This window comes from Carettochelys insculpta, chromosome 1 (genome assembly GCF_033958435.1).
Source record: "Carettochelys insculpta isolate YL-2023 chromosome 1, ASM3395843v1, whole genome shotgun sequence".
Classification (NCBI taxonomy): Eukaryota; Metazoa; Chordata; order Testudines; family Carettochelyidae; genus Carettochelys; species Carettochelys insculpta.
The window spans coordinates 193672505-193744593 of record NC_134137.1 but is presented as its reverse complement, the minus strand read 5'-3'; the positions used below and the strand labels follow the sequence as shown (position 1 = coordinate 193744593).

The window sequence follows — 72089 nt, the reverse complement described above, 5'->3', positions numbered from 1 at the left end:
CACAAGATAAATTAAATTGAGAATTTTTCAGATTTTAGTTGAAGATTACTTTGCCCTTCCCACAGCTACCTAAAGAATACAGCCATACTATTCACCGGACTGATGTAGCTGGGCATTATGACTATGTCTAGGCAGCACCCTAACCTCAAATAAACTACACAATTCGCACTATGCAAATTGCACAGCTTATTTTGTGTAGATTTCAAAATAGGCTATTTTGGCATGTGGCTCTGGCTAAATGGTGCCACGTGCCAAAATAAAGCCCTATTTCAAGGCATCCCTGTACTCCTCATGTGATGAGGTGTACATGGATGGCAGAATAGTGTGCTCGTTATCTCAAAAACTGTTTCAAAACAACAGGTGCATTGCATAGTACCTGACATCTAGACATAGCTTTTCTTTCCTATTCTGGGGCAATGGAGGGGAAAACCCGGGGGGAGCATGGAGCCACCTGAATGCCAGCCAAGATTTTGCAGTAGAAATATCCCCATGTGGAAATGCAGTTCTCTGGATTTCCTCTATACTTGTCTAGGCACAATGGTATTTGTATGCTGGAACTCACTGGTACTCAGTACCAGCACCTCAATAGCCCCAGCCATGGGATTGGCTGAGGGAGAGAGGCCGGGAGTTGGCTGAGTAATAGCACCTCTTTTTTTTTTTTATATACCAAAAAAACAGTGGCTAGGCACATCTTTTTGACTCATGGGCTACGTCTACACGTGAAGCCTACATCGAAATAGCTTATTTCGATGTAGCAACATCGAAATAGGCTATTTCGATGAATAACGTCTACACGTCCTCCAGGGCTGGCAACGTCGATGTTCAACATCGACGTTGCGCAGCACCACATCGAAATAGGCGCTGCGAGGGAACGTCTACATGCCAAAGTAGCACACATCAAAACAAGGGTGCCAGGCACAGCTGCAGACAGGGTCACAGGGCAGACTCAACAGCAAGCCGGTCCCTTAAAGGGCCCCTCCCAGACACAGTTGCACTAAGCAACACAAGATACACAGAGCTGACAACTGGTTGCAGACCCTGTGCCTGCAGCATGGATCCCCAGCTGCCGCAGCAGCAGCTAGAAGCCCTGGGCTAAGGGCTGCTGCTCATGGTGACCATAGAGCCCCGCAGGGGCTGGAGAGAGAGCATCTCTCAACCCCTCAGCTGATGGTCGCCATGGCAGACCCCGCTATTTCAAAGTTGCGGGACGCGCAACGACTACACGGTCCCTACTTTGACGCTGAACATCGAAGTAGGGAGCTATTCCTATCCCCTCATGGGGTTAGCGACTTCGATGTCTCGCCGCCTAACGTCGAAGTTAACTTCGAAATAGCGCCCGGCGCGTGTAGCCGTGACGGGCGCTATTTCGAAGTTAGTGCCGCTACTTCGAAGTAGCGTGCACGTGTAGACACGGCTATGCAGTCCCAATTCTGTAATGGGTTTAACAAGCCTCTAGTCAGGTGATTCTAAAACTTCTTTTTGAAGATCATTTGAAAATTGCTGAGGGTCTCAGTGGACCACTTAATGATTTTTCCAAACATTGTTTATACTGTTAGCTGATTATTGCAAAGCACTTTTGACAAACATCTTGTATTAAAAATCCTTCACAATAATTAATGTGTTTTTGTTCCACAAATAAAGCACACAACTCATATTATAATAACAGTAGGGGTCTGTCCCCACCACAGCAGCCACAGAACTGCATCTGAAAAGGAAGACCATTCCTCTCTGGTAGTCGCAGACCTGGAAGTGGGGAAAGTCATGTCTTTCTCTGACTGCCACAGCTCTGTACATACCAAATTCCCTTCCTCAGCCCTTCTTCTCACCCACTGCCTCCCTCACTTACCCGCTATTTAACTCAACGCCACCACTTCACCTTATGTGTCAGAATTCAAGCTACAGACACCTAATTAGTGGAGCCATGTCTGCAATCCACGAATTAAGTGGGCAGCCTTCCATTCTCTCATGTGCAGCCACCCAAGTGTTCACCTTAGAGGGAATTATCCAGGGACCAACTGATTGAGGCTTGTGGAAAACAGGACGACAGTTTGAGAACCTCTGCTCTAGTTGTTATAGCTGAAAATGAAACCTCAAACAAGTGGACCAAGTATAAGAAATGCAGAGATGAGTCCACAGAGAATCTGAGAGGTGTGAAGTGCCCTGTTTACCTGTGTTTGTAATTAAGAAGCGCAGGGTGATCACTGTTAGCTTATTCATGTGCCATGTATGGAAGGAAAGAGAGGGTCACAGATCTATGCAACTGCCACCTCATTTTGGTGCCACAGTTGTGTGGCACTTGGGAGATACCAGCACCTATTATTTTTCCCAGTCAAGACCCAGACCAGCCCCAGCAGTCCAGCAAGGACCATGCACATATTCATTCCTCACTGCCACAACCCAAGAAGTCAAGTGTCATACTTCATCATATTTTGAACATTTTGACCAGTGAATGACATTCATTTTGGTTCACTGGAGCTTATACTGTGGGCAGATTTGAAGGGCTTGTGGGCAGAGCTTGCCATCTTCCTCCCCTTTCCCTGGACTGTTACCAAAAATACACAGACACATAATAAAATACAATTTACTCATCCACCTCCAAATTAGGTCAGAAGTACTGAGAACAGGAAACCCAGTTTTCATCAGTGAACCAAAGAGATGGCGCTTTGAAGATTTCCATGGAGCAGATCCAAATGGTCACAAGATGACCCATTCTGCCCTCATTTTCTTACCATTTTACACTCTTTAGATGTGGCACTCATGCTGCAAATTTTCAGGAACTATTATGGTCATGCTAGAAATTTTCACAACATAAGCATATAAAGTAGATAATTACTGGCTCATTTACTCTTTTGTGCTTCTAAACCATTTTAATTCCTTTTTTTTTTCAAAATTGCTAGGAAAAAAGATATGGACTAAAAGCTGTAGAGAGAACAAAATTTAAGTGTTGTCCTTATCACATCAATAGATATTAACAGTACTTTTGCAAATATTCTCTGGAGTGATTACAATGTCAAAAGCATACTGGAAAATTAATAAAAACTGGAGAATAGCTGCATAATAGGCAATAAGAACATAAACTTTGCAATTATGCAAGTATATAATTAGTAGAGAGCTAAATAATAAACACTAATTGAGCCAAAAGACTCTCAGAGGGAATGACAAAATAAATATTAAAACAGGAAAACCAAATCAATACTCAGCCACCAGCATGCAGAAAAATTGCATAAATTCAAGGAGTGATATGCACAAGCAGATACCTGAAAGATTGTCAGATTAGAAACACACTGAAAGTCCCTCTGATTGTGAAGAACTTCATCATGTAAAAATTCATGGTGAACAGGGTATTTCACAAAAGAAACATCATCTAGGATAGATGTGGGCAAGACAATCATATTTGCACAGATTCTGCCTTTGATTAAAATTAAAAAATTAGTTTAGCTCATATCCTTTGTTTAATCTGAACATTTAAAATAGTACGTGTCTGTCCAAGGTGACATTTGTACTGTGGAACTACAATGTCACAGCTGTCCCATTACAGCTTTGCCACTGTAACAACTCTGGAGCGGTCACTCTGTGCCAACAGGAGAGAGCTATTCCATCCACAAAAAAACCCACGGCCAATGAGTGGCAGTAGATACCTTGGTGGGACATGCTCTCCTGCCAACACACTATCTGTTCTGGTCCTTTTGTCAGTGACACTTATGACAGACAGTTTTTTTTTCACACACACACACACACACACACAAAACAGAAAGGACTCTGAATCTTTGCTTCAGACAAACTTTGTTGAGAGCCTTGTTCACCATCACATGCTGGTTTTCTGCCATATGTACACATGTATGTCATGAGCATGTTTATAACAAGCCTTTGATAAACCTACCTTCCACCCCCTAATTCGGGTGTTCCAGATTTATTCTAATATTTGAAATCTCTGATTCAAACCATGAACTTTTACAAAAAAAAGTCACCTGTCACAGAAATGTTCCTTTCCTTTTCTCCAGATATGAAATTCTCGTCTGCAGTATCCCCTCCAAGTTAAGATTTCAGTCCTGCTCCCAGTAAGGAAGACAGCTAAGGCAACTTCATGCAATATATTTGGGAAAACACAATATACTAAGAGACTGAATATCTTATGTACCAATAGGGTCCACTCCACAGGGTATGTGGGGTGGATTATCACAGTTCTTCCGGAGACTGAAAATAGCAAGAGATAACTAGGACAAATCAGTCAGGTTACAGTGCCCTCAGAGAGGCACCACGTCCAAGGGTGACATGCATATATTGCTTCAAATTGGATTCTCCAGAGATCAACAGACAACAAAAGAACTTTTGGGTGAATAGCCCAAGCTTAACCAGACTAAAAGCCTTTGTTCTTGTTATAAACAGTGATATGAACTTGTAGCTGTAGAAAAAGCATAACTGCAGAGTTTGAAGGATAGATATCTAGCAGAGCCCTACCATGGACCTGAGAATGCACTCAGGTATGCTTTTTTGCATGTGTATAGGTTTTTTAATTGATTTTATTGGATTTCTGAGTAATGCTTTTACCGTAAGATTAAATGTGCTTGCTTAGGCAGAACTGTGTAGTAGTTTGTAACTTCTGGCAATGCACTGTTCATAGGCCCTGGAGAGAGACCAAAGCAAAGAGAATGGCCCTTTCGGCTTTCTGGTTTCCTCAGGACATCACAGTGTAGATCAGGGAGCTCAGCAGCCTAAAAAGCCCAACCAGAAGGGAGTGAGATACAGACATAGGCATGGACTCCATAGGTGTTCCGGAGCTGGAAACAGAATCATGGGTGTTGAGCCCTTATCAGCAGTGAGATTCCCACTTGCCCCACCTCAGCACCTTCTACCCACCAACAGCCCCACTTATCAGTGCTTTCCCCTCTGTCTCAGGACCTCCTACCTGCAATGGATCAGCTATTCCATGGCATGCAGGCAGCACTGATGGGGAAAGGAGGAAGAGCAATGGTGGAGTGAACTTAGGAGAGGAGGCAGAACCAGGGTGCGAAGAGGCAACAAAGTGGAGTGGGGTCAGGGCCTGGGGTAGAGCCAGAGGGTTGAGCATCCCCCTGGCACATGAGAAAGTTGGCACCTCTGGGCATAGATCTCTGCCAAGGAGAGGTGAGAGCTGATAGACAAAAACCTTTAAGTGAGTCTCCTCAAGGGACTACAGAGAAGGGAATATGGGTGTAGTTACCTTGCAGTGCTTCCAGGTAATTTCTGTCTACCATTGGGAAGCTCATTGCAGCAAAACAGCAGTGAAGCTATGGCAACCTAGGCTAGCCCAGTGAGTCCAAGACCCCTGGTACATACTTGTGTATGTATCTGCCCATGCTGCCTCAGCTTCACTGCTAGTTTTGCTCAAGCTACCTTTGTGTAGTTAGTTGAGTGCAAACATTCCATAAGTAAGTGGAAAAATTCCCATTGGCTCGCACTGCAGCATCAGGCCCTAGAATGTAGGTGGATCTGACAGATTGTAGAGCCTGCACAGAAGCCAGAATTCTGACTTTATAGAAGCCACATGAAAAAATGAGTGGACTTTTGGATGTCTAATTATTAAGTGAAAAATCCTTCACTAATTTCTTCCAGTAGCAGCCTGGGGACCCTCCAGAGACTATTTTTGCTCTTGCAGAATTAGCCAGTCAAGCAGAAGAGGGAATGTAAATTAACAAAACCACAAAGTGCTGGCATAGGCAATATTGACAAGATGAAAGAAAACAAGGCAAGGACAAACACAAAATTCCTTGTTCTTGAACACCAAACAAAGGGGACCTGGGAACCCTGGCCTAAGAACTGCCCAGGGTTAAGAGCTTCAGCTCCCATTGACATTAATAGGGTGAACCCAAGGTGTTCAAACCCACTCAGCACCTTGTAGAACTGGGAACTACCTGCTTATGCTAACAGGAAATAAAATAAAAGAGCAGTCATGTAGCACTATAAAGACTAACAACATATTTTATTAGGTGATAAGCTTTCAGATCTGGAGATGGTGGTGTACTGGAAATTGTGCCGATTCACTTTCAGCATTATTTCCAGTACCGCACTATTTCCAGATCTGAAGAAGTGAGTTTGCGCAGTGAAAACTCATCACCTAATAAATTATTTTGTTAGTCTTTAAAGTGCTACAGGACTGCTTTTTCTGTTTTGTGAAGATTCAGACTAACACGGCTACGTCTGTTACTATAAGAGAAAATATTCTTTTCAGTTTCGAGCATCTGCATGAAACTGAAACACTATTAAAAAGTATTGGGCATTGTCATCTTAAACTTCGGAAACAGTATGGAATATTAGCAGTGATTAGTATTAAAAAAGGTAATCACTGTAAGGAGGAGTATATTGCTCATTTACCTATATCAACATAAAATACAATAGCTTTAAAGAACAAGACGAGTCTTCTCTCCCTTCTGAAAATAAAAAGAGCAGACAAATTATGATAAAAATGTAGTCAAATGAGAGATCTAGATAAATCAATAATGTATTTTAAACACTTTGCATGCAGGTATTGAACCTCCTATGGGTGAGTGATCAATATCCTATTGTTTAAAGCAGCATGCATAAAATGTCTCTTTGCATTTATAACTACTTCTTGAAAAGATGCACATTTAACATAATATAATAAATCATTATTTCTTGAGTATTAAAATACTTTAATGTAATTACAGAAGAGAGGATATGCTACACTATACAATATTAATCAGTATAAATTTTGCATAGCTCATTTTGAATTACCTCTATAACTCATAATTGTCCTTTTGCTTTTGGGAAGAAATGAATTATAACATTAGAAGCCATCACACAAAGGTTAAAAACAGGCTCCCATACAGTCAATCTACAGAACCAGAAAAGTTTAGGTTAATGAAATGTCTGAGGAAAAGACTCATATTAATTAGCAAGTTCACAGGATTCTTCACAGCTATATTTTAAAGATGCCAAGCATAATGCGCTAATGCTGTAGGCAAAAAACTGTCTTCTTGTAAAGAATCTCTCCAAGCTTATGTTTTCAATCTTGTATCCTTTTTTGAATAATGTATATGCTGTAAAGCACTGCCACTTTCTGAAAATCTTACATAAACCAAAAATTATATATAATGTTTATAGTCTTGCAGGTAATGAGAAAACCCTACTAAAAGAGCTTTATTTTTATTTTTGTAATTGATTGAATTTTCCAAATTTCATTAACTTTGCGCTCTGGATTTGTAAGTACTTACAGATTTTTTTTCTCCCTCATTGGTTTTGGATTTGAATTTGGTCCAAAGCCCCCTGAAGTTAGTGAGGGTCATTACATTGACTTCAGAAGGCTTTGGATAAAGCCGTTAGTGCTTTGAAAGGTACTACATGTAGTAACTCTGAAATCTGTTTGTCCACAGAGCAAATACAGCATGGGGATTCTCAGCATTAGCTTTCTCTCCCACCACACTACCAAAGACCTTCAGTTCTGACCCGCAAGGAGTACTTCAGTACATGGCATAAGGCTGTATTTTCCATTCCCATTCGATCCTTAGCCATCTGAAGGCTGCTAATAAGATTAGCACCTGTTGGGATTTTTTAATGAATACTATTTTTTACTGGAATCTTAAGTAAAGAAGACCATTGAAAACCTTTCACATAGCCTACTAAACAACTGTGTGATACCCAAGAACTCTCAGTCTCTAGTAATGTAATACAAATTTGATCCAGTGATGCTCTTGTTATCTTTCAATTTATTAAAATTCAAATTTAGGTTCATAACTGAAAAAGCACAACTGTGCCAATAAGGAGCAACAGAGCTGATTCAAAAAACCAGAGGAAGGACATTTTTAGTTACAGTACTTGGGCCAGATCCTCTTCTGACATAAAATGGCATAACTTGTAGTATGGCAGCTACCCTACGCTGGCAAGACAACAGTTAAAAGCAGGATGGAGGGAACCTGTGCAAACCCAGCCAATGATCGGTAGGGAGCCAATCAGAAGGCAGCTTGCTCAAGCCACCTAGATACAGGGAGTGGCTCAACAGAGCAGAGGGCAGTAGGGTCTGGACTGGTGAGGGTGAAGGACTTGTTCCCAAGGAAGGCACAACACTTTGGACAGAACAGTCCTGGGCAGGCTCAGGGGAGCAGAGGAGAAGCACCACCCTGATACCTGCCTGGCTGCAGGCATTGATATAAAGGCAGAGAAGGTGCAAGGGTCATGGGGAAGTGGCGTGGGGAATGGGAACAATCAAGGGAAGAGAAGGAGGATAGGAGATGGATCAGGACACAGAGTAGTGGTTGGGGCTTGTGCCCCCTGCACTTGCACTGCACCTTACACTGGAGCATAGGCCTATACAGACTGTGGCCTGTCTCTGAGGCGAAGGGGTACACCTTGGCTGCAGTCAGCCATGGAGGCAGGTGCCAAGACTGAGGACTGCTGACACCTCTGGAAGGAAGGAGAATGGAATACAGCAGAGGAAACCAAACTTTTAACATTTTACTTCTGGTCCCACTTTTTGTCCCTGCAATGAGCAGCCCCCCTCTTCTTTCCCCCTTCCCCCCCATGCAACCTCTCTAATGTAATCCAAACCGATGGAAATTGTGGTTATGTTCCATTTAAAAAAATCCTTTCAGCCTGTAGGAAAATAAATGTGTAGAATGTAAAAACCTTATTAATTGGTATAGAAATGTAAATACACATACATAAACACAGTAACACACTACAACATTTTTAATGAGATGGATAAGCCTTGGACTCAGCAGTTGATGATGCTGTGCCCTCCCCCCGCCTTACAAAATTTCATCCCCACCCCCTGTGCCACTCTTTGCTCACCCCCGGAACAGAGGACACTGCCAGATGGCAGTTTGCTGAAGAGAACATCATGATCCAGGGAGTGACATGGGTCCCCTGAGGAACAGTGAAGACAGGAGAGAAGAGTGATGACAAGCAGTGCACTGTCTGCAGATGGTGCCCTGCTAACAAACTGAGTTAATTCCCAGACTGACAGGCAAGAGGTGCTGCCTCAGTGAGTCTACGCTCTCCACCCTGTCCTGTTATACAGCTCTGTTGTCTCTCACAGGGCTGTACGAAATTAGATCAGGTGGAAATCTGCCCCGTGCATTCATTATTATGGCTGCTAAAAAAATAAAGTTCCAGTCTCACAAAGGGTTTTACAAATGTTCATCTCTCCTAAAAAAAGACCTAGGAATTTAGTGACTGAACAGTTTGGGGCATTTTTTTATTCATTTGAAAAGGAAGTTAAACATGAGAGAGACCATTACAGTTCTTATTTCCCTGCATGCATAAACAAGCAAGGCTAGACTCAGTTCTCCTTGCCATAGGTAATGGTGCCCAGCAGGAGACTAAGTCTTTTATTCTGCAATATGTCAGATTGAATCTACTGCCACCGATATAACCTGGTTCAGATGTCTGGAGATGGAAAAACAATGAGGAGTCCCATGGCACCTTAAAGACTACCAGATTTATATGGGCATATGCTTTCACGGGTAAAAAAACACTTTGCCAGACTGCCTATGCATCTGACACCCCAAGAATCACAAGTGCAGATCCTGGCAGAGTTCACTCAGCTCTCTGTGCTTCAGAGGAAAATCTGGATAGTAAAGAGTTTACCGTCAAGAGATTCTTTTAGATAAGAAGTTAGAAACTCAAGTCTCATATGCATTATTTATAAAACAGGGAATGGGCTTTTTATGATAGAAGGGTAAAGGTTTGCCCTGGTGTCCTAGCTGAAGAATGCTCCCCACACCTGAGCAGTATGACACGGTAAGCTGAGCTGTCAGCCTTTAGCCAAGGGTTGCCTAAAGGAAAGACTTTACAGACTAGAGTCGTGGCTCTCACATAGCTGAGCATGGTCCAGGTACCAGTGTGAGGAAGGATTGTAAAGCCTATATTTCAATTCTGCTACTTCTGTATACTGAGTTAGTTGCTTCGCTTCTGGAAACAATGACATAGGTTCATGTATCATGCTGAAGACTGAGATACTGATTTTCATGATGGTTTTGAGCATTAAGGTTCAAATTCAGCAAAACCAAAATAAAACATGCTGTCCTCTACTAACGTGGGATTTATTTATGCATAGATGGTGGGCATCACAGGCTGGGGGAGGCTGTGCCTCTCCTAAACAGCTTGGTATGACTAAGCCCACGCTCCCCATATCCTCTGCTGCAGTTGCCTGCACACTTCTCTGGCCCAGGTTGGTGGGGCTGGCTGGACAGCTGCAGGGACTTGGGGCAGCTGGTGCTGTGTTGTTCATCTGGCACTGAAACTATACTGCCTGGCACTGCACAGCTGCAGGGGACACTGTGGCCATGCCACCTCACCACCCAGCACTCTGAGCATGTCCTCACGTATAAGGATAAATCCATGGGTGATAGTCCTCCTTTCCTTCTCCATTCCCTCCCCCCGCAGGAGCCACGTGAGCAGTGCTGCTTGATTTTGGGGCCAGGAACCATGGAAGGGGTGCTCAAGGCTCCTGTGAGAGTGGAGATGCATAAGGGAAGGGACAGGAGGGTGAGATGACTACCCCCAACAACTGTATCACCACCCACCTATGGACTTACACACACAGGCCACATCTGCACAGCATGCTACTGCTGGCAGTGTCATGCAAATGAGGGCACTTGACAGTGCAAATGAGACGCTAATTTACAAATTATGTGCCTCGTTTGCATACTCTCGCGCAATCACTGTCCCGGTAGAGGCTTCTGTAACCACAAAATGGGATTCTGTCGACCAACGCCCCCCGCCCCCCATTGACAGCCCTTATTCCTGGCAAAACATCCTAAAAATTTACTTTGCTATAGCTACATTGTTCAGGAGTGTGAAAAATCTGAGCAACATAACTATACCAGATCTAATCTCTGGGGTAGACCAGCACTAGATTAGCAGAAAACCTATTCTGTCTGCCTCACTACTATCTCTTAGGCTGTGTCTAGATTGCCAAGAACTGTTTCATTTGCATGTCTTTTCCCAACAGTTCTGTTGGGAGAGGCTTTTCCAGCATTTGGCCCATCCACATAGGGCCAAACATCACGAAAACCCCCTCTGTTGAGACCTCCATTCATCCTCATGGAACGAGGAAGACAAGGATGTCAGCAGAAGGCTCCTGATGTGGCTGGTCTCTTGACAGAAGCCTGCAGGGAGCTGAATTACATACACCAACAGAAGTAGTATTCCTCCATGAAACCTCTGGGGGTTCCATGCCAGTCCCAAGCCTGGATAAAGGAGGAGGGTGGCTCAGATGAATGATGATGCACTGACCATGAAAGAACAATACAAATGACATCTGATGCCAGTATGACTATGTGATAAAAGATGCCAACTCGGATGTCATCCAAATAAACAAGGTCTGTGACACCAATTGAGTGATTGGAGTTGGGTCAATAAGTTGACTACTGAAAGAAAATTCCAGCTAACACATGTACTATCAGTTGGAACTTGGAACATCTGAATGCTGTAGGCAACTGGAAAATTAGAGCTGCTTCAGAAGGAGATGGAGCGATACCAATGTGATATACTTGCACTGGCAGAGATGTGTTGGACGGCATCAGGAGAGATGTGCAGTTGCAAAGTCATTTGGTCAGGGAATGAAACAAAGCATGAGGTGGGAGTCAGCTTCCTTTTTAGTGAAAGCACTAGAGGAGCATTGTTAGGATACAAACTGGTGAGTGCAAGAATGATAGTAGCAAGATAGGTAATAAAACTGTTCAACATCTTGATCATTCAGGTGTATACACCAACGTTGGACAGTACAGAGGAAGAGATTTAGCTATTCAATAAAGATGTGACAAAGACACGGGAGGAGACACCGAAGAAAGATGTGTTGATCATTGGAGGAGATTGGAGTGCGAAGGTCACAACAGATTACAAAGGTTGGGAGAGAGTCATGGGAAGTTTTGGATACAGAGAAAAAACAAACAAGGAGAGAAACTACTAGGCTGTTTCTACACATGCCACTTCCCTCCGAAAGTGGCATGCTAATGAACAGCCCAAAATATGCTCAGGAGGCATGGGTACAAATTCCCAGCACCTCATTAGCATAAGGTCATGTGATTTGGAGACATCTTCCAGACTTCAAAACAACGTGTAGTAGCATGGCCTCCGGGGGGGGGTGTCTTCTGGAAGGAAGTCCTCCTTCTGGAGGCCCCTTTTTCCCCAAAATTTTCAGGAAGAAGGGGCCTCCGGAAGGAAGACTTCCTTCCAGAACACCCCCTGGGGGCTGTGCTTCTACACTTTGTTTTGGAGTCTGGAAGAATGTCTTCTGGGCTCCAAATCACATGCCCTTATGCTAATGAGGCACTGGGAATTTGTGCCCATGCCTAATTAGCATATTTCAGGCTGTTCATTAGCATGCCACTTTCGGAGGAAAGTGGCACGTGTAGAAACAGCCCTAGTGTTTGCTATGGAGCATGAGATGGTGATCTGCAATATGAGATTCCAACAAAAGGACTGTAGGAAGCAGACATGGTGATTGAATCAGGGGAAGTCCAAGAACATGATAGATAGGATTTTGATAAGAAGATGGGTAACATCAGTACAGCAGTGCCAAACTTTCCAAGGAGCAGATAGAGACTCGGACCACAGTCCAGTGATTGCAGACATCAAGATGAGACTCAAGAGAAAGTGTAAGGCACAGTTTACGAAAAGAAGAGACATGGTGAGGCTAGGCGAGGAAGAAATAGGGAATGTGTACAGAGCAGTGCTCAAAGAGAAGATTAGGAATGCAGCCACAGAGAAAGACCTAGATGAGAGAGTCAAAGGGATAGCCACAGTGATAGAAGAGGCAATTGAGCAGACTGTTCCAGAAGAAGAGAAGATCAATAAGAAGTGGATTATGCAGGAGACACTGAAGCTAGTCCCAGAGAGCATTGAAGATCAGAAGGGATGTTTCCAAGATGGCAGAACAGCAATATAGGGTGCAATGCAACGAGGTAAAAAAAGCATCCAGAAAGAATAAGGCAAAATGGTTAGAGGAGCAGTGTGAAGATATTGAGAGGTATTATGGCAAATGTTAGACCACAGAGGTGTATAAGTTAATTAGGAATATTAGTAGAAAGGAGCAGCTGAAGTAGATGGCGATCAAAGACGAGAACGAAGAGGTGCTCATGAACAAGGAGAAGATTGTGTAGCAATGGACGAGATATTGCACCAATCTATACTAAGCATAGTTGGACCCAAGTGTCTCAGAGAGACTGGTTGAAAAACTGAAAGAGATATCTTCACTGAGCATCGAGACTGAGACTGATATTAGGAAGGAGGAAATAGAAGAGCAGTGAAGCAACTAAAGAACAAGAGCCCTGAAAATGATAAGATCATGGGAGAGATTATTAAATCTGGCAGAGAAAGTATGATTCAGGAAACACACTGACAATATAATATAGCATGGAAAGAATGGAAGGCATCAAAAGAAAGGACAAGACCCCTGCAAGTGACAATACACAAGAAAGGAAGTGCATTAAAGCAAGGTGCTGATGATGATACTGATGGAGAGACTAAGACTGCAGACAGAAGAACATCTAGCAGACAAGCAAGCGGGGTTCAGGAAAGATAGAAGCACCATGCAGCAGATATTGGCACTAACAGTGATAGTGGAGAAAGCTTGACAAAAGAACAAGAACATCTTTTCTTGCTTCATTGATTTTCAGCAACATTTGACAGTATAGATCAGAAAGTTATTTGGGTGGTGTTGGAGTTGAACGGAGTGGATAGCAGAATGATACAGTTGTTGAAGGATATCAATGACAATGCAGAGGCAGCAGTGAGAACATGCAAAGAGTTGGGAAGTTAGTTTAGAATGGGGTGGAGGTATGAGATAAGGAGATCTGATACTGCCGAGTATCTTCATCATGCACCCAGAGAAAGCAATGGACAAGATCAGGGAAGAGGTAGAAGGAATATCTGTGCTTGGGTAAGTATTAATTACTTGAGGTTTGCGGATGATATAGTTATCATTGAGGAAGATGAGAAGCTAGTGAAAATGGTACAGGTGCTAAATGAGGAAGGGAAGCGGTAAGGACTGATTATGAACATCAATAAAACAAAAACAATGGTATTTTGAGATAAGGAAAGAGGAAGGAAGATCAGTGTAGATGGGATTGAACTAGAGAACATAGAGAAGTTCACATATCTGGGGAGCAACACAGCGTGTGATCTAGACCATAAGAAGGAAATAGCAACTAGAATAGCGAGAGCAAGAGTGAGTTTGAAGATGATGGATAAGATCTGGAAAAACAAGGCGATTAGCTTAGAAATGAAGCTGAGCATCTTGAAAACATGTATTCAGCAGCACGTTGTATGGATGTGAGACGTGGGTGGTAACAAAACATTCAAAGAAAAGAATATTGGCGTTCAAGAGGAGTTGTTATGGAAAAATCCTGAGAACAGGAGGGATGCAATGTCAACAACAGGGAATTATACAGGGAAATACAGCCAAAAGAGAGAGAAGTTACAGCTACTCGGGCATTTTGCAGAATGAACAACGAATGAAAAATCAGGACCCTGGTATTCAGCATAATGGATGGTTTGAATAGGAGAGGCAGGCCCCACAGAGGATGGGTAGATGAAATAGACTGATGTGGAGCTAGTCTACAGAAACTAAGCCACTCTGCATTGGACTGGGAAAGATGGAAGGAAATAGTGAGAAAGGCATCAGAGCAACAGGCACAGAGCCCATGGTGGTTGATGACAATGATGAATAGAAGTAGTCCTCCTGTGGGCATAGGTAGTGTCTACACTACCATCCAACAGTGTTTTAAGTGTAGACAAGCCCTAATCTGATACCTCATAGTTTTCTTGCTTACATTGCTTTTACGTTAGTACACCTCCATTGAAAGAAGAATCAGGCTCCTGTGCTTTGGGGCACACAGAATTCTCACTTTTTAAACTTCCTGAATATGTGATTCCCCCCACCCCTTGAGATGCATAGGCATATTCCCTCACTGACTTGGACCCACCTTCTCAAACAAATCAACCCCATTTAAAAATAGTATTTCAATTATTAGAAGATCCTTCAAAGGCCACACTAAGCAGAAGTTATGAACAACATGTTTTTGCCTTCCAAAAAATTCAGTAATTCTGCAAGGTGAATTAGGGTATGTTACTGCTCTGTGTAAAGTGAACTATATAAAATGGATTCACTCTAAGTTACAGTCAACAAATTCACATTAACAACATTAAAACCTAACTGTGACAATGTAGCCAGGGCTATTCAATTATAAAATCACTTCATCCTCACAGTCTCAGTTTCAGAATGCTTCCTGAACCACTTCAGTCTGAACATACAGTGTAGTCCAAACATTGTGTATTAAAATCCTATATAATTTACTACAGATTTTTTTAAACAGTATATAGACATTTTTCTGTGTTTTGGCTTTACTAGTAATTCAACTAATGATATCACCACATAAATTTCAGTCTATGTTTTGTTCAATAAGCTTTCTCCATCTGTTTCTAGATCTTTTGCTCCAAGACTCTGGTTCTCTCAGGTTTGGGGAGAGGTTCCACCCTTTCCATTTCCATATTGGCTGGAGCTAACTCTTCATCCAGAACTCAGCAATTACATCACACTACAGAACATTTGGACCTCGAGTGGGATACTAAATTGATTCCTCCTCAAAGAATTTAAGAACCTCAAACATTTTGGACCAGCTCCTCAGCTGGTATAAACTGGCTCCAGAGATGTTCAAGTTGCTGTGCAGATTTATATCCATCCCTTCATATTGAGTTAAACTCAAATCTTCGGAAAAGATTAGAGTAAGGAGCAGTTCTCACTATACAAGAATAAGCTTGCATGTCCCTAAATACTGATAGCTGTTGACACAACTGTGAATAAATATTGTGCCAGTATTTACTTCTGATGGAAGATACTTAGATATAACAGTGATGAATGACCTTATAAACACCTACATAGGCGGAGAGGTGGTATCCACAAAAAGATTTAGGTTTTACAAGGCTAAACATCACAGTGCCTGGCTTTTAGGAGCCATGAGAAATTATATGAACAATATGATGATACTCAAATCCTGAGTTAGGCATTGTTCTCTGTGTGCAAGGCAAGGGGAGAGATAGTACTTAGAAGACAATCCACCAAAGCCAGTACACTAGGCATCCAGCCAGCTGCCTAACTTAGTCAATGGGAAATGCTCTTCATATGGCTCAGTGACTGTTCCACTGAGGATAAATACTTAAATAGTCCTAGGAGGGATAGTGAGGGACAGAGAAGGAGTGACTGTAGTCCAGTGGTTAGGTTACTGAGCTGGGAGATCCTGGGTTTAATTCCGTACTTAAATCAGTTTTTATTTGTCCATGGTGAAAAGACTTCTACAGGAGAAACCGAAGGAGCTGTGTAACAGAATACTCTGTAGTCCCTTGTGCAAATCCTTGTCCTCGCTCACAAAGACGATTTGAACCTGCATCTCCCATTTTCCAGGAGTATGCTCTCATGTTGGACTAAATGTTGTCATGTGGGAACCACTGACACCTTTTTCTTCATCCAGATTTTGACTGGGATCTGATCCAATAGCTTTGCTCAAAGACCATCCACCAGATCAGGCCCCACACACAAGTGAGGCAGATGACAGTGTTCATGGCTGTATGTAATACCCATGTGGGAATACAGCACGGTGTGCTTACTCCTCTGGTAGTGCTTTTTTAGCTCAGCTGAAACTAACTTATAGCCGTGCTGCAACATTAAACTTCGTATTGTGAGATCATTGCCCGTAAAGGTGATCATCATTTAAACAGAGCAAGTACACTTTACACTTCAGACTAAGGTGTACTGTCACGTTCTGAAAAACATCTTTGTCGTTCATGTTAGGGAAAAAAACTAACAGGTGAACAAAGGTATTTCCCTTCCTGATAGGGTGACTGTCCGTCCCGTTTTTGGCAGGACAGTCCTGTATTTGGGATGCCAAAACGGCATCCCTACTTATTTTTTAAAAGGGACTAATTGTCCCATATTTGGACCCTCCCCACCACTGACCTTTTCCACCAGAAGCTGCACAGATGCAGATGTTGGCCAGCGAGCAGGAAGGTCACCTCCCCGAGCCTCAGGGAAGCTGATGGCATGTGGGCAGCTGCCACATTCCTGCCCTTTCCCTGGGGCTCCCAGGGAGGGCTGGTGACTGCCACCTCCTTCCCGGGTCCCTGGGGCTTGGTGCAGCTGGAAGGAGCTGTCCCTCCCCCACATATCTCCCTGTCCCATATTTGGGATATGGTCACCCTACTTCCTGACTCACTTTGTAGACACTTATGATCTTTTCTATGTATTGAACACCAGAAAAAGTAACAATGTCACAAAACAAACAATCCCATCCACTGAAGAGCAAGAAATCATTACTCTCCTTTAGTCTGAGTTTGAGTAAGAAGCGGTCTCCTTTCAATGGTGATTTGTTAGTGACACACAAATCTCCAATGAAAGAGAGAATTTGAAGGCATGGCTTTTCCTTGTTGTTTTGTTTACAATTTATGTGAAAAGGCTGCCCTCTTCTGACAATATATTTAATTCTTCTAAAAATCTATTAAGCCACAAAAGCAGTCAAGTAGCACTTTAAAGACTAACAAAATGATTTATTAGGTGAGCTTGCGTGGGACAGACCCACTTCTTCAGACCATAACCATACCAGAACAGACTCAATATTTAAGGCACAGAGAACCAAAAACAGTAATCAAGGAGGACAAATCAGAAAAAAAAAAGATGATCAAGGTGAGCAAATCAGAGAGTAGAGGGATGGAAGTGGAGGGGAAGGTCAAGAATTAGGTTAAGCCAACTATGCAAATGAGCCCCTGTAGTGACTCAGAAAATTGATGGGAATTTTCTGAGTCACTACAGGGGCTCGTTTGCATAGTTGGCTTAATCTAATTCTTGACCTTCCCCCCTGCTTCTACCCCTCTACTCTCTGATTTGCTCACCTTGATCATCTTTTTTTTTTCTGATTTGTCCTCCTTGATTACTGTTTTTGGTTCTCTGTGCCTTAAATATTGAGTCTGTTCTGGTATGGTTATGGTCTGAAGAAGTGGGTCTGTCCCACGTAAGCTCACCTAATAAATCATTTTGTTAGTCTTTAAAGTGCTACTTGACTGCTTTTTTCGGTTTGATAGTATATAGACTAGCACAGCTCCCTCTCTGATACTAAAAATCTATTAAGTTTGTTAGTAGCACCACAGCCTTTTCTCTTTCATGCTTTCTACACAACTTATTTGTAATATATGCATGGACAACCCAGCAACTAAAATCCTATTTTGCCTATGCACATATCCGAGACTTTTTTGGGAGAAAAAAGATAATTAAGCAAGAATGTGGCTATGGTACTGGACATGAGAAAACAGTGTGTAATTTAAAGGTGACCCTGCAGATCACAGACATGTAATTGGTCCAACCAAACCTTTAAACACATAAAATAATTACCAAGCCACCCTTCTGAGACATCACCAAAGTAGGTTTTGGAAAGCTGCCATTTTGGGGTATAGCAGGTTATTAGTCTACCTACTATTTTCGTCATGGTACCAGGATATGCTCCCCAAACATACATCATTTTTTAGTCATCAAACATGCAGCCATATGAGCAAGGTGCCGGTTCCTACAATGAATTGCTCATAGGTTGTGTCTACACTACCACCCTCCTTCAAAGGGTAATTAGGGAGTTGGGAGTTCACTAATGAAGTGCTGCAGTGCATACGTAGCACTTCATTAAGCAAATTCCCCCCTCACCCCACAGCAACTTCGAAGCATTAAACTTCGAAGTACCAGTTTGCGTCTAGCTGCGGCTCACCTGCCAGTACTTCGAAGTGCTGGGGCAACTTTGAAGTCCCTTTACTCCATTAGTAAATTCCCAACACCCTAATTACCATCCTTCCTTCGAAGGAGGGTGGTAGTGTAGACACAGCCATACTGAGTCCACCTGCATGGAAGTCATTTCATTATTAGATTACAGCATCTGCATCTGACCCTGAGATAGGCAATGTTTTCTTTTTTAGAGCATAGACTTGCAGTTACTCTCTCACATCATATGTAAGTTTGTATATTGGATCAAATCACACATCCCTCACATAGCTGAGCAACCCCATTCTAGTCACTGAGGTTGTTTATGTTAATGAAGAGTGCAGCAATTGGCATGGCAATTTCTTTTCTTTTAAGGAAGTGTATGTCCCTCTTTCAATATCTCCGTAGCCGTGAGGGGAACTGGTGTTGCTCTAAAAGATCTGTCATTTTACCTCTATTTAGCAGATGAGAGTCCAATCTGATAATAGAGTTTAAAACACAGAAAATGTGCCTCAGTTTTTAAATGCATGAGACAGACAAGAGACTTTCAAAGTTATAGGTTATATTTTAATTTAAAAATTGGTTAATTTATCAGTGGTTTAACACATGTATTTAGGGGCATTTAAATGCTCAGGTGCTTTTCTTATGTCTCGACCAATGGCTATAAAAACAATAAAATCTTACGTAATTGTTAGTAATTCTCTTATAATTAATATCTTGCCTAAAAGTCATCTATGACCTTATACTTAGAATAACTGGGCTGGAAAGCAGACATGTTTTTAAATGAGCTTACTTTTCCTTGAAAATCAAACCTCCTTCAGCCCTTTTCACATACCCTAATTACATCTGAATTTAGGCCCCAAACTCACAAACAATTACACGTACACTTACATTTCACTCAGGTGTGTAAGGGCCATACTGGGTCAGATCAGTGATCCATTAAGTCCAGTATTCCATCTTTCAACAGTGGCCAATGTCAGGCACTTCAGAGCAAATGAACAGAACAGGCAATTCTCAAGTGATTGATCCCCAGTCATTTACTATAGGTTGAAACTCTCTAATTTGGAACTCTCTAGTCTGGCAACATCCACAGTCTGGCATGATTTTAGTGAGCTGCATGACCACTTATGGGCGTGGCCCAGTTTCATGGGGTCCCATAAAGTTTTTTACAGCCATCAGTCCTGGCTCTTAGTGTGCTGTGCTATTATTTAGCTGTCAGTTACCCCTAAATATTTTCTGAGAGCCCAGAAAGCAATGATAGTGTTGGTAATGTGCTAGACAATACCAGCCTCCTGTGGTCCAGCAAATTCTCTCATCTGGCACCACTCAGGTCCCAAAGATGCCAGACAAGAGAGGTTCAACCTATACCAGACTCTGTCAGTCAGAGACTAGGCACACCTGGAACTTGCGGTTGAGGGGGAAGGGGGTTGCATCCTGACCACCTTAGCTTACAGCCACTGATGGATTTGTCCTCCACAAACTCATTTATTTTTTTGAACTCAGTTATAGTTTTAGCCTTCACCACATTCCCTAGCAGTGAGTGAGACAGTTCATGTGTACAAAGTTACTCTCGTGTCTGTATGTAAATAGTTCTTCATCCAGCACACTTTCAAGACACTATTAAATAATAAGAAGTCCTGCTGCATCTTATAGGCTAACAGACATTTTGGAGCATAAGCTTTCATGGGCAAAGACCCGCTTCATCAGATGTCCACAGGACTTCTTGTTGTTTTTGAAGACACAGACTAACTCGACTACCGCTCTGATACTGTTAAATAATAGTGATATAATTGTTAGACTATCATGATATTTTTGAATGTTATAGTTAGTAGAAAACATGGATTCAGCAAAGTGAGATTATTTTTGGATTAATTTCATGGAAATTAACTGATACCAGAAATTGAGTTGCAATAAAGTGTCATATTTATCAATATTCTCTTCCTGTGAAATAAGTGCAAAACATAAATACTGCATTAAACCTCCCAAACCACTTACCGTATGGCTAAAACGCAACGTTAAATACATTACTACAAGTAAGCGCTAATTAGGTCTCTTTGGCATTACTGAAATATATTGGCTAATTACAGATTCTAAGCTCACTCTTGGGATGTATCTGTTTTCTGATGGTTAGAGACTTCCATTACTATTAAAACACAACGATAAACAAAACAGTAAAAATTATGCTTTATGATTGAGCAATAAAGTATTTTATTACAGTATTTCTGGATTTAATCTAAAGTTTTTAAACACTGCAAAACTGGAGCTACACAAACAATAGAAAAGGCAGCAGTTGTATCTAGACGTTCAGTGAGCACTACAAGCATGGGAACAAAAGATATCTCAGCAGATAGTTGTGTATGTCCAGAGTTCTGCACCTATTTAATACTATCTAGCAGTAAAATCTAGTTATTATAGATACTATTCCTAATTCCACATAATTTCTCTGTAAATATATTCAAAGCTTCATAGATTCCAAAACTGTGTGATCATCTAGTATGACTGTCTTTTTAACCCAGGCCGTAAGCAGGTCTGTAGATCATCTACCCAGCATAGTAAGTTCACAGACAAATAATTGTCCTGATATGAAATATTATGAAAATAATTAAACTCATAATACATGACCAATTTGCCATGACCAGAGCAGGTAGTCACATTTAATTCAATGGAATCCTGGAATATCCTTGCTGCTTACAAACAATGGCTATTAGATCATTGCATGTGTTCTGCCATCATGCATTTGTTTTTCAAAATTTGACAAAACTGGTGGTTGAATTTCACTCCACAAAACCCCAAGAAAGCAATAAAGATTATCATTCCAACTTCGGGAGTGCAGCCTGTTTTGTCTTGTTTTCCCCCTCACTGCAGGCCTTGGTTCAGACAAAGAATTTTCCGTAAAAGAAAGCAAGGTAGCAGAAGCTCTCTCTTTTTACTTGTCGCTCTCTTGGCATGGAATAGGTTTGAAGGTAGTTTCGATGTTCTCCAGAAGTACAAAATCATATCTGCACATCTGCTGCCTGCATGAATGGAAAAGGGGAAAGAGCACACTCTCAGTTTATAACAGGACTTTCTATTTTAAATTCATGTTCAAAATATTACATGAAGATTAAATAGTGTCATTTACCACGCTTATGAAAATATGCTCAGGACCAAGGAGACAAGTCTTTTTGTCTCTCTTGATTCTGTGTTCCTTGCATAATAAGCTGTGCGTTTCTGTGGAGAAGGAGTAGGAATGTCCTACCAGTCCGACAAATAAAGATAGGCATTATTATTCAGGCTGGGGTGGATTTAGTCTTCATTCGAACTGTCGTATTACACGGACTGGCTCTGACATAGGATAAACAATTCCTAGGAAACTTGTTGGGCTGCATATTATGTTGTGTAAAAAGATCTCTTTCGAGAAGAGCTGATTAGCAAACATGCGATGTAATCCTTCCTTACCATTCCCCTAAGAAAGGGATGTGGCTGATGTAAGTGAATGGAGAAATGCAAAACCAAGTCATCCCATTTCCTCCGTGTTCTTATTGCAGTGGCTTCTATAAGATAGGTTTTTTTGTACGAGGTGGGTTAATTTAGCAAATCAACATTAAGAAAAGTCAAAATTCTCACACTATTTTAGTACTAGATTCTGCCTGGCCCTAGGATGGCTGTGCAATAGGTTAAAGATCCCTCTCTCTGTGTAAGACCCTCATAAGAGCCATGCAGGACCCCACAGAGGCAAGGAGATGCCATGACCATGCCCCTCATGTGTGAGGAAGTAAGAAGTGGGTAGAAGGGGCTGGATGGGTCGAGGCAGGGGGATGAGGCACTATCCCACAAAGGTGTATTCCCTTTGGTGCAGTATGACTATGCATTGTCCTCCCACTGACAGATATGCCAAAATGGCACAATCAGTCTCATGGTGGGATGGATTTTAGGGGATGACATGGAGAAGAGACAAAAATGGGAAAAGATGTATGCCAACTTTGGTTATTTCATTATTAATCAGTGGGGTTTCCCAGTCAGCTACAGTTCCACCCTTCTGTGAGTGAAGGGACAGTTGTACAGAACAGTGACCTTGGGCCCCACTTGATTATCCCTGAAGAATGCAAATGAATAAATTTTATAGATAAAGTGGTTCTCCCTGATTTCATTAGAGTTTAACCTCCTGTAAGCTGTGTTCTGAAGAATTTCACCATGTCATTTCTGCACCAAAGTCATAACTTCTAGTTGAGCTAACGTATGTATTTTTAACAACGCTTTAATTGTCTGTAGAACAGGAGAAAAGCAATGTTTGCATATACTGTTGGAGCCTGGAGCCTTTATTTATCAAGAACTCCTCAAAAGAGACCTTCAAAGAACTCACAGCACAGCTTCTAGGCCAAGCTGTAACGACAGATCATTATGTACATCTATATCTAGGTTTACTTTGTATATACCTTGTTATTAGTGCTATAATTGCAATATATCTGCAGATACTAGGTACCTGCACACAGAAGTACAGTTCTTGAACAAACACTGGATTATGAGAGAGAAATGTGTGATTATAGCAGTTCTTCCAATGTGACCTGCCAATCAGTGGAATTCATATCTGGTGAAGACACATTTCTTATCCATGGGACAGGAAGCAGTGCACAGATGATTCTGCAAGCTCCACTTTGGCATCTGATCTCTTCACCTAGAGAGATCAGGAAAAAAGTCCTGAAGACTGGGTGAGAATTGTCCCATCTCTGATATGCCCTGTTCTACAATATTCCCTATTAATATAATGCCATGGGTTTATCACCGCTGCACCAGTGCCCTTTTTTAATCTAAATTTTGATGTAGGGATATTTCAGACCTATCTTCTTAAAAGTATTGTCACTTTTGCTGGTTATGGTGGGTTTATGTAATTATTGTAATTATGTCTAACTGTGTGAAGTGAAAATGTGCAGTCACACTAATTAGATGTATTTATGGAATTATGATGAGCACTTATGTCATTACAGCATATGGAAGCATAATAAAAGCTGTATTAAAATGAAGGCTGGAGGGAGGGTTCATGGGTGAAGAGGGCCAGTGGATGGGTGGCTCAGGGCAGACGGTTGGTGGAGGCACAAGACAGAGGTGAGGGTCCAGAAATTAAGGCAGATGGGGAGTGTAGAAGTTAAGGCAGTGGTATCAGGACAGGGGGCTAGGAGGTACCAGGGCCACCTGTGGCAGTGCGTCTGCTTTTGCTTGAGCCCCCACCAACCTTCTGTGCCAGGCCACCCACCCTTTGTCCCCAAACCCTCATGCCAGCCTTCATTTTTCTTCACTTTTGAAAAATACTATCACAGAAAAAATGCACATTTTTCATGTATTTTCAAGAAATTACTTCAGTTAAAGAGCCAAACAATGCCAGGTACATCTGCTAGTAGTATGTATTCTCCACTCAGTACTCATATTGTTAGAATGGGAACGCGTGATTGGATTTTGTTTGAAATTCTGTCTTTGCTACACTTGGTGCTGGTGTGCAGAATACATTAAAATGCAAAAATGTTGCTTCATTAAATGCAGGATAAATCGTGAAATAAAATCCTCTACCAATATTCTAGTGAATGGTTTGTTGTCACAATATGGAAAGTAATACATAAATGTTATGAGGTTTGCACAGTTATCTGTGGAGATTTTGAGAATGGCTACAAGGGTAATGTCAACTTTATGAAGAGATTAATACAATAGTTAACTGAGATTATGACATGACTTTTAAGCATTAAAACTGAAGTCATACACACTTATCAGCGTCAACATGCATAGCGTATATATTTTGCTCTTGCACTGCAGAATTTTTACAGGATCCTGTTTGCTTACATGCACATACAGCTACATTATGTCTACAGGCTTGTTTTGTATGTGTGTATGAGAAAAAACATATATACAGACACACTGCTGAGTTCAGAAAAATGCCCAAATAAAGTTTTAAAATTACTGTTCCTGAAAAGGGTCAAATCTTGCAAACTTTGGAGATGAAGACCATGTTCACTCACAGGAGTGGTCCCTTTAAACGATTTGTGACCTCTTGCTTAAAGGTGGCAGTACCACGTCCAAATAAGCTGCACGAACACAGAACTTGCATATGCAATGGATGTCTACTCTGCATGGGTAGTGTGTACTTAATATTTATGCATAACTCAACTATTTTACAGGAAAAATTATGTTTTAGGCATGGATATAATTTATTGTGACAACAATTTTAGGACCATGCATTATACACAAATTCCCACAGGCAGACCAATAATTGTTTTCCAGAAATACCTCAAACACTCTAATTTTTAAAGTATCCTTTTTATCAAGTAGTCACTTACCTTCCAGGATTTGTAATAGATCTTAGCCTCATTCGGAGAATCCTGAGCTTATATCTTGGACCAATTAAATTCTTTGTAGAAAAAGTCAAGGAAATTCTTGATATCTTGTCAAAATCCTCATAAAATCCAGTAAGGACACTGGCTTGTCTGTTTCGCTGAAATGTAGCAGCTTCACTAAGCAAAAAGTATAATACATTAACATTTGAGTCAGATCCACTGTTATTTAAAAAATATAATCTTGATTGAGACATCTTGATTTGTGGTTAGGTTCAGAACTGTGAGTCAGAGGATCTGGAGCCATATTCCCTGGTATATGCAGCTACTTTACACCACAGTACATGAGTAAACTGGCCCCTGTCTTGGTATAAGTGGCCAGGGAGCACCAACATACTGTAAGGAGGATTCTCCTATCAGACAGATCTAGCATAATGATGAGAAAAGGAGAAATGATCACAGGAAAGGAAATGTGACCAGGATGCCACTGTCCCAGGCTAATCCCTGGCTGAGTTATCAACTCAGTGAGACAGTTTTCATTTGGTCTACATTAAAGCAACAGTTAGGCTGCTTTAACCTAGCTCATGCACATCAGCTCTGCACAGAGGTCCAATAGGATCTGTGCAATTTAAAGGTGATTTTTAAGCTATCCTTCAATGTGCATATACCCTTAACAGTCTATGCACTCTGCAGAGCAGCCCGAAGCAGAATCTGGCTGTAAGGTTTTATTCTGCCTCTGTGCTGCTAAAGACTTCTGTAGACCTTTGGTAAGTCTTTTAGGCTGCGTCTACACTTGCATTCCTCTTTTGAAAGAGGAATGCAAATGAGGACAATCAAAATATGCAAATGAGGCACTGAGTTACATAGCCTGTGTTTCCTTTGTGTAATCTCTTTTTGGAAGAGATTCTTTTGAAAGAAAAAAAGCAGTCTAGATGGGACTCTTTTGAAAATAAACCATCTTTGAAAGAGCCCTTCTTCCTGAAACAAAATAGGAAGAAGGGTTCTTTTGAAGATGGGGTTTATTTTTGAAAGAGCCTTATATACACTACTTGTTTTCTTTTGAAAGAATCTCTTCCAAAAGGAGATTATACAAATGAAGCACAAGATATGTAAATCAGTGTCTCATTTGCATTTTCAATTTCCCTCATTTGCATTCCTCTTTCAAAAAAAGGAATGCAAGTGTAGACACAGCCAGGGTGTCTACTTCAAAATAAAGCCATTGGATGCATTATGGCTTATTTCAAAATTGGTTCTATTCCCTGTTTTAACAGTACCTATTTCGAAATAACTATTTTGAAATAGGCACCATTCCTGATAGAATGAGATTATTTAGAAATTATTTCTAAATAGCAGTTGCACTGTGTAAAAGCTAGGATAGTTATTTCAAAATAACATCTGTTACTTCAAAATAACTTTGCTGTGTAGACCTACCCTTTGCGACTAAATTTCATAACCAAGTGTGTGCAATTACACACACAATAAAACATTCTCTATGGCGTACCTGCTTTGTATAGACAACTTCTACAGCTGTACATATATATGCTGTTAAATTATATACACAAAATGGCTAATTACATGTCTCATTGGCCATTATGTGTACAGGAAACCCTCGATTTTATAGACCCCAATTTAGCGGACTTCAGGAACAGCAGACATCCGCCAGCTCCCCTGTTGTTCCTGAAGTCCGCTTAATTGGCCCATTAAATCCTAAATCCCACCCCTCCACTCCACCCAAAAAAGAAAGGAGACTTACCAGAGCCACCTCTTCTAGCTGCTAAACCCTCCACCACAGCCTGGACTGCCACCAGAGCAGCCATGCATTCCTCCCACCAGAGGAGGGGCGCGTACATGGGCAAACCACTCATATACACTCCCCAACCCTGGTGGGAGAAGCACGCGGTGGCTCTGGTGGTGGCTGCAAGCTGAGCAGCTGCAGCCATGTGGTGGGGTCACTATGGCCGCACAGCAGGAACCCGCCAGCCGTGCAGCAGGTCCAGCAGGTCCAGCTGTGGCGGCAGGCTCTGGTGGTTCCTCCAGCAATGGCAGTACCAGTGAATCAGGGGCTTTTGTGGGGGGTGCAGGAGGGAGTGGGGCTGGGGGGAGCCAGGTGAGAGGGCAGTAAACCCTCTTATTTATTGGACTTTTGGGTTAAAGGAAACCTGTCCCCCCATTAGTTTGTTAAATTGAGGGTTTATTGTATAGACACACAGATTAGGTACATTTTTTGTATGCTTTGTGACTCTGAACAGCAGAATCATAATTTCTATGCTTCCGTTTCCTCCCCTTCAAAACAGGGAAAATAATAATTATTTACCTACCTTGAAAGATTAAGATAATGATGTTTATAAAGTTTATTGCAATTTTTGGATGAGAAACACTTATTAAGTATCATGCATAAGATATGTTAATATAAGTCACCTATGTGAGATACATATTCTGAGTTCCTATTAGTTTTATGAGTGTTACTCCCCTGATTTCTGTGAAGTTAGTCCCAATTTCCACCTATATGGCTGTGTCTACACTAGCTCCCTACTTCGAGGGGAGGATGGTAAGTAGGGTGTTGGAGTTTATTAAGGAAGTGCTGCCTTGCATATGCAGCACTTCATTAAGCAAATTACCTACCCCCCCCACGGCAACTTCAAAGTGCCAGCTCAAGTCTAACTGCGGCTCACCCATCGGTATTCCCTTTGAGGAGTAAAGAGACTTTGAAGTACCCCGGGGCGCTTTGAAGTACCGGTGGGTGAGCCACGGTTAGACACAAGCCAGCACTTCAAAATTTAAAACTTCAAAGTTGCTGCAGGGGGGAATTTGCTTAATGAAGTGCTGCATATGCACCGCAGAACTTCATTAATAAACTCCCAACACCCTACTTACCATCCTCCCTTCGAAGTACGGAAGTAGCATAGGCAAGCCCTATGAGTAGCAGGAGAAAAGAGCCTATGTGCGCACAGTACTTTAATGATGAAAATATACATGAAAATACCTTTAAGTTCTAACAAATCTATGAAAGCCAAGACAAATCTGAGCTGCTGACACTTTCATTCAGCACTGTTATTGCTTGTACAACAGTAAATATTCTTTAAGTACATTTCTTAATTTCAATAATAAACAACTTGATATTGAATAGAGTGGTACAAACAGTCTGCTTAGTAACTTTTTAACATCAGCAATTAAGCAGCTCACTCACTCACTATGTTAATTCACCATTTTGGAATTATGTTGACTCTGTATGTTAGTGGCATCTATTTTTTATTTGAGATCTGCCAGCAATAAGCGCCATGATCAATTTTTTTGATATAGGATAGCTTTTCATTTTTACCGAAAAGCAGACCCAACCTCATGATCCTCTACTATGCAGGACTGTCTTATATTTACTCAGCTCAGCACTTTTACTAACAGAACTACTAGTGGGTTTCTTCTTTCTTTAATCTATCCCAATAGATTCTTTTGAAAGCTAAAGCAGATTTAGATAAATAAAAAATACAAAACATGTTGATTAAAACATGGCTTACCTATTCACCTTTGATTCTGTTGTGTTTCCAGCAGTATCTGTTATTTTAATTCTAATGAAACCTCTCCTAGTGCTTTTATTCCAAGTAATAAAATCCACAATGTAGTTATACACTGTGAAATAGAAACAGAAAGTACTAAGGTTCAAAGGTTGAACTGGACATCATAAATGTAATTCCTCTTCTCTCCATATTAAAAATACTCATTGGATGAGGATGATGACTCATTATCTCTCCCTTCTAGGTTACTAGTTCAAATCAGAGCACAGAGGCTACTAATTAAAAATAATCTCATATGATGGCTATGTGAATAGAGCAGATGACTTCACCAGTTCTTAGAAGAAAATGGTCCTGTCACTGGGCTGGTCACTTCCTGAGCACCTCCTCATGGCCAATGCCACTGAAACAGGGTTAAACTAGCCCAAAAGGGGTAGTATACCCCATTACATCCCACTTTAGAAAGCAAACATCACCATTGGTATTAAGATTTTTATCCAATTTTCCATTACTCAACCAAAACTCTATTCATTTCAGTAGAAGTCCTGCCTTATAACAAAAGGAGGACTCTAACTGCCATCTTTGTTGGCAACCTGCAGAGAGAGTAAATGAGAATGTTGTCAAGCAATCACATCACCCCTGGAAGTAATGCCTCCCGAAAATAGTTGAGGTACATTGCCAGAATGCTGGAGGAAATCGGATTGCATTACTGCTGCCAGTACAGTACATGTTGTGTTGCTAATCAGAGGAAAAGAAATTATTTTGGGACTGCAGGTGTATTTTTGAGCACTAAATTCAATTATATCTGTTTTTTATATGCTCAAAACCAAGTCTCATTTTATATAAATGTTTTAAGTTTGTTTTCCCTCTGTGTGACTCATGCTTTGAGTTTGATAATCTTGTTTGTTTATTCCTTAGTCTCCTTTGTTTCCTCAGGATTCTTTTTTGCTTTTTAAATTCCTAGGGATTAACACAGGCTTCATTCAGTCATTATCCTGCTTGTCTGACTCAGTTACTGAGGTTATTTCCCTTTTGGTTCTAGCTTATTAATACTGTACTTTGCCAAGTTGTATAAAGGCTTCTTGTTTTTCTGCAGGAGTTTTGCTTATTATATGTACAGTACGACCACATTCTCTTTCTTGCCCACCAAAACCAGTTGTGTCACCCAGCCCCTTCTGTGTAACTAATTTAGCTCTCTGCCTCCACTTTCCTCCTGACAGCCCAACTTTCCCTCTTACTCAGTGAAGCCACATTTCTTTCTCTTTACTGTTCAGAACACTCGTTGCCTACCATTCTGCCCCAATCATCTCTCTCCTTTCCTCATTCTACATACTGAACTTTTAATTGATTATTTGAATTCTTTTTATAAGTCATACAACATTAATGTTCAAAATGTAATCAAGAATATCTTCTGTTTTGCATCAGTTAAAAATCAGTGACAAGTTTGGTAAGTGTAAAAAAGTAATAAATGGTCAGTCACTTACTGCAGAATGGTTCTTCGTCTGAGGTATCAAAATAAGCCTTTATTTGTGGAGGGTCTTTTTGTCTTAAATAGTTTTTCCACTTATCAGCATAATAACCTGAAATCCAAATTTTGTAAATTCAACATGAGATTACTAAGCAAAGAAGCAAGAAATACAAAAGAGCAAATCACTGAAGGTTTTACATTTTATCTTAATTATTAGCTACGTCTACACTAGGATGCTACATCGACATAGCTTATTGCGATGTAGCGAAATCGAAATAAGCTATTTCGACGAATGGCATCCACACATCCTCCAGGGCTGGTCCTGTCGACGTTCAATGTCTACGTTGGACAGCACTACATCGAAATAGGCGCTTCAGGGGAGCGTCTACACACAAAAGCAGCCCAAATCGAAATAAGGGTGCCAGGAACAGCTGCAGACAGGGTCACAGGGCGGACTAGCACTTCCGGGGCAACAGCAAGCTGCTCCCTTAAAGGGCCCCTCCCAGACACACAGCCTGCACAGCACGTGGCCTGCAGAGCCACAAGCACGCACACCCCATGAAGCACCATGGACCCCCAGCAGCAGCAGCAGCCGCAGCCAGAGGCCCACACAGCCGCCCCTGGAGGACCAGTGGCTGCCCTGCTCAGTGCCATGCAGGAGGCAGCTGAACATCTTTTATTTGAGGAAGATGAGCTGCCCCCAGTGGATGAGGAAGCAGCCCCAGACCTTGCTGCCCTCCCAGCGCCCCCCCTCCCCCAACCGCACACGCCGCTGGCTGTGGAGATACTCCACGAGCATGGACTGGTGGGAGCGGCTGGTGCTCGGCGAGTGGGACAACGACTGCTGGCTCCGGAATTTCTGAATGAGCCGGCAGACATTCCTGGAGCTCTGACAGTGGCTCACCCCTGCCTTATGGCACCAGGACACCTCCATGCGACGTGCCCTCACTGTAGAGAAACGGGTCGGCATCGCTGTCTGGAACCTGGCCACTCCAGACAGCTACCGATCCGTAGGGCAGCAGTTCGGCGTGGGCAAGGCCACCGTCGGGGCTGTCCTCATGGAGGTAAGAGGACCCGGGGGGGGAGGGGATTCCGGGGGGGGGGGATTCTGGGGGGGGGAGGGCCAGACACACCCTGCACACCCCTCACTGGTACTCTTTCATGTCCTTCCCCTGCAGGTCATCCTCACAATCAATGCCCTGCTCCTCCACAGGCTTGTGCAGCTTGGGGACCCAGATGCGGACATCGCGGAGTTTGCTAGCCCGGGCTTCCCAAATTGCTTTGGGGCTCTAGATGGGATCCATATCCCCATCCATGCCCCGGAGCACAGCGGAGGATGCCTCCTGAATAGGAAGGGATACCATTCCGTGGTCCTCCAGGCCTTGGTGGACAACCGGGGCCGCCTCTTGGGCATTTATGTTGGCTGGCCTGGCAGCACCCATGACACCCGGGTGTTCAGAAATTTGGGCCTGTGCCACCAGCTGGAGGCAGGGACCTACATCCCCCAGCGGGAGATCCCTGTGGGGGACACCACCATGCCCCTCTGCCTCGTCGCAGACGTGGCGTACCCCCTCTGGCCCTGGCTTATGTACCCCTACATGGGCCATGTCACAGCCAGCCAGGAGCAGTTCAACATGTGCTTGAACCATGCGCGCCAGGTGGTCGAGCGCACTTTCAGCCACCTCAAAGGGCGCTGGAGGTGTCTCCTCACCCGCCTGGATGCAGGCCTCACCAATATCCCCCAGGTTGTGGGCGCGTGCAGCGCACTCCACAACCTGGTGGAGAGCAAGGGAGAGGCCTTCTTCCAGGGCTGGGCTGTGGAGGCTGGCAGGGCCGACATCGAGCCACCCGCTGCCCCCAGTCGCCAGGTCGACCATGAGGGGATCTGGGTCTGGGAGGCCCTGTGGGCCCATTTTGACCAGGCTGCGGGGTGAACGCTGGCAGGACCAGCTGCGGGTGAGCCACCCACTGCACCCCGCCATCCTCCACAACACTCCCTGCCCCCACGCCCACACCACTGAGAACCCGAGAGCACACCCCCCCACACACTTCTGTGCAATAAATGGAATTTTTTTTTAAACAAAACCGTGCAATCTGTATTAATTATTAAAAGAAGAAGGGGGGAACTATGTACACGGGGAGGCAGGTACAAAACAGGGGTAGAACAAAAACTATTTACAAGGATGGGGGGAATATGTCCAAAGGAGGGGGCCTTGGGGGGCAACATCCTCGGCCATGCACCCCCTATTGTCCTGCGCCTGGTGTGGGGGGCGGGGTGTGACCCATGTCTCAGCCGGAGGCCCTGTCGAGGCTGGGTGGCGGCCAGGAGAACCAGCAGATAGGGTCGGGCAGTGTCCGGAGGCCCACAGTCCCCCTCGGAAGCAGGCCCCAGGATGGCGGATGGTGGAGGGATGGCAGGCGGAGCGGCGGGCGGAGCGGTGGGGGGGGCCAAGTGCCGCGCGATGTCCTCGAAGGTGTGCATGAAGGCCCCCCAAGCCTCCTGGCACCAGGCCAGCGCTCGCTCCTGGAGATCGAGGCGCCGCTCCTCCACCTGCAGGCGCTGCTTGGACACCTCCAGCTAACGCCAGAGGGTGGCGAGCAGCTGGGGGTCCATGGATGCCCGCGGATGGCTCCACTGCTGTCAGGCTCGTCCTGGGGTTGGTCTGTGCTCTGCCGAGGGGCTGGCCTGCTGGGATCGCCCCGGTGGGCTGTCCGGGACCACAGACGCTGCGCCGGTGCTCTCCGGGCCCTCTGATGGTACAGCTGTGGAACAGAGGGGGGAAGATGAGTGGAGACAGCGGTTAGTCTGGGCCCTGACCCGTGGCCCTTGTCCCCCCACCCCTCTGCTGCTGGTTCCCCATCCCCGTCCCCTGGAGATGCTGCTGCTGATGATGGGTGTCCAATTCCCCCCCCATGGGGGACCCTAGGTTCCGCTCCCCCCATCCCCAGGGATGGGGCATGGTGCTATCCTGCTGGGGGGCAGGGGCTGATGGACTCTTCTGAGGGACATGCCACTGCTGTCCTCGGGGCCATGGTCATCTGGGTGCGTGGAGGGCCCTGGTCATGTCTCTTGTCCCTGCCCCTTAACCCCAGGGGTATATACCGGGGGGGGTACATACCTGACAGTCCGCTCCCACGGTCGGGGGACACCCATCGGGCAGACGCCCTGCTGGAGCTGCGGGAGGGAGGGCGATTTGGAGCCCCCCGTCACTGGAGGACTCCTCCTCCTCCTCTGGTGTCCCGGAGTGGGCTCCTGGGGGGGCCCCTGGGGTGCAGGACTGGCCTCTGGGGCGGACTCTGTCTCCAGGGCCTGCTGGGGCTCATCGCCTGAGGTGTCAAGAGTGGCCGGGGGTGGGGAGGTGTACCGGGTGCCCAGGATGGCCCTGAGCTCCCTGTAAAAGGGTCAAGCGGCAGGGGTGGCCCCAGATCAGCTGGCAGTGTCCCGGGCCCGGGCGTAACCCTGCCGCAGCTCCTTTACCTTACTCCTGACGTGGTCAGGAGCGAGGGCAGGGTGACCCCGGGCAGCCAGGCCCTCGGCCAGCCGAGCGAACGCATCCGCATTCTGCCTCTTGCTCCCATTACCTGGAGCACCTCCTCCTCACCCCAGAGCCCCAGCAGGTCCCGGATCTCGGCCTCCATCCAGGAGGGGCCCCGCTGCCTCTTCCCCCACTGGCTGGCAGGCTGGGAGCCCTAGGTCCCCTTGGGGAGGGTGCCCTGTGGGTGCTTGGGGAGCTGGCTAGATGCCATGGGTGCTGGGTGTTGGGCTGGGGCTGGTGAGGACATGCAGACTGGGCACGTGCACAGGAACTGAGGGGGCAGGGAGCTTTAAAGGGCTGCTGCACGCGGCGACCATAGAACTCAGGGGCTGGAGAGAGTGTCTCTCAGCCCCTCAGCTGATGGCCGCCATGGAGGACCCCGCTATTTCGATGTTGCGGGACGCGGATTGTCTACATGTGCCCTACTTCGACGTTCAACGTCGAAGGAGGGCGCTATTCCCATCTCCTGATGAGGATAGCGACTTCGACGTCTTGCCGCCTTACGTCGATTTCAACTTCGAAATAGCGCTCGGCACGCGTAGACGCAGCAGGCGCTATTTCGAAGTTGGCACGGCTATTTCAAAATAGCCGGCTAGTGTAGATGCAGCTATTCAGTGCTTTAGCTGGGAAAGAAAACTGATCTGGAAAATATAAACATCATCCAACTAATCCAACAGGTAATACATATTCTTTCAGTCTTTGTCGCTAAACATACTTCTCCTGCTGTGCTAAGGCCAGAAAAAAATGTCTTTCAGAATTAGAGCAGGGGACCAGTGCTCTCTGTAAGCAGAGCACCTGGACAGCCACCAAGGAGAGATTCAGATGCCATTCAGCTGATGAGCTGAGTGCTTGCAGCCACCCACAGTGGACAGCATGTGATTCTCTTGGTGGTGAACATCTGCACATGCCTTGGTGCACATGACAATTTATTCTGCCCATAGGTGAGAAAAAATTAGATGGAAAACTGCATGGGATCATCTTGTCTAGTTTCTTATTCTGAAAGTGACTATTACTAACTGCTTTGGAGGATGCAATAAATTATGGAAAAGTTAAATGGGTCAAGTTTCTTCTTATTCTTTTCATAAATTATTGGTTGGTTTCTCACTGGGGTTAACATGCTTTTTATATCCCACATAATGTGTCTGTGGATATTTTCTTATAAATGTTTAATCCTCTCTGAATCTTGGACTCAATGTAAAAAGTAAATAAGAACAAAAGAACGGCTATAGTGGGTAAGAACAAAAGTTCAGATAGCCCAGTATCCTGTCTTCCAACAGAGGCTAATATCAGGCGTCCCAGAGGGAGTGAACAGAAAAGGTAGTCATAAAAGTGATCTCTCTCCTGTCATCCATTTCCAGCCTCTCACAAACAGAGGCTAGGGGCACCATTCCTACCCATTCTGTCTAATAGTCATTGATGGACCTAACCACCATGAATATATCTAGCTCTTTTTTGAACCCTGGTAAAGTCCTGGTCTTACTACATCATTTGGCAAAGAGTTTCCAGGCCTACTTTGCACTATGTGAAGAAAAACTTTCTTCTATTAGTTTTAAACCTGCTGCCCATTAATTTCATTTGGGTTGTGTCTACATTAGCCCCCTCCTTTCAGACGGGGCATGTTAATGAGGGATTTTGAAAGATGCTAATGAGGCGCTGCCATGAATATCCAGTGCCTCATTAGCATAATTGTGGCTGCGGCGATTCGAAAGTGCTGCTTTCGAATCGCACGCTGCCTGTGTAGCCAGAGGCCTTTCAAAATGAACCCCCAGTCTTTGAAAGCCCCTTCTTCCCATAACAAATGTTTCAACTAATTTGCCCTGTACTGATGTTAGATTTATGGGTCTATAATTGCCAGGATCACCTCCAGAGCCCTTTTTAAAAATCTGTGTCACATTAGCTATCTTCCAGTCATTTAGGACAGAAGATGATCTTAGGGAAAAGTTACAGATTACAGTTAGTAGTTCCACAGTTTCACATTTGAGTTCTTTCAGAACTCTTGGGCGAATGCCATCTGGTCCCGGTGGCTTGTTACTGTTCAGTTTATCAATTTGTTCTAAAACCTCTTCTCATGACACCTCAGTCTGGGACAATTCCTCAGATTACTCACCTAAAAAGAATGGCTCCGATTTGGAAATCTCCCTAACAGCCTCAGCCAGGAAGATGGAAGCAAAGAATTCAGTTAGTTTCTCTGCAATGACCTTATTGTGTTTGAGTGCTTCCTTAGCATCCTGATTGTTCAGTTGCCCCATGGGTTGTTTAGCAGGCCTCCTGCATCTGATTTACTTAAAAACAAAAAATTGCTATTACTTTTTGAGTTTTTGGCTAGCTGTTCTTCTAATTCTTTTTTGGATTTTCTTAATATGTTTTTTACAGTTAACTTGACAGAGTTTATGCTCCTTTCTATTTTCCTCTCTGGGATTTAACTTCCACTCTTTACACTATGTCTTTTTATCTCTCACTGCTTCTTTTAGCTGGTTGTTAAGCCATGGTGGCACATTTTTGGTACTCTTACTGTGGTGGTGATTTGTTTTTTGGTTTTTTTTTGTTTGTTTGTTTTTAATTTGAGGTATACATTTAAACTGTTTCTCTATTATGCTGTCTTTGAAAAGTTTCCATGCTTCTTGCAGGGATCTTACTTTTCACACTGTACCTTTTAATTTCTGTTCAACTTCCTCATTTTTGTGTAGTTCCCCTTTCTGAAATCAAATGCTACAGTCATAACATGGCAACTTTACATTATTTTAGATGCTAGGCAGCTCTGTAAGCAAGCCCCTTCCATACATCCTGTCAATGTTTTCTGTAATATTTACAACAGGCTGCAATATGGTGAAAAAGTCTAAGGCGCATGAGAAACAGTGAAGAAGAGAACACGGAAGAAGTCACCAGTACATTATTTGTCCTTTCAATTTACAAAACAGACACCTCCAAATAACTCTTACCCAGTACTGGACATGGCATTGGTTGAAAAGCTTCACAGTTGACACATTTTCCACTCTTATAATCCAAGTATGAATCACAAGGGTATGTTATTATGTTGCAACTCCGTCTCAAGGATGACAGGAACAGGAGAACGGACCTCTGATGGTCACATTTAAAATATTGAGATCCTTTTGCTCAAAAAGAAAAAAATATGAAAGGAATATGCACTGAATTATCTACTTGTAAAGAGAAATAATATTAGTCACTAAACAAAATAATCCCATTTCAATTCTGGCTAATGACTAAATTATTCCCTAGTGCTCTGGGTTTAAAAAAAAAACAACAGAGAAGCAGATTGTCTTGTGATTTATTTGGCTACTGGATTTCAATAGTACAGAATGGGGTTATACCTATCCAAAAATAAAAGATGAGGAATTAGGGAGGACCTAGAGAATATAGTTGCAGAATTAAGAAGCAGTGTGCACAGGAAAAGTATTGTATTGAGCCCTCTTGCAAAAATTAGATTTATTGGGATTAAACATAGGCCTATGTTAAAATGGGCCAAAGTGCCCCTTCCATGGAAGGGGGCTCGGGGAGAGAGATCTTCTGGGAGATCTTCTCCACATCAAGATTTTCCTCATGCTATTCTTGTAGGGGGCAAGTTACCTTCTCCTCACAGAGCAAGCTGTAGGACCTTTCCATAACTCTGCAGATGTCTGGGAATCCTAAGGGATTCTCAGGCATGCAGGGCCATCCACATAAGGTCCTTCTTAGCACTTTTGATCCCCTGTGGTCCCACATCCCCTTGGCAGTGGAGCTCTGCTGTAGCTATGCTACCGGGAACTCTCCCTAGTTACAGCTGCTCGAGGAACATTCCCTCTGCAGAAGGAGTCTGCATAACAGCAATAGAGCTGTGGACTGAAACACTATACAGCCTTTTCAAAGTACACTTGCTGAGACAAGGGCATTGTATAATTGCTAGACCCCAACCCTCTCATTCCCCCCCCCGCCTGACTACATACACATGTGTAAAGATAGGAAGCATGTTACACACACTGTAAATATTGTAAGTAATAAGATACTGCAGGTATGTTGGTCTTCTATCTCCTCTGAGTGAACTTTTTTGTCAAAATCTAGGTAGCAGTGTACGTAGGCTAAGCCTAATTCCTCCAACAGGAGTGCAGAAAAAAACAAGAATCCCCTGGGCTCAGCCATCCCACTAGTCCTATACTAGCAAACCCCACTTAGTTCAGTTTTGCCTTGCCAAACCTCAGCTGATTAATTGTAGATATCATCTGCCATGCTCATTTCTGAATTAAAATAAACATTCTTTTATTTACCACTAAACATGGTTTGTGGACAGCCAGGCTGATCTGTTCCTCCATTTGGATAGAAATCTATGTTTCCTAAAGGTTTCCTGTAGCCAAAACCTAAAGTAAAAATATCTGAGGTAATAAAGTATATCAAGCAAATTTCAAATGAAGAATACATAGTCACACAATGTTTAGTGAGGCTTACAGGTAAATAAAAGTTTCTAGAGCTTATTTATTTCTTGTTCTGTATATAGCACCTATTGAAATAAACAGAACACATTTATTTTTAGATGCCCTTTTTTTAAAATTGTTCTTTTTAAACAAAAGTAATTCCATTTTCAGTTTGAACAGGAACATAGGGAGTTATTTAATGCACTTGAAGTCAATGAAAAGATTCCCATTGAGTATAATTGGATCAGATCTTAAAACCAACAACTCAGAACTACTCCTGTTTATCAGTGTGAACTGCAGCAGCATTACTTAGATGATCCTAATTGACCTTCTCCTGTCCTTCTTTCCTACTTCTGCATTTCAGTTTGTCTGTTTCCTCCGAAACTCTTAAAGACTGTGTCGTTACCATCGATATCAGTATGAATGACATCAACAAACTGTGCATCTGTATAATCCAATCTCTCATTTGGTGGTTTCCCACTGAATAAGGGGCCAGCTGGGTCAAGACCTGAGAGAAAAGAAGACTTATGAGGGCATTATTTTCTAGGATTCTATTTCAATAATAATAATTATATCTAGAGTAGTGGTTTTCAGCCAGTGTGCCGTGAAACACTGGTGTGCTTAAATAACTGTCCAAGTGTGCTGAGACATTTAGTCAATTTCCCCTCACCGCTCTTTGCAAGCTCATCCTTGGGGGAAATTGGCAACTCCATGCCAGCTGGGGCTCAAGCAGCAAGGCTGCCTGAGTCCCAGCTGGTGAGGTGTTTGTCAATATCCCCTCACAGTGGCTCTTCAAAGAGCCGTCACAGAGGGGTGGAGAGGAGAGGAACTGATGAACCCTGTGCCAGCTGAGACTCAGACAGCAAGACTGGCACAGGGTTTGTCAATTTCTCCCTGATGGTGGCTCTTTGCAGGCCCACTGCAAGGGGAAATATTGATTCCACAGGAGCCCATTCGTGCTGGGAGGCAGATGAAATTCTACTTCCTGGCCCAAATAGACTGGTGGGAAGCCCCACTCCCACTGTGACAAAGAAGGAGGGAACCACTGATCTAGAGTACCTGAGTTTCAATAGATGTCTTTATAATCTATTTTAACACAAAGTTCAAACACAAAGGCTCAGCCCTTCCTGGTTTTGTCTATATTAATAAACTAACATTAAAATAAAACAATAAATCCCAAACTTTCACTCCAGAGTTGCTTGCTGCTACGGTTCCCAGTATAAGACTTCTCAGTTCACACACTAGAGTCTCTCTACCTAGAGAACCACTCTCACCTCTTTTATCTAGGGAGAGTAAAAAGCCACCTACTTCTTGGTTCTGAGTTAGCACAACTGTTTTATTCTTTCCTAACAAAAACAATGTCTGCTATATGAGTGGAGTATTCCAGGCAAAACTGCAATATTATAACACCAAAAATATATGATATGATATTTGCAGTGGTCCTGATTCCAAATGAGCCATGGCCAGTTTATGGGTTTGTGTTTAAATTACCTGAAATGTGTGGTTAATCACAGTTTTAGTGCAACCCAGGTAAAATAGACAGATTTTGGCTGAATTTTCATTTGAAACTTAGTATTTCTGAGTGTGAAATTCAGAGAATGACAGGCGTGAACAAAGACCAAAACGGAAGAACCTGATTTCTTGAAACTTGAGGAAGTACATGCTTCAGATTCATTCATCTTTGCCACAAGTCCCTCAAATGTAGGATCTCCATCCTGTACTTTTATTCACCCATATTTTGCTGATATTAACATGCAACCAAACCTCTTGTTGAAATCAACAGCACTTCTGAGATGCATGAAATGTTTGAACAGGCTGAATGGCCTAAAATTAAATTTATAAATCCATATTTAAGCTCCTCCAATGCAGGTGGCCTGATATGCAAGTATTCTAGGAACTCGCAATTCCTATTTAGGATTTTAACTGCAGTCAAGTAGGTTTGAACAATTTCTCCATAACTTCTTTTCAAGAGTAACTTAAATCCTCGGCAGAATGCTTGTACTGGATTTAAAAAATGTCTTATATTTCAAAACACTGTTTATGGTACTGTTATATTGGATCAAATTAATCTCTGGATTTACATCAAGGCTGCACCTCATCTATTGTCATACTAAATAATTTAATTTTGACACGTGGCAGGTAGCTAATTCAGACGATGATGAAAGATACACTCAAACAGGAATGGTAGGTTTAAAAGTCTTACCTGTAATTCTGCCAATTTTACCATTATACCTCTTCCCAACAAATCCAGCTATATGAGCCCCAAGGCTAACTCCAATCATATAAATAGAGTCAAGAGAAGCTCCATCTGCCTGCCAGAAAAAAAAAAAAAAAACGTGATTATGGGTTATAGAAATGTTAACCATATGGTTTACAATATGGTTAGTTGAACAGACTTCAGTAAACTAAGTTTTACTCTTTACTTGTCTTTAAAACTTTAGGTTTTATTTCTGATTTTAAAAATGATAGATTTTATATTTCTTTTTATTAAACTTTCCATACTAGTTATACTGTACATAGTTAAAAAAGTATGAAGGAGAAAGGTAACCTTTTTTCCAGTCTCTTTTTTTTTTTTTTTTTTGGTAAGAGGACACAGTGTTATCAGATTCCAGAAAGGTGAACTCCAAAACCATCTGCTAAAAGCAGCACTGACCTCACACCAATACAATTTAAAAAATACTAATAGCAAACTTCAAGATCACACAGATAGTTCAACAAGGCTGTCAGGTCCATGTCTGCAAGAACAATTGAGGAGAGGTAACGCTTACCATATGCTGTAGGCAGTGGACGACTTTTTCCTTAAGCTACTCCGGGAGTCAAAGGCAACACCTAGATCTAGAGCCTGCAAGATCAAGGGACTGTGAATGTCCCTCAGTCACGCCTAGAGATTTGATATATTATTCCTGGTCTGGAGGTGAACTAACATATAAAGGGCTGCATGATAATCCCCTTTTTTGTTATGATGTTTGGAGTCCTCGGCTGTACCACCTTATTTTACCTTCCCCTCCCCATGAACATTTTACTGTAACACAAGATGTAGCAAGTAGGTATCAGAGGCAGAGCAAGATCTACTCAATGCATGTAGTGCAGCCACTGTTTCACTAGGTAGCCTACTTGCTCACTGTAAGTGGCAAGTATTAGCGCATCAGAGATCAAGATTATGCATTACGTAGTTCAGTTTACTCCAGTTTGGGACTATGCGGGTTTTACCCAAGAACGCTTATGTCCTAATAGATCCTAATAGGATAAATCTTTTGTCCTCACTTCTTACCACCTTCCCCACAAACCCACTTTATTTTTCTGTTAAAATCTGTACAGATATTTTGCTGTTACAGAAACTTCCAACTTTCTGAGAATGCTCAAGATGGGAAATGATACAGAATGGAAGAATTTCAAACTGATAATTAATTAGACTTTAAAGTATTTTATCCATTTCATTAAGGACCTGATCCAAACCTTAGTGAAGTCCATGAGTGTGTCTTTCTACTGATTTTGTGGGAGATGGCTCAGAGTACATCTAAACTACCCGGCGTCGGCAGTTGACGTCAATATTCATCAATCTTGCAAGGAGTAATGGAGGTCGATAGAAGAGTTTCTCCTGTTGACCCCCCTAAGTGAAGATGGCTAGATAAATTGACTGTAGATACATTGATTCTAGCTATGCAATTGCTGTAGCTGGAATTGTTTATCTACGATGAACTTAAAAGGTCTAGTGTAGACCTGGCCTCAGCCTCTTATTCACCAGCCTCTTATTCACATGGCCTCAGCCCCTTATTCACCAGTTATTTTAGCTGCTTCTGTTAGCAGTGGGAAGTACATAAAACGTCTAGTGTGGAGACCTGTTTTTAACTGTCTTATACCAATGATTTCGGACAAAGCTTCTGTATAAGTAATCTTCATAAGTGGGCTTTCTTTGCACCACATTTAGTACTTAAAAGAGTACCAGATGTAACAATTGTAATAATGTGACGGTATGCACTACAGTTTTGCATATACATCACTTGATCTCTCTCCTCTGAAACAGAAGCTTTTTGCTTCATGCAGCTGAAATTTTCTCACTGACAAAGCGATTCAAACACTATCTTGGTCCTATTGAAATAAAGTGCCCAAAGTGCTTTTGACATCAATGGGAGCAGAAGTGGGAACAAAGATAGGTACATGATGCAGTAGTAATTGCATGAAATCACTGATATAGGCATTTTTGTCCAAATATTTCAAAGTATGTTAGTTATTGTGTTCTTTTGGGGACCTCTACATATTGCATACTTTTTTTTTTACCACCTATTCTAATCATTTACCTCCAGAGTAAATGTCTACCTTACCAACATCTGATCAATAAATTTCTTCAAGATTTCTGCAACATTTTCCGTTCTTTTGACAGCTTTAAAATAATTTAAAGTTGCAGCACCCCGGTTCCAATCTACTATAATGAGGTTCACGTCTTCTAAGGACAGCAGACGTTCTTTTATGTCACTCAGCCATACTGGTGCGGAGCCTGTCGGTCTGTAGCCATGGATTATAAAAACAGTTTTCTTGGTCACATCCAGATTTGTATATGCAGTTGTATTATGTTCACTGAGACTCTCAGAACAGTATTGGTTTTTCCTTGTGTACAACAGAAGGTGTACTTGGAGAGCCGTTCCAATTAAAGCATTTTGAAAGTTAAGATCTGTAAATTCTTGACATTTTTGCTCTGTATCTGAAAAAAATATAAAAATATTAGACAACTGTATGATCAGTTATACTAGGGAAAAAAATTCTTTCACCACTTTCTTTCTCTAATTGTTCACAAAGGGTGAATTACTTCTATTTTTCTATCATCTGAATAACTTATTTCCTCCCTAAAAACACAAACTAGCTGGTTTAGCAGCTTCACTTTGTCTCAGGTTTATTGGGTTTACAAAACTCTTCTAATGCCCATGCTCACTCCAACTCTGTAATATAAACCTGAGGCCAGATACCAGCTATTGTAAATCATCACAGCTTCATTGACTTCAAAACTGTTACCCAACTCAACGCTGGGCCTTGAATATGATAGCGAACCTTCCTCAGTTTCTCCTGTCATATGCCTCTTTATATAGAACAAAGTATAAAAATACAGACTATTTTTTGGAAAGTTGAGGTAGGAGAAGATATAATAAATACTCTGTTCCTAAATAGTATTTTTATGTAAGCTTTTTCGTGTAAATTTTCAGTTTACTGAAGATTTTATAAATATGCAAAAATAAACAGGAATCTGGCAAAGATTGGAGGAAGTGGTTGCAACATTTTCACATTTCTCTGGAACAAAGTGGCATTACAGAGAAAGTGGACATGGTTAAACCCTCCACACAGCTACACATAGCAGGCGTTTAGAGGAACTGGATAATCACAATGCCCTGAAGTTGAAGAATGAAGGGGATTACAAATCAACTGACAATTTTTTAAAAGAAAACCTCAAGAATGCTGTGCTCTGTGTAAGAATTGTTTTAATCAAGAACCTAGCTGACAAGTGAGATCACTGAATGTTATGTTCCAAATCTACATAACCAAGATAAATCATGTGAATATGAACAATTAACACAAGGAATAATTAGAGGCCAAATTATTTGTGGTATATTGATAATCAAACCAAAGCAAGGCCACTGCAACAAATGGAATTGATGTTGCAAAGGACAGTGGATATAGGCCTGGCTAATTAAAGTCAAAATCAAGTGATAGAGCAGTGTTACAAAAAGTTGTGTCTTGCTGTTATCTTCTAGAAAGGCATAAAAATTCTCCCTATTCATTCCTTGGAATGCCTCATTATAAATTATTGTATTAATAATTATTACACACTTGAAATACAGCATTAATGTCTTTTTAAATTAAATGCCAATCTTCTCTGAATAAAAGAGTGAAATGTGTTATTTTTCTATCAGTAATTTGAAATAATTATTTAACGGGTTACATCCATCTTGACTAATAGGACTCAGTAAATCATATTATTGATAAAAGCCGACAAGTCTGGATGCAATGTTTAACAGACTAGTATACAGTGTATCTTAGACTTCTGCATTCCTCATTTCACTAAGAATAGTTCCGATTCAGATGTAATTATTTTGATCTTCATACTAACAACATGAAAAGGTCCTATTTAAATTTCTTATACTGGCACCATGCTGAAATGTTATCATCTGTCAAATTTAATTTTTGGTTTTCAAAGCATGACTTAATGTTAGGTAAGGTGAGAAAACGTAAATAGAAATTCTCTCTGACACTTGCCACTCACACACCCACAACTACATCCTGAAGGCAGTTTCATTTAAAAAAAAAAAAGAATGTGAATCTAATTGCATTTTCAATATTTAGAGTCACAGCTAAACCATATAACATTTTTCCTCAGTGCACAATGAAACCTCTGTTCCAACTCTAGAAAATCCAAACTTTATATCAGTCTTACAATTAAATAAGTGTGTTTTAATTACTGTGTATTTCTTTAACCCCTGTTGTGAATTACACTGAGATACCTTAAATATTGAAATGTCCCTTGCTACTAATGGGATTATTTTGATTTCTATTCATGAAGCTCTATTCTCCTTTCACTTGCATCAGTGCAAATCAGGATAATTCCATTGAATTCAATGGCATAAAATCGATGTAAGTGAGACCAGATTCAGATGAAGGGACACACAAAAGCCTATTCTTTTGGAAAAAGAAAAAATGAGTGAAACCTATTAGCTCACAAGTGTATTACATAAAAGGAAAGCATATCTCAGATGTTTATTTTCCTGTATGAAATGAAAATGAAAGGTGCTCACTGAAGAGCAAATACAGGAGAAAGGACAAAGTATGTGCTTGGTACACTTATGTATGCTTAATGCTATGGAATTAAGGTGAAAGCTCAAATGGATTTGCAGTGTATATTAATTTAACATTGTTCAGCAGTAATTCGTTAAGCAAACAGGAAGTGCTGCAAATTCTGTTTAACACATTTTTGAGGCAACATTTATTGGTTTCTATAATTAACATTGCTTTTATTCATTATCATGAGAATACTCAAATATACATTTTTAGCAGATGAGAAGATTATAACGATCACTTGCGCAGTTGTATTTACTCCAATAAACAGAGATTATTTTACCCTTTTCTGTTTAAATTTGTAATATTTATTTCATGTTTATCTTCATTTAGTGTTTTTTGACGCTAGGGCAGAAACAACTTCACATAAACACACGTTTTGATAGAAGGTTTTAAAAAATAAATTATAGTGTATATAACAAAAAATACTAAACTATACAATTTTAAAATACACTTTGAAAGTCTTGATATCTAGTAAATTAATGTTAATAATCTCATATGTTTAGAACTATTTTGCAAAAAATTATTTTACAGTTCCCATGCACTTCCACAATACAAAGTACACATACCTCTAAGTTTGTTTGCAAAAATGCAGGCAGAGATTAGGTATCGTATTTTTCTTTATTTGCCTTACACTGAAAATCTTTGTCTTCATTTCAGATCAGTTCAGTTCACCTGACTACCAATTAACCAAGATTCATATAGTGTAAACTTCATGTCATTTTGCAGTTAGAAAAATTAGTTTCTTTTGCTTGGAAAAGTCAAGATGAACTTTTAGTGGCTCTCTTACCTGATTTTACCCAGCACATGAAACAGATGAAGAGAAACAGTTTCAACATGTGGAAATGGTGGAAAGCAGAACGTAACATCCACAACTGAATGAAGAGTTGAATATTTCCATATAGTGTGCAAGCTTTCACTATGGCATGGCAATTAAATGTCACTGACACCACAGGTGTGGTAAACACAGGGAAGTTACTTTGCAAAGGGCAAAAGCCAATGATTAAGCTTTCGCAATTCATGACTCCTCCTATTTACTTACTGAAGACGGCGAGGCAGATTCTGTCCTTCAGAGTTATTTTTGTTTTTAAAACATCAGTTGCCTTTCCTTCCCTCTTCTTGGGAACTACTGGACTAACATGGGTCTATTCCTTGTGAGCAGTTGATGTGGTATGTTACTGGTGGCTCTGCCAGATATGCAGAATTTAGGGAGGAGTGCAAGTAATTGTACATTACTTTGCTTGCCCCCTGTGCTCAGATGAAATGCCAAGAAAACAAAGTGTGGTTGTTTTTGATGGTCTGTTATACATCTGGTGGTCTGCAGAGTATGGAAGTAGAAGATGCTGAGACAGACAAAGCAACTCGGAATAAAACACACATTTTGACTATAAAATTGTTCCTCTTTAAGGACTGGAAAGAAAGCCATTGCATTTCTAGGGCTTGATTTGATTTTTGTGATTTTCCTAAGGAGTCCCTCTCTAATATTAACTCACAGATGCAGTGGGGAAATACAGGACAGAATTAGTAGCCAGAACGCTTGCCTTGCATTTCTGATACAGTCACTGATTTGCAGTATGATTGTGAGTCAGTTATATCATTTAACTTCAATGTATGCCAGTTTCCCCATATGAAAAATAGAATAGTATCTATTTCACAGGGGTGCTGTGATTCTTAGTTAATTAGGATCCAGTTACCTGTTCCTGATGGAAAACCCATAGGACTAGAGAAAGGTGGAGTAAATCTGAGTTATGTTCCCCTGTAAAGATTCTTTCACAGATGTTCCATTGGGGTAAGAGATGTGATTTCATGTTGTTTTTTCCAGAACATCACATGGGCCCATTCCTCATGAACTAGCAAGAGACCAAGAGTATCTGGAATGGCTTTGTTTTCCTGGGCTGTGTCGGGGTGTTTTGAGGCACTGCCACCTGGTGGAGATACTTTGGACTTTGTTATCCAAAACAAGAGTCAGTAGCTGACCTGGCCCAATGGTGAGCCTATAGATGGGGTAAGGAAACACAGGCCATCACTACTCCATCACATTCCAACAGAGGCCAGTGTAATAATAAGTGAAAATATGCAGCCTAAAGGGATGGGCCTCTTCATCACTATCTTTGCTGAGTTGTTCCTGAGATCCCCAGGCATCACACTTGGGAATCGTTTGGAGGGTTTTCCTCTGTTGGTTGAGGTTTTTCACTGCACCTTTTGGAGGTGGAAGGACGACTGGTGGCTTGGAACTAGCTACTTGTGGCCTTGGCTTGTTGGCAAAACCCTGTACCACACAAGTCCTCCTCTGGTCAGTATACCCAGACTGAGCTAGGCTGCTCCCTATTGTAAGCATGCTCAGCAAGGGTGGCTGAGTAGGGATTTTTGGGACCAAAGCGGCTCTTTACTCCTTCTGGAGCTTGTACATCTCATCACAAACTACCCCCATGCTTTGCAGGGTGACAGCAAAGAGCAATGCTGTCCACATTTTTCCTTTAAGGTTGTATTCTATTTCCACTTTAAGATCTGTTGGTGGTGGAGAGAGAGATGAAGTATTTGAACTATTCACATGAGGAAAGTTTTCCAGAATCAGACTTTATTTCATTAGTCTGAAATAGGAAAAAGACAAGACTAATGGGATCCACCCACAAAAGCTGTGTTCATAATTGAAAATGTTTGACTATTTCTTCTAGCTTCACTTATTCTCCCCCTAGTTTTGCATGGCACTGAAAGTCAGGCTGCTGTGCACACACAGTCACACCAGTTTTTAAAATATACATTTTGTTCAATTCAGTGTGCATCTGCCTGTGGATATTCATGTCTTAGATCATGCGCATGGCCATTGATTTAGAAAGTTTTGAAAATAACCTCGAACTTCTAACCTACTGAAGTAGCAGTCAAGGTTTTGCATTGGTGTCCTTCATTTTTGATAGGTCTGCCCATGTACTGGAGTCTGTTACTGGCTACGTCTACACGTGAAGCCTACATCGAAATAGGCTATTTCAATGAATAACGTCTACACGTCCTCCAGGGCCGGCAACGTCGATGTTCAACTTCGACGTTGCTCAGCCCAACGTCGAAATAGGCGCAGCGAGGGAACATCTACACGCCAAAGTAGCAGACATCGAAATAGGGATGCCAGGCACAGCTGCAGACAGGGTCACAGGGCGGACTAGCGCTTCCGAGGCAACAGCTAGCCGCTCCCTTAAAGGGCCCCTCCCACATACACTCAGCCTGCACAGCACGCGGTCTGAGGACCCATAGGTACACAGACCCCGGGCGCCGCAGTCATGGACCCCCAGCAGCAGCAGCAGCAGCTAGAGGGCCACCCAGCCCTCCCGGCAGGAGCAGGGCTTGCCCTGGCCCATGCCATGTGGAAGGCAGCTGAGTACCTCCTTGCCCCAGGGGAGGAGATGCCCCCAGGGCAGCAGGGCTCAACCCCTACCCCTGCAGCACCCCGCTCCACCCCCCGCCTCACAAGCCGGCGGCTGTGGAGCTACCCCACCAGCACCGACTGGGTCAATAAATATATGTCAAACACAAACCAAAAAGTAGGGACAAACATTCCACAAAAGCAATATGTGCACAAATAAAACAATACAACAAAGCAAACAACTGTGCGCCATCAAAAAAGGAAACCAGGGAGGAGAACGGGGAGAACTATTTACATGGGGGGGACGGGGCAAACCCTGGGCTGAGGGCTGCTGCACGCGGTGACCATAGAGCCCTGCAGGGGCTGGACAGAGCGTCTCTCAACCCCTCAGCTGATGGCCGCCATGGAGGACCCCGCTATTTCGAAGTAGGAAGACGCGGATCGTCTACACACACCCTACTTCGACATTGAATGTCGAAGTAGGGCACTATTCCTATCTTCGGATGGGAATAGCGATTTCGACGTCTCACCACCTAACGTCGATTTCAACGTCGAAATAGCACACGGCGCGGGTAGACGCGACACGTGCTATTTCGACATTGTGCCGGCTACTTTGAAGTAGCCAGCTAGTGTAGATGCACCCATGATGTATTTACACCTTCAATCTTTTGAAGTATTAGGTTCTGTAAAACTTGTTATCTGGGAAAACCAATATCCTCCCATTACTTCATTCAATAGTTATCATATAAATAATGGTGAAATAATTATATGCTCAAGATCCTTGCTAAACACTGTAGAAGAAATGTATATTTGCAAGAAACACTAAGTGTTGAGAAATAATTTGCAATCCCTTGTTCAAGGAGCCAGCAGAAATTATGTCTTTCTTGGCGGTCACTTGATAATGAATAGGATGTCTTCATGTCACTCTCCTATTTGTGAGTCTGTTGATGACTGATCAGACTAATTCTGGAGCTGCAGATCTTCTCACAGAAAGGGCAGGTATTTGCACCTTTTGGAGGGTCATAGGGCAATTTTTGAAACTCTTTTCTTGTTCTTCACCTCTCCTCATCTATACTGTGGTGGGACCTCTCAAAATTGTGCCACCCCCTCAAGGATTACTGTTCTCCGCTGAGGATGGTCTCAAGCAAGTTTCTCCCAGGTGTCGACACAGATGCTGCACTTTTTCACATGTTCCTTCTGCGTGTCTTTATATCACTTCCACTGCCCCCAATGCTCCTCTGTGTTTCCTCCAACTTGGAAAACAGAATCTGTTTTGGGAGGTGCTGATCAGACATCCAAACTGCATGACCAATCCAGTGAAGCTGTTGCTGAATGATAATGGCTTCAATGCTGGCCATGTTCGACTCTTCCAGGACACTAGTGTTCATGAGCCTATCCTCTCAAGAGATATTTAGTATTCTCCTGGGGCAGCAATGATAATAGTGTTCAGTTGCCTTCAAATAATGCTTGTGTGTTGTCCAGGTTTCACATACATACAGTAGCACTGGAACAACCACTTCAGACTACACAAGAAGCTTTGTCTTGGGATACATGTCCCAGTTCTTGAAGACCCTTTGTCTCAGGCAGGCAAAAACAGAGAGTGCCTGGCTCAGATGATGTTGGATTTCTGCATCAATATTGCCTTTAGCAAAAAAATTGCTTCCAAGGTATGGGAAGTGCTCCACATTTTTCAGCAGTTCTCCATTGAGTTCAATAGAAGGTACATGAGATTTTCCTGTCAGTGAGGGTTGGTGGAGCACTTTGATTTTTTTTTTTTTGACGTTCAGTGTGACGCCAAAGATGAAGAACAGTGATGGGGCAATAACACAGACTTGTTTGATTCCTGTTTTGACCTCAAAGGGGTCACTATGGGATCCAGTGTTGCTCAATACTGTGGCAGTCATGTTGCCAGGAAGCAGCCTCAAGCTTCTAATGAATTTTTTGGGGCAGCCAGTCTTGGAGAGGATGGTCCACAGGGCACTATGATTGAGTTGAATGCTTTGGTTAGGTCAATGAAACTGATGTATAAGGCTTGATTTTCTTCATGACATTTTTCTTCCAGTCGTGGGTGGTGAAGATCTTGTCAATTGTTCCTCAGAATGGTTGAAAGACACATTGGGATTCTGGGAGAATTTCTTCTGAGAGTGGAAAGAGTCGGTTTGCAAGGATCTGAACTAAGATTCTCCCTGCTTTTGCTAGGAGGAAGATGTCATGATAATTTCCACAGTTCGACTTGTCACTCTTCTTAAACAGACTGACGATCAGCATGTCTCTGAAATTTTGTGGCATCTGCTCCCTGTCCCAGATCTTGAGACTCTGGAGCTGGAGTTGTTTGTGGAGCTCTGACCTGCCTTCTTTGAAGACTTTAGTGGGGATTCCATCTAGTCCAGTTGCCTTGTTGCCCTTCATCGCTTTGATGGCAGCTTGGACCTCACTTAGGGTAGGGAGTGTTGCAAGATCATCCCTATGTAGTTGTTGAGGGATTTGGTCAAGAGATTCTAGGACCATGGTGGTGGGGCAGTTCAAGATCTCATTGTAGTGCTCTCTCCAGCAAGAAACAATGGCTTCATTATCTTTCAAGAGTTGGGTACCATCCTTTGATCTCAGGGGATTGATTCCATAGTTTCTTGGTCCATAAATAGCCTTGGTAGTATTGAAGAAACCTTTTGTACCATTGATGTCTGCATGATGCTGGAGTTCTCAAGCCTTTTCAGTCCACCACTGGTTTTTCAGAGTCCTTGTCTTACATTGAACTTCTGCCTTTGCCTTGCCACGCACTCCTCTCCTTGTTGTGCAGTTGATGTCACTTTGCCAGCCCTAAAGGCTTTCCTTTTTGCCTCCATCAGGCATCCAATTTCTACATTGTTCTCATCTAACCAGTTCTGACACTTCCTGGACTGGTAGACAGTGGTTTTCTCCACAAGCTCCAATGATGGCATTTTTCAGTTGACAATGGTATTCTTCCACATCTTCAGGGTGTACTGTCAGCATCTTTCTTCGGCGCACTATCTGAAAGTCACTTCATCTGATGCAATCCTTCAAGACTTGCACGTTGATCTTTCATTGGATCTGTTCCTCTGACTTCTCCATTTGGTGACAATCCTAATCACCACTGTGGATTAAATAAGCAGTGATTAGTCCAGAAATCATCAGCACTAGTCATTGCACGTGTGAGAAGGACATCACACTGATCCTGAGCGTGGACGATGACATAGTCTATGAGGTGCCAGTGCTTTCATCGAGAGTGTTGCTGATTATGAGCTCTTGTTCCACACATTTCATAAGGAGGAGCACACAACTGGAACTGCTGTTGCCAACTCCCTCTTTCCCAATGGTTGTATGTCAGAGGTCTGCATCTCTTCCAACACTAGCACTGAAATCCCAAGAGGATAAGCTTGTTTTCTTTGGGGATGTCTTTCAGGACTGTGTCCAACTGGATGTAGACCTTCTCTTTCACATGATCTTTGGCATCTAGAGTTGGTGAATAAGCACTGATGGCAGCTGCCTGTTGGTTTTGGCAAGCTTAAAGCAGAGAGCCATGAGATGCTCATTGATGCTGACAGGGACTTCAGATTGAATCTCTGTCAGTTTGTTTTTGATGGCAAATCCTACTCCATGAATTCTTTGGTTTTTTTTTTTCCCTTGGGTTTCCTATTCAGAAAAATGTATACCGTCCACCTTCTTCTCTTAGCTGTTCTTCTTCTGGTCTATGTGTTTCTGCCAGGGCAGCTATATCAACGTTGAATCATTGCAGCTCATGGGCATTAATTGCTGTGTGTCTTTTAGGTTGCTCACTGTCTGGGTTGTCCATTAGAGTCCAGATATTCCATATTCCAAAGTTTACTGTTCAATTTCAACCATGTAGAGGTGAACCCACTGGACATGGTTATCCAGTCAGGGGATTGAGGTGGACTATGTTTGGGGCACCTTTCCTAGCATTCTCCCCATGAGAGGGGAGCAAAGCAGATCCTAAATAGGGCTGCTCAGTCGTGGATGCAGCAGCTGAACTGTTCTGCCATCTCAGTCCTTGAAACAGAATGACTAATACATACATCCACCACCTAACTGCTGGTCAAGGACTAAAAGCTTCCAGATTGCACAATCCTGCTCCCATCACCAGTCACCACAGGGCTTAAGTTTAGGAGAAAAGTGCACAGAGGAAGACGCCTGTGAGTGACTTCTTTTAATGAGAAGGGACTGTTGCACAGCAGCCACCACATGGCTCTTGATGGATAGAAGGCTCAGGTCCAATGGCATGGGACCCACGATGACTGGGAGTCTCCTGTCGGCTGCAGCCTTCATCCGCCTTCACAGCCATTGTAGCATTACCCTTGCTATCCTCCACCTGTTCTGACATTGAGGACTTTTAGGATGGTTCTTCTTCTGGACCCTCCCCCTTGACCTTGCCAACATGGGTCACCCTGTCGGCAATACAGGACTCCCTAAGGCATCGCTCTCTCATTCATTGGCTCACACACGCACACGCACCACAACATGGTGACGATCTGGAGAGTGAGAGAAATTATGCGTCACAGACCTAAAGTCATTGGAAAGATACTGGTGGAACATACCAAAGCACAATCCAGACAAATGAGCAGCTGTATCAACCATACCATGCAATGCTGAGTGCCTTAAAATGCCTTGCTGACGTGACTTCCATCTGGGTTGTTCACAAATAGCTTTCCAACATGCAAGCCATGCCCTGAATACTCTTGTGCATAACGGCAGTCTGTCAGCCATACTTGGGGGTTGCACTCTGGCTCACATCAGCCTTAGTTATACTGCAGAGCCTCCAACACCCACTTCGATTTACCTCAGAAAGGATTGGCTTGTACTGCTCAGCCCTGTCCTGGACAATACAAACTATACTAGATCCCTTATTTTGAAAAGGAGTACTATCTATACAACTCCCCTCCCCAAATGGAGTTTATCAGACCTCCAATTTAAACACACCAGATAAAGTGGAAAAATAATACAAGTTTATTTATTACAAAGAAAGAGATTTTAAATGAGCGCAAGTAATGAGGTGTAAAGGCTAGAAATGGTTACAATAAAAATACAGATAAAATGCTACTTGTGCCTAACTCAACAAACATGTTAAACTGGAAACAAAATTTTCTCACAAGAGGCTTTCCTCTTACTGCTTAAATTTACTTACTCTTTACTTACTGCTGCAAATTTCCTAGGTTCAGACCACCTCCCCACAACACTGATCCACCAGACATTTCCTCCCTCTGTTACTAAAGCTTTGTGCATGTACAAACCATTATATAGTACTTTACGTGCATAACATGTCATAAGGTAAATCCTCAATGCACTATCTTTAAACTGTTACTTGGAGTGAGGATGCAGCATCAGGATGGGGGGTTGGTGTTGGGTGCAAGGTCTGGGAGGCGGGGCACGGGTGCACAATGGGGATGAGAGTGCAGGGTCAGGGCTTGATAGGGATGCGGGTGGGTTGCTTTTTTGGTGCCCCACTGCCAGGGGCACATGAGGCTTCACGATCCCAACTGCGCCCACACACCAACCCCCACTGTTCCATTGGCTGAGATTGGGGGTGGGGTAAAAAGCCTCCAGACAAGTGATTCGCTACACTGCCATTTCCCCAGATAGGGGGAAGAAGGAGTGGCAGCATGCTGCGCCACTTCTTCCTTCTCCTCCTGGGCTGGGTCTGGCTTGTGGCTTTGTCTGAATCTGGCCCACAAGTCTTGGGGAGCCAGTGCTGCTACATCAGACATATGGGCGTCCAAAACAGGTATTTCCAGAATCACAGACACCCAGATTAAGGAGGTTCAAGTGGAACACCATGCAATGTAACCTTGTAACTTCATATACAAGGTTGCCTCATATTTTTATCATGACTGTATTGATTAGCAAATTATGAATTTCCAAGGAATGCTTTGTGCAAAGAAGATTACAAAAGCGTGTAGGGTATAAATACAGAGGTATTTTCTGTCACAGACTTCAACGACTTTCAAAGGGCTTTGGATCAAGACCTTCAAGAGGAACAAAGCTAGTTCACATTGCTAGCATTTGAACTAAGCATATGTGAAAAACACTAGTTTCCAAGCTAAGCTAACTCCCTTGCTTGTCTGAATGTCTAAATATTCAGCACCACTGAATATTTGGGTATTTTAACCATTAATATACACGGAAAAGCATTAATATACACGGAAAAGCAGAAGTACTTAGAAAATCTTACTACAAGACAGTTATCACAGATCAATTCAGGAAATGTGTTTTTTTCTTCAACAACACTGAAGAAACATAAAGGTAAATGTACATGTTTATTTAACTTAAGCAGTATCTATATACCTACCATAGATGGTGAGAATAGAAATATCATGTCAACTTCGTCTATAACACTGATCTCCCGACAGGTATGATAACCTTATTTCAAATGTAATTAAACCTAGAAATCTAAAGTCAAGCACTATTTTAATAAATAATTGCATTATAATGCTTTGTTATTATATTGCTGACTGAGGTCATTAATATAGACGCATACTATGGACTGGAAGAATGGAGTTCCTCAATTTTTGCAACTTCCAACACCATTGCAACAGCTGCAATATTTAGTTGAGGTGCATGAAGGCTAGTGACACACAGACTGACTCTGGGTTGTTCTCACTCCCCCTCCCCCATTTTCAGATGCTCATGCCCAGAAAGGCCCCACGGGAAGTGTGGTTTGTTACTGCAGTAGTGAAGCCATCAAGTAAAAGACAACTATTGTAACCTGGTGACAAGCCTATTCAAAACTAACAACTCCCTTGGCACTATTTGCTCCTTCTAAAGCAGGTATGAGCAAACTTTTTCATTGGGGCCTACTTTTCATCCCTGCGATTAGCAGGGCCCCTAACCTGTGTAATATAATCCAAAGCAAAGGATATTTCGGTTATATTCATGTGAAAAAAAATGCTTTCAGCATGTGTAAGAAAATAAGAATGTAGAATGTAAAAACTTTAATGGGTATAAAGATATGCATACGCATACGTACAACCTAACACATTTCAACATGTTTTAATGAAATGGATGAGACTAACACTGAGGAGCCAATTGTGCGGCAACCCCTTATGAAACGTCGTATCTCCCACCCCCTGGGGCCTGCTTTCCACTTTGTGTACCCCTACCCAAAGGCACAGCGCCTGCGATTGCCTGGAGCATAGGTGCCATCCAGTGCTCCCTGTGAGACAAGTAGCGAGGTGGCCACCCAGAAGCAGTTCAGATTAGCAGAGTGCCCACAGCCACCCACACTGGGCAGCGTGTATTCCTATGCACTCTCCCCACTGACGGAAACAATGGGAGGGAACATTGTGGCCAATGTCTTCACTAGCCAGGGGTGGTGGCAAAGCCACTGATGGGCGGGTGCGTGTGAAAATGTCCCAAGCGGAGCTGCCCCAGGGCCTGGCAATTAAAATTGATCCAGGCAGCCCAGCCACCAGTGGCCCCGGCCCTATAAGTCTCTGCCAGACCCCCACCGGCACACGTCGTGCAGCCCGAGCCCTTCTGCCCACCGCCCGCCCTCGCCAGGCCGGAGGCTCGCACCAGACTGCGGGGACTGCACGCAGCCCCGTATCAAACCCCTCGGGTGAGGCTGGGGGGTTGAGGGGGGGAGGGGACGGTGAACGAGAGTTCCCATCCCCTGCCTCGCTCCGCCCCGTCCTGGATCAGGAGGCGGGGTCGGGGTCGGGGTCGGGAAGCTCCGCCCCTCGAGCGCCGTTGCTAGGCTACCGAGCACGAAAAACGCGTGGAGCTTTTCTCCTAGCAACCTCCCGTAAAGGACTCCCCTGTCGCGTCCCTGAGTTGGAAGGCTGGTGCTTTACGGACCGTCGTGCGAGCTCCCTCCCCACCGCCCCCTTGTCGTGCGTGAGACGACTGACGCCCTCCTGGGCAGCCATGTCCGCCCCGGGGCGGGCGGGGGAGCCGGACCGTACCCTATTCGTGGGGAACCTGGAGAGCCGCGTGCGGGAGGAGATTCTCTACGAGCTCTTCCTGCAGGTTCTGGCCGGGGGTGTGGCCTGGCAAGGGGGCGGGGTCAAACCGGTGGAATCGGGGGTGGGACTTGGTAGGAGGCCTGGCGGGAGGCTGGTGGGGGCGTGGCCTGGAGGGCGGGGGCGTGGTCTAGTTGAGATAGGTGGAAGGTGGGGTCATGGCGGGGGAGGGGGTCAGTGGAATGTGGGTGCAGGGCCCAGGGGTGGGTCCTACCCTCTAGGTGTTTGTGTGGGGGGCTGGCCTTGATGCAATGGCAGGGCCTTGCCTTAGGGGCAGGTTTGGGGTGTCTCTGTGGTGGAGTGTGGAGAAGGGGGTACATGCAGCACTGTTGTGGACCTCAGCTTGTGCGGTTTCTGGGCCCTCACCTGTGTCCAACAGAGCAGGCTGAAGAAATCACTTCCTGCATACAGGGTCTGGGTCTTGTTCCATTTGCCAGCCTGGGATTGAGGATGCTGGCATTTTGTCCATATTTTTTCTCTCAAACGCGTTTGGTGCCTGTGTGTGCAAGTTACATTCTTGCTTGTTACCTTTTAAATATTGAGGTGGAGATCAGTTTCTGTGGCGAGTGTGAACACTTTTGCATGTGAACATCAGAAATTCACTGGCATGATGCTTCCCCTCCTTGACAATAAAGAAAAAACAATTATAGAAGAAACATCTTGGCCTTTTTCTTATTTTAGGAGGTTCAGTCCTTCCTTATGGCCTCTGCTATGTCATAATGCTTGAGTTAGCTTTCTCCAGAGAGATTACAAAAATCATCCATCTGGTCTCCCATTAGCAGTCACTTTGGTGTTGCTCCCTGCATTTAAACAGCGTTGTGCTACGAATGATCTCTAATGAGACAGTCCATCATGCTATCCCAGTGGAATTAAATTGGAATGACACTCCCAATGTGCAGTCCTTTACCCCAAAATAGATCTTGTGTATGAGCTACCACAATTATCTGATCCTGGCTAACCGTGTATATCTAGTAGAATTAACTTTTGTCATATGCTTTCTCAAGAGTTCACAGAGGTGTTTTCTTCCTCCGTACTCTCCTTCTCTCTTCCCCTATATATGTTCCTTTATTCTTATTTTTGTTGTGGCAGGATGTGTTCCTCTGCAGTGTTGTCTTCTCCTCTCTCCTGGAGAGTGTAGAATTTAGTGGGGTAGCATCTCTTCATCCAAAAACACTCCTAAGGCTTTTGTTCCTAAACCTGATTTCTTGTATCATAGTGTTTTCACATATAACATTTAACAGAAAAGAAGTTATAAATGCTATTCTTTTTACATTTTTATAGCTATTTGTGTATGTAACTTTGTTCAGGACCCAATTATATTTTATTTATAAACAGGGAGATCCACATATAAAAGACTGATCATCAGAGCACATGGCTTGTTACTACTGGTTCTTGAAGAACCTCATCATCTGCATTAGACATCCTGAGCAGCAGACTGGACACCTGTACATTTTAGGAAACTTGCAGATTAGGAAAAAAAAATACTTCAAGATTCCAAGAACTCAGGGGAAAAAATGATCTTATTCTGCTTGAAAGAAGTCGGTGGCTGATTTGCCATTACTTTGAAATGTACCTTCCTTTTATTACTAAATACTTCAAGATGTTTAATAAGGCAAGATTACCTTCCGGAAAACTCCCTGCGCAGGATAGTCTGGATTGAATCTTCTGCCTAGCTTGATCATCATTTTGTAGCAATACATTTAGAAACTAATGGTACTGTACATTATTTTTGTTCCTTAATATTTGCCTTACTTCATCTTTTGTATTTTCCATTTTCTTCTGGAAAAAAATACTTTGAGAAAAAAGTGTGTGCAGTCATTTTATTTAATCTAGTGCCAAATCATAGATAGCTTGTAACAATATACTGCAATCAGATTACATTAATCCAGAATTCCTAATGTCCTTAATAAGGATCTTTAATGTCCTCAATATGATAACATGGAGTGGATAATGTGACTGCCAACTCAGCACCATCAATCAACAGGATTATTTCCCTAGACAGAAAAATTCTGATTTTACTTCTTGCTAAGGAGCATCTAAAATGCTGAGCATTATATTAAGCAGACATGCAGAAAACAAAACTGATTTGATTTTCCTTTGTGCTTAAGTGATCTCCATTTAGCCTGTGCACATATTTGAAAATGTAAGCCTCTGGCAGCTTGTGCAGGAACAGCAGGTTTAGAATTGCTGACAAACCAGGCATGCAGCATGCTACCTTGGCTAAAGCAGACCATGATTTTGAGTATGTCTGACTCTGGTGCACCAGAAATTTCATTTCATCAGTACTTCTCACAAATAAGTCACTCATTTAAGACCAAAAGTCCAATGGCTGTATAACATTAGTGCATTCTTCATGACTCTACCTAGTGAATTGAACAGCAATTTGACCAATCCCAAAACAGCAATGTCTTGAGATATGTGTCCCCACTACAGATGAGCCAACTGTAATATGACCATGCTTGAGCATTCATGGCCTATGGTTGGAGGGCTCCTCTTGTCACTTCTTCTTATTCTGTTAAATCAACATTTTAGAAGTGGAACACATCTGAAAGGGAAATGCTGATTGAGTTGACTAAAACACTAGTTCATTCTTCTCTTCTGTAGTGGAGGCTGACTGTTTTGGATGCTATTTTATGTAAATGACTACTTGTTTTAAAATCAGGAATCAGTATATTTGGATGCATGATCATTTTAAAGTTGGTTCTTCTAAAAATATTTGGCAAGTACTGAAAGGGTACAAATGGTACAGAGATGGATGCTTTCTCTATGGAGGCATGTGAGCCTAATCTTCATATAAGCTACAACATATCCCTAATTGTTGCCAGTGTCTCTTGTTTTACTTTGTTAGTGATGATAGGTGGGCAATGTTTGAGTGAAAACTGATTGTTTTTTGTATAGGTTCAATTGCAGGTAACAGTGGAGCCACCAGCCCAAGTTTGCTATTCCTACCACAGGGATTTTTTTTTAAGTAACTGATCAAAACTGAACAATAATGTCACTTGTTACCTGACGTTAATGCAAGCTGCAACATAGATGGGGACCTTGTTACATGTAGCTGGTATTACTCAAGATTTGAATTTCACTAACAGCATCCAAAGGTTCAGTTCAGGATTGTGCTAGCTGGTATTCAGGCAGAAGATAATTTCTGCCACAAATAATTTAAAAAGATAGAGAAAGTGTGATGACAAGGGGATCAGGGCAAGTGATAAGCAGGGCTGTTCCCAGGTAGAGGAAGCACCTGGGGTAACCCCCTGTCAGTGCCCCAGGCCTGGGTCCTTCCGACGACTGAGGCCTTTCCCCTCCTTTGCTCTGCCTTTGCTTGCTTTTCCCTTCCCCCAGTAATGGGGCTGGAGTATTACCTGGGGCTGGATGTTGTGTGTGAGGGTGATAGAAGCAGCAGGGGGGTTGTCTCCCTTGCCCCACTCACCATGTGGGTGTCAGGAGTGGCAGTGTGCTCTACACTGCTGCCCTCCCATCCCACGGCAGAGAATCTAGGTTCAATGGGCCAGGAGAATGGCAGAGCAAGGGAGGCTGCCACTCTTGCTGCCAATGTAGTGGGGGTTGGGGCAGGGGAGGGACACAGCCTGTTGCTGCTACGGCCACTGTATGCAACTTCTGGCCTCAGATAGTCCTCCTCCCCAAGACCCCCCAGTCCATAGGATGGCTAGGGCAGCCACCGCGGGGGCCCCAAAAGCATGTGGCCTGGGGCGGCTGCTTCACTTTGTCCTATGGACAGGATGGCTCTGATGATAAGCACACATCAACTAGAAGGTTTGTTACCTTCAAACACTTGCACAGCTGACCTTTGCTTGCAAGCGCCCCAAGTATGGAGCTGATTGGATGCAGTCTGTAAAGAATGATATACATGCATAGTCAGGATGATATAGGGAATGTTAAAATTGCGCATGCTTACATTTTGTATAGGTCTATCCATCACTAAATATTCATGAATGAAATAAACATTCAAACCGGGGAAAAAAGGCTATTCTCTACTAAGGATTTATAAGAAAATAATATAAGTTTCTTGCAGGCTGGACCATTAACCAATGTGACAATATGTAAGGACAAAGAAGGAAAACCCAAGTCTTTTGGATTTGTCTGCTTTAAGCACACAGAGTCAGTGCCTTATGCTGTAGCTTTGCTGAATGGAATTCGTTTATATGGAAGACCAATTAAAGTACGGTACCGATTTGGTAGGTTTAGTAGTGGCTCTTCTCTGTCATTGTAGAATGTTATCGTCACACAGCTGTGTGACATGCAAATTCTTGATTTACTGTATTTTTTTACAAGATGGGTTACAGGATTAACAGAACTTAATCTGTTTTCTGAGAAGGAGATAGTTTGTTCATAGTCACCTAGCAAGGGATCAAATATTTGTGTTTCTAAGTTTAATAAGACAGGAAGGCTGGGGCTTCAGAATATAATTTAATATAATAATATAATATTATATTGTATATAATATAATAATCAGAATATAATAATTCACCAGAGAGAATATACTGAGGACAACAAGATGCCAACAAATTCTGATCACAGCGATGTAAATCTGGAGACAGTAGAGTCACCCTGAATTTACATCAGTGTAACTGAAAACAGAACTTGGCTGAGAATGTTTATAGTACAGTATTTTATCACGTTTGCATGCCAAGTTTTTTCTTGAGGCAAAAAAGGGGTGTGTAGACTACTAATATATGCCTGTGTTTACCTTTTTTAAGATAGAAAATACTGCCATTAAAGAAGTACTGTTAAATTGAGTTTAACTTTTAATTTTGTGTTTAAGAAATTTTATAAACTTATGACTCATAGAAATGATTCCACTAACATTTATGGGAAAAAAATCCAGTTAAAATATAAATTGAGCCTCTCTAATCCAAAATACTCTTGTCTGGCAAACTCTGTAGTCTATCATGATTTCAGTTAGTCAGACGACCACTTATGGGTGTGGCCAAGTTTCCCATGGTCTCATAAAGTTTCTTTACAGCCACCAGTCCTGGCTCTGAGTGTTTTGTGCTGTTCCTTAGCTGTAATTTACCCCTAAATGTCTTCTAAGAACCCAGTAAGCAGTGGAAGTGTTGGTAATGTGCTAGAACATATTGACCTCCTGTTGTCCAGCAAATTTTCTTGTCCAACAATGGTCATGTCCCGAGGGTGCCAGACAAGAGAGGTTAAACCTGTATTTAAAAAACAAATAATTTTCTTGCAGTGTTTACAACCCACACGTTTAATTACTCACAGCCTGCATATCTTGTTCACAGTCCAGCCTACATTGTTCCTTATCATTAGTGAAGCTGCACCATTGGTGTGTTACAGCTAGGAGGTTTGCAGTTCTTTGCTAGCTATTTAATCATACACAATATAAAAATGTACAGATATTGTACACAGTAAAGTAATTTAATACTTAATTCTGTCAGATACAATTCACCATGAGTGGAAAGTCTGTCATAAGTAATAAACTTGACATTCAAACTGTAATAATCTGAAGAGAGTACAGTAATATATATGGGTTACTGCATTCAAAACTAGAAAACAAGTTTCCTTTAATATTCCAGTAAAATGTAACTATATATGTGATATATATTATTATATTTCAGTAATGACCTATTACTCTCAACAGCAATAAAAGTGTGCTGAAATGCTGCACGAAATATTTCTCCTTCATATTCTCTTCTACATATTTTTTCATTAATGCATGGGTATTTGGATTGATCTCAGTGAAGTTTGCCATTGACTTTGGTGAGATCAGGATTTGGTCTCCATGTCCCCAGAGTTTCAGCTGGAGAACTATCCAAACCATAAGTTAAGAATGGCATTTCGGATTTTACTTTTTTAAGATGAAAAGAACACTTTCCAGTAATTTATTTCTAAATTTAAACCACCAATTAAAATTTGTCACAGTGAATGTCCTCCATATGCTATGTTTCTTTCTAGAAAATTTACAATCTGTCACTGAGTCATATTCTGTGTGAGCCACCAAGAAAGATGCAACCAGGACAGTCCACTTTAACACAGTGTCTAGGCTTTTTAGTACTACAGTTAAATTATTTTGAGAGAGGTGGAGAACTTGACTGAAAATTAAACAAGAAAGAGCATAAGAAAGAGTATAAATATCCAGAAAATAGAAAGAGAAATACTTGCTAGAGAACTCTAACTTTGGGACTACTCAGAGTATTTACAAAAAGTGAACAGAAGAACAAACAAATCTTAATTGTTGAAAGTGTGTTGCTTTCAGACAAAGTCTTTATGTTACCTAAACACTGAGGCTGTGTGTACACTACAGGAATCTGTCAACAGAAGTCACTGTCGGAAGAGATTTCTCAACCAAACTTCTGTCTGCAGAGCACATTTATACATAAAAGCAACTCACTCTGTCAATACGTTCTGTCGACAGAAAGTGGCCAGACTCTCCTTCTGCTTCCTTGGCAGAAAGGGCCCTGGTGACCCGGAAGACAGGCTTGCATGGATGGCAAACCCTTTCTGGAGCCCTGGCCCAGTGCACCCTGCAGTGTGCCTCCCCCACCCCTTGCAGACCTGTGTTCCTTGCCCATGTCCAGGCTTGCCTACCTCCTGGAGGGACAGCAAAGCTATTGCAGGGGTCCCATGCTTGTTGAGAGAGAGTTTCATCTGTCAAGTGAGCAATGCAGCCAGAGCAGTCCCTGGGCTTGTAGAATCTCACACACAGATGCTGCAGCTTTGCTGCACCATATCCCAGCCCTCCTTCTCTTCCTCCTCTAGAAGGGCAAGGCCAGCTTCATCTACCCTTTTATGCCTTGGCTTATGAGGCTCTACAATGGACACCTTGGACCCCACCCAGGAACTGATTAATACCCATCTCACCTGGGCACAGAACCAGGTGGAGTGTGCCTTCGGGCATGTGAAGGCGTGCTTCAGGTGTCTCCTGACATGCCTGGATGTGGGAGACAACAATGTCCCCTAAGTTGTGGGGTTGTGCTGTGCCCTCTACAACCTTGTGGAAGGGAAGGAGGAGGCCTTCCTCCTGGCGTGGGAGCTGGATGCCAGCTGCACCTAAGAACAGCCAGGTGCAGCCCACATCCACCAAGCCCTGCAAGACGGGCTGCAGATCTGAGAGGCACTGAGGGAGAGATTCTCCCATGGACCCCAATAACCACTCCCCAGGTGTCACTAGTGGGGGCCTTGGGCCTGTAGACCCACCCAGTCTGCACTAGGGCCCCTCCCATTACCCACTCACCACTCCCCAGCTCTTCCCCAATAATGAGGGACATGGAGGTGCTGAAAAAATAAAACTTTTACTGTTGAAACTGGACAAATGTGTGCAATTTTGAACATATATACATGGCGGGGCTTGGGACAGGAGATTGGGGGGGGCATTCAAACTTCAGTGGGGGTGCTTGGACAGGGGATGGCAGGCTTCAGTCCAGGGAGGTGGGGGGAATGAGCAATGTCGGCCGAAGGGTCCCCTCCCGCTGTGGGTTCAGGGTCCCTGTTGGAACTGTTTTGGAGCCAGGAGCACAGGGAGGTATGGGCGGGGAGAGGCTGCAGTGGGGTTGGGCTTGGTGGGGGAAGCCTGGAGGGGCAGGCATGGCAGGGGAGGGCCTTAGGTACAGGGGGGCAGCCATGGACAGAAACCAGTGGGCAAGGTCCAAGACACCTGAGGGGATGTTTGGTGGGGGTGCAGCTGTGGGGGGCAGGGAGGAGCAGGGGTGGTGTGCGTGGGTGGCTGGGCCATCTGGTTCTGCCAGACACCAGCAATGGCATCTAGGCAGGACATCAGTTTGTCCTATGCCCATGCCTGTCACTGCCAGGCCCATGCCCACCATGGCTTGTCAGTCCACAGCTGCTGCTCCATGAGGTTGGTAACTTGCCAGAGGCCCCCTTGGTCCTCCTCACCCTGGTGCTGAACCCGCTGGCCACGGGCCTGTCCCCGCCACAGCCTGGTGCCAACATGTCCCACTGCTGGTGGTACCGGTGGCATGCTTGCTTCTGGCTCTGGCTCCTCCATGTGGCTGGCTGGCCCTGGTGGGGAGGTGGGGCTGGACCAGCCTTCCAACATTGCAACTGTAAGGGAGACGAGGAGAGATGGTGAGTCCTTCCCACCACACGGCCCTTAAGGCCTGCCCCTCACTGCCCTGCCCCCTCCACAAGTGGCAGCCCCCCATCTTCTGGCTGCCACACCCCAGGAACAGGGCCGTGCCCTGCACCCTTCCCATCACCCTGCCCAACAGGCTGCAGTCAAGGGGGGTCTTCCGGCCACAGTGGGGTCCCTGCATGGGTGGCAGATGTGCTGGGCACTACCTGGTCCCCTGGGGGAGCCCCCCCACATGCATGTGGCTGGGGCGTTGTCCATGGAAGTGGATGCTGTCACCTGTGGGCATGCCCATGAGCCAAGGGTTGCAGTCCTCTGTGGTGTGTCGGGGGTTGATCCGTCTCTCATGTGGCTGTCCATCTCCCAGCCATGTCAGGGGCAAGTGGGGCTCCCCTCCCCTGGGACCCATGTGGCCTCCTGTGGAGCTGGCAGCAGGCCAATGCCCATGCCCGGAGGCTGCGTGGTTGGACTGGGTGGAACACTGCCTTGTGCACATGTGCATGTACTGGGCCTGCAAGGTGGGATCCTGCCTAAGCCAGCCTGGTGGGGCGTGCGGCATGTCCTGCCTTCACCCGCTCCCTGTGCCCTGGGATGTGTGCCCCGGGGGTACTCACCGAAGAGTCCCTCAAAAAGGCCCAGGGAGGCCCTGTAATGTGCCCTGGCTGGAGGAGGTGCCTGACTCCAGGGTGATCACGAGGGTCCCCTCGCTGCCGACAGAGGGAGTGTTGCCCTCTGTCTGTGGCTCGTCCTGGGCTGTTGCTCCTGTGTGAGGGGCTCTGGCTGTGGAGGGGCAGCCTCCTCAGCCATGTCCAGGGACTTGCAGGAGGGGAAGTGTCCTCTGGCCACAGGAGCTCATGCGCTTGCCCAATGTGCCCCCGACCAGCGTGTCACATCCAGGGCCCAGGTATAGCCTCCTGGTGCAACTCCTTTATTTTTGCCCACACCTGTCCCATGGTCCTGGCAGGGTGGCTGCACGCTCCCTCTTTGGCAGCTGGGTCAAGCAAGATGGTCTCTTTGGATCGGAGGCCCAGCTGGTCCTGAATGTCAGGCTCCATCCATGAGGAGGCCCATCTACTCATGTCCTGAGGTGGGTCCGGGGGGTCTTCTCCCCACTCCTTGGAGGGAGCGGGGGGCCGTGGGATGGCTGTGATGCCGCCATGGTGCTTGTGTGGCCGCCGGGAGTGGCTGCGCAGCAGGCAGTAGAGAGTGTGGTGCCTCTGGTGCTCGCATGCTGCCTTCTTCCTCCTTCCAGGTTTCCAGGGCTCCCTGTACCTTTAAGAGTGGCCGGAGGTACAGGCCATATAGCTGTGATTGTGGTGGACAGGGCATCTCCTGGCTCCAGATGGCTGGAGTCATGGAAGACTATTCTGTCGACAAAAGTCCCCTCTGGAGCAACTATATTACAATTTTGTCAACGGAATCTGTTGACAGAGGCCTTGTTGGGGAGAGACATAAATCTATCAGGAAAAGTGCTGCGTTTTGTCGACAGTATGTCAACAGAATGCATTTTAAGTGTAGACGCTCTGGGGGATTTGTCAACAAAACACCTGTTTTGTTGGGGAAAATCCTGTAGTAGCCTGAGGGGTTATGTAAACATATGGTAATAATGTGTGTTGTGTACTAAATAAAACCTATAGGATTTCTAGTCTATTGAAACTAATGGGATATAATATTTTACATTCAAAATAGGATTACTGGATCAGAATGGTTGTGTTGTCATAGGGTAACATTTTCTAAGAGTGCATGAGTTTTTAGCAGCCTAAGTCCTATTGACTTTCAATGAGATTTGATCTTCTGCCTATGTCTCTTTTGAAAAGGGACTTAGGCTCCTGATTCTCTTAGATACCTTTGAAAAATTTACCCAGGAATTAAGGAAATAAATTCTACAACAAAGTTCTGAGTTTTAATTTCAGTTACACTGTTGTTAAAACAGAAGCACAACACCACTCACAGACATGAGGTCATGTGACTGTTCAGCTAATGTTTTTATGCAGTTACAGTCAGACTATGGAATTTTAATCTTCTGTACAGTGGTGTCTTTCAGCTACAAGTGCTTTGCTATAAAACAGCTCGCTTTGTGTCTGTCCCACAACCGAATTAGGAGAGTTTATTTTTAAACCGGTTACAATGATAGTTTGTATATGAAATAAAACAAATGTTACCTTTTTTTTTCCTCCCTCCAGGGAGTTCCCATTCACCAGAGTTAAATAGCTCAAGCCAAGGTTTTGAGAACTGGGTTGACATGTATTCACCAACATATAGGTAATGAAGAACATTTGTGAAATTATCATTGAAAAGTCTTTAAGATACTGCATTGATTGTTTTAAATAAAATGTCGTTACCCTTAATTTAATCTGCCTAGTGAGATAGTGCAATCAATGGGTGAGGAGAAGGAGTTGAAATAGCTTTCACAAACAAAAAAAGCATGTATTTTTAAAGTAAATCTCCAATATACAGATAGCTTAGTAGTTAGAGCATTGGCCTTATAAAGTTAGGGTTGTGAGCTCAGTCCCTGAGTGGGCCTTTCAAGGGTCTGGGGCTGGTTAGATATTTAAAAAAAAAATCTGTCAGCAATGGTGGTAGGACCTGCTGTGAGTGCAGGGGAGTAGGTTCAGTGATGATTTGAGGTCCCTTCCAGCTCTGTGATACATATAACCATGTTTTGATATGTATGTATATCTCCATGTTTCAAATATACTAAATTTCATCCTGTAAAATGATGATCCAGCTAACTAAAATCATGCCAGGTTACAGATGTTGATGGACAAGAGAGTGCCAGGTTAGAGAGGTTCAACCTATACCAGAGTTACAAGCTGACCGGTCAACTACACTTTTCATTTGGACTGGAAGTATACAACCAGGCGTCAGCAGAAACCAATAAGCCTAAAAAACTCAGTAGAGTACCATGTTAAACTTTTTCTTTTGCATAGTACATTTTCGAAGCTGTGTTAAATCAAAGTTCAGTTGTAAATTTTTGAAAGAACAACCTATGCAGTTTTATTGAGTTACCAACATTTCAGAGTTACGAACCTCTATTCCTGAAGTGTTTGTAACTTTGAAGTTCAAATGTAGTATACTGGATAGGTGGGGGGGGGTGGCTTTTGGTGTGAAACATCTTTTATTTTAAAAGCTGTAAACCATATCAGAATCTGCATATTTTCTGTGTATTTTGAGTCCATCCTTGGTAGCTGGTTATGCTGTTGGGAACCATATTACCTCTGCCTAGACACAGCTCAGCAAACTTGGTTTTTACACTAATGTGTTTGAGCTTGGATCCTGTTACTTTAAATGTCTGGGTGCTTAGATAGATACTATGACAATCCAAAATGACCAGACTGAGTGAAATTTACATTCCACAAAGAAGTATAAATGTTGCAAAATTATTTCAGAGCATTAAATTCACAAAACCTCTTTAAAGTTTTTTTTAAAGGAAAAAAAAACAAAGATAATGGAAGTAATTAAAAAAATCACATTAAATGTGCATCCATAATTTTATGTATACCTACAAACAACAAAGTACATAGACATAAATCAAAATAATGGAGCTTACCTATGAAAACCCAGCCTAGATCTTCAAAGCTTTGGTTTAAAACTGCGGCAGAAGTGTTAAGGGAAATTAAGTTTACTGGGCCTGATCCAAAGTCCTTTAGAGTGAATTTAAGTCTTTCCAGCAACTTCAGTTGACTTTCCAGCAACTTCAGTTAACAGCCAAGTCTTTGCTGAATCCTCTGTTCTAGTTCCTTTGGTTGACATAATTTTGTCATGGAGCTCTTAAATCAAGAGATTTTAACATATCATCTGTCTAGCTGGCTGTATATGATATTTGCAAAATTCAAATAATCGTCTTTTTTTAAAAAAGGAAAAGGAGTTATTTTCACTCATTTATGCTTGTTTTCACAGGAATCAAGAGTTTTATGGCAGTCCTCCATTTCCCATTACTCCTTTTCCAATGAACAATACTTTACCTCAGGAATATTCAGTTTTTCAGAAGATGGTAAGTTTGCTTAATGATTACAAATCTGGTTAATATTGTTCCTTCCGTTAAAACAAAATGACTTGTTTGAGACAAAAGACAGCTGAATTCATGTACTAAAGAATATATTTTGTGAATTCTTAGTCGTCATATCCAAATAACAGAGGTGTGTCTGTGTAAAGTATTAACATACCAGGGAGTACAAAAAATAGGTATTTTGTTTTCTTACATGGTGCTTGTATAGCACATTAAAATAGAAGCCTTGTCAGAGCTTCAGTACTTGGTTACCATTCAAAATTTTAATCCTACTCTAACATGGGCTTCCTCAAGTTGAGGGAGTCCCATTGTTTGGAAAATAAGGCACCTTATATTAGTTCCTGAATATGGATTTTAGTGCCCAGAATTTGGCAGCAAACATTGTGGGCTGGATTCTGTACTGCACTGTGGTCCATTTAGGCTGACAATATTAAAGATAATGGATCTGCTAAAATAGGGCATACTTTTAGTGCTTTTCCAGATAAGTTGGGAGTGTGCTGAGAGTATACCTAGGGGAATGCGGCCTAAATGCCACTGCAGTCCAAAGCTGCTAAAGCTGCCCCAGGCATATACTGGAGCTGACTTAAAGATGCCTTAACTTAGTCAAAAACCAAACTTAAAATTTGGGAAGGCACACAAATGACATAAAACCACTTTTCTGCCCCCAAACCCTTTCCTCTTCCCCCAGCATGTGCTTGCATCAACAAACATTTATAATTTTTGTTGTAGTCACTGTTTCTGCTTGTGTGAAACAGAGACTCTGATAAATTGGGTCTAACGTTTGCCTTCGTTTTCTTATCTGTAAAATTGAGATAGAGTAGACCCTTGACTTGTACGGGAAATACACTCCTAGAAAACCAGGTGTAATTCGAAATTTGTGCAAGTTGAGTCGGGGCAGGGCCACCAGCTCACCCCCAGCTGCTGCTGCTGCTGAAGCGGGGAGGCAGGTGATCTCCCTGTGAAGGGGGAAGAGAGCGAGCGGAGTACTTTGCTCCACCAGCTCAGTCCCAGGGTCCCTTGTTGTAGGCCTGGTAAGCTGGTGGAGCAAAACACTCTGCCAGCTGTCTTCCCCCTCCCCAGGGGGTCACCTGCCGGCCACAGCAGTGGCTACTGGGGCTGAGCTAGAGGAGGGCCTTGCTCCACCAGCTCAGCAGCCCTTTAACAGGGGGATTCCCTCTCCTCTCCTTACCCTCAGCAGTGACACCCTGGCACAGGAGCTTCCGCTGGGGTTCGCCTCTGATCATGCTAACCTGAGATATGCGCAGTTCAAATGCATGTATCTTGGGGGTCCACTGTATTCAGCTATCCTGCAGATTTCCACAGATACTTAATATTTTTGTAGCTCTGTGAAGATGGAAAAGCATTATAATAAGATAATAACTTATGGTTATAAAATGGTACTAACCTTTTCATTGTAGATGCAATGGTGCATGCAGAGTTAATCTTTGTCTTGTTAGAACTTAGTGCAGTATGTAGGGTTTTCAGTTTTGTCTCAGTTGTCAAGCAATTAACACAAAACAAATAAACTACATTAAAAATAGCTGTGGTTCATCACAGTTTTAATCATACTATTAAATAACAGAATACCAATTTTAATTTATTATAAATATACTTGGATATCTTCCTACATTTTTAAAATATTTATTTCAGTTACAACACAGACCACACAGCGTACTATGCTCACTTCATTCTCTTTTATTACAAATTTTGTACTGTAAAAAGAAATATAAAATAGCATTTTACAATTTCTTGCAGTTTCTTCTTACAGATCCACTCAGTCCTACTTCTTGTTCAGCCAGTCACTCAGGCTATGTCTAGATTACAGCGATTTGTTGACAGAAGATTTTGTTGGAAGATATCTTCTGACAAAATTTCTGTTGCTAGATTATGGCCAAACTGCCAAGCGGATTTGACAGTGTGGTTGGACTGCCCTGCTGCTCTCTTGACAAAATGGCCAACTGGAAGCAGAGCAGACGGGGCTGCCTGGTGCCCTGGAAGCCCTGTCTGTCAACAGAGGGCTTGCTGGAATGTCCAGACCGGCCTTCTGTCCACAGATCTCTGTCCACAGATCTCTGTCAACAGAGGCGTTATGTCTTGTGGAGAGTGGGATAAGACTGTCAACAAACAGCTGCATTCTGTTGATTTATTGTCAACAGAATGCCTTGGGAATCAGGACACTCTCCTGGTTTTGTTGACAAAACCCTCTAGTGTAGACATAAGCAAGCAAGCTTTTTTATATTTATGGGAAATAATGCTGCCTGTTTCTTATTTACAATGTAACCTAAAAGTGAGAATAGACGTTCATATGGCACTGTTGTAACCAGTGTTGCAAGGTGTTTACTCGTCCATTATGCTAAACATTAATATGCCAATTAGTGCAATCTACAAGCTGAAGCATGGTCTTTGAAAACCCTTTTTACGGTGCAAACATTTAATCAAAAACTGTACACTTTGTATTGTTATAATTGAAATCAAAGTTTGAAAATGCAGAAAAAATACCCAAAATAAGTATAATAAATTTGAGTTAGTAGTCTATCATTTAATACTATGTTTAAATCTGTGATCAGTTGCAACTTTTAAAAATCTTGCAGTTGTGATTTTTCTAATTGTTTGACAGCCCTACTAATATGATATTCATAAGTGAATTTTTGTTTTTTCAGATGAACCATTTTTTAACACAACAGTATGCTGTGTACAGTCCAATGGAACAGCAGTTTCCTTACTACCAGATGACTCCACCACCACCTTCAGTTGTGCCCATGCTGCCGTATATGAATCCTGTGGAGGCTTTTAAAGCTGGGCAAAGCTCTTTTGAGTGGGTTCAACCACAATCGAGCGACTGTGAATCATACTCAGCTAATGAAAATGCTTGTAAAAGAAAAAGAGAGCCGCTAACTAGTGATAGTGACAGTAGCATGGATAATGACAGAATAAAACAAAGAGAACATGGCCAAAAACACAGGAAGTGTAAAGTCAAGAAAAAAAGGCACTAGTATTATGTGACTGCATTCAGTTTTTTTTTAAATGCACTTTGTTTTGTTCTTTTTTATTTGAGAGTGAGCATCTCTCTCATTTTTGCACTTTACATAAATGGATTCTCAAGATTCATGGCTATTTTTGAAATGTAGTATATATAAAGTATCCTGACATTGCAGTTAATCTTAATATATTTGGAGGAAGAAATCCTTCTAAAAGATAACAGAAAGGTGTTGTAAAAGTTGAACCTCCTAATAAAGAACAAAAGCAGTTTTGTTCCCCTTATTTTTTCATTAAGTCATGACAGTGTTATTCCACTAATATATGATGTTTTCAGCTTTAGTTATCCAGGAGTATTATACCTGTGAGTTGGAGTAAGAAGTCTGTAGGATGGCTTTAAAAGAAATGTTAAAGCTGAGTAGTATTAAAGATTCAGGATTTCATACTATAGCTATATTTTGGATTAAGGTATCAAAAACTGTAATTTTTTAAAGTGTAAGAGACTCCTTTGATTTTTAGTTTCAGAGGGATAGCCGAGTTAGTCTAACTTTACAAAAAACAAGCACCTTAAAGACTAACAGTTTTATTTCTTATGTAATGAGCTTTTGTGGGTAAGACTCACTTCATCAAAAATTGTGAGTCTACTAATAATTAAGACTATACATTCCATAAAAATAAATCCACAAAAAGGATGCTCCCTTGCTATAAATGTATCATTCAGTGCTATCTGCTTGCTTTAAAATGAGGAATGCAAATGTTGTGATAGTGGGTGAAGAGGTCTCCTAAATGTAGTAACTGCCTGTGGGAGTAGCTTTTAATCTTTTACTGGAAGGCTAACTTGCAATTCACAAGCAAAACTCAAATGAATTACTATAAAAATTGTATGAAAATAAGAGAAATACTTCACTATTTAACAGAGGAAGAACATTACTATCACA

The 72089-nt window shown here is 42.9% G+C and overlaps 2 protein-coding genes across 4 annotated transcripts; one reads left to right on the top strand and one right to left on the bottom strand.

The window, feature by feature from the left end:
- Positions 1-21281: 21281 nt before the first annotated feature.
- On the bottom strand, positions 21282-45627 carry LIPI (lipase I). Of its 3 annotated transcripts, XM_074983469.1 has the most exons (10): positions 45549-45627; positions 42262-42638; positions 40143-40251; positions 38346-38447; positions 37796-37885; positions 36476-36643; positions 30017-30112; positions 28539-28650; positions 25033-25206; positions 21282-21744 (listed from the first exon to the last, which is right to left on the bottom strand). In XM_074983469.1, the coding sequence occupies exons 1-10, from the start codon at positions 45625-45627 to the stop codon at positions 21657-21659; spliced, it is 1395 nt and encodes a 464-aa protein (XP_074839570.1). In that variant the 3' UTR covers positions 21282-21656. The 3 variants fall into 3 exon arrangements, with proteins under 3 accessions (XP_074839570.1, XP_074839571.1, XP_074839572.1); XM_074983470.1 differs by lacking the exon at positions 37796-37885 and having other exon boundaries at positions 45549-45597; XM_074983471.1 differs by lacking the exon at positions 38346-38447 and having other exon boundaries at positions 45549-45597.
- Positions 45628-55989: 10362 nt separating this feature from the next.
- On the top strand, positions 55990-71763 carry RBM11 (RNA binding motif protein 11). The gene is made up of 5 exons (XM_074983472.1): positions 55990-56111; positions 60135-60297; positions 66350-66428; positions 68067-68160; positions 70836-71763. The coding sequence occupies exons 1-5, from the start codon at positions 56010-56012 to the stop codon at positions 71166-71168; spliced, it is 771 nt and encodes a 256-aa protein (XP_074839573.1). The 5' UTR covers positions 55990-56009; the 3' UTR covers positions 71169-71763.
- The last annotated feature ends 326 nt before the right edge of the window (positions 71764-72089 follow it).

Excerpts from the sequence above, each read along its gene's own strand:
- LIPI (XM_074983469.1), bottom strand. The coding sequence starts at position 45,627 with ATGTTACGTTCTGCTTTCCACCATTTCCACATGTTGAAACTGTTTCTC. Across the intron at positions 40,252-42,261 it reads AATTTATTGATCAGATGTTG|GCAGATGGAGCTTCTCTTGA; the intron begins GTAAGGTAGACA and ends TTTTTCTGGCAG. Across the intron at positions 28,651-30,016 it reads AGACGAAGAACCATTCTGCA|TGTATAACTACATTGTGGAT; the intron begins GTAAGTGACTGA and ends TCTATTTCACAG.
- RBM11 (XM_074983472.1), top strand. The coding sequence starts at position 56,010 with ATGTCCGCCCCGGGGCGGGCGGGGGAGCCGGACCGTACCCTATTCGTG. Across the intron at positions 60,298-66,349 it reads TAAAGTACGGTACCGATTTG|GGAGTTCCCATTCACCAGAG; the intron begins GTAGGTTTAGTA and ends TCCTCCCTCCAG. Across the intron at positions 66,429-68,066 it reads ATGTATTCACCAACATATAG|GAATCAAGAGTTTTATGGCA; the intron begins GTAATGAAGAAC and ends TTGTTTTCACAG.